This window comes from Pterocles gutturalis, unplaced genomic scaffold, assembly GCF_000699245.1.
Source record: "Pterocles gutturalis isolate BGI_N339 unplaced genomic scaffold, ASM69924v1 scaffold15109, whole genome shotgun sequence".
Classification (NCBI taxonomy): domain Eukaryota; kingdom Metazoa; phylum Chordata; class Aves; order Pterocliformes; family Pteroclidae; genus Pterocles; species Pterocles gutturalis.
This window is the reverse complement of record NW_010131051.1, coordinates 98,563-166,020: the sequence shown is the minus strand read 5'-3', so window position 1 is coordinate 166,020 and position 67,458 is coordinate 98,563. Positions and strand designations below refer to the sequence as shown.

The 67,458-nt window shown below is 38.3% G+C and overlaps 2 protein-coding genes across 2 annotated transcripts in view; one reads left to right on the top strand and one right to left on the bottom strand.

Annotated features, from left to right (window-relative positions):
* Positions 1-7,117: 7,117 nt before the first annotated feature.
* DENND1B (DENN/MADD domain containing 1B) lies at positions 7,118-38,807 on the top strand (the record flags this gene model as incomplete). Its single annotated transcript, XM_010080464.1, has 10 exons — positions 7,118-7,167; positions 7,362-7,463; positions 13,520-13,610; positions 17,576-17,616; positions 18,443-18,511; positions 21,239-21,295; positions 22,104-22,214; positions 35,408-35,487; positions 36,692-36,908; positions 38,154-38,807. Coding segments are annotated over 10 exons (1,370 nt in total), but the record flags the coding sequence as incomplete, so codon positions are not given.
* Positions 38,808-57,876: 19,069 nt separating this feature from the next.
* Positions 57,877-67,458, bottom strand: part of LOC104466895 (protein crumbs homolog 1-like) — a gene marked incomplete at its 5' end in the record, with an annotated part of 73,809 nt that continues 64,227 nt past the window's right edge. The window contains 1 exon segment of the mRNA XM_010080463.1: positions 57,877-58,092. Within this exon segment, the coding sequence (XP_010078765.1) occupies positions 57,877-58,092 (216 nt within the window).

Sequence of the window (67,458 nt, the reverse complement as noted above, 5' to 3'; positions counted from 1 at the left end):
AAAAAAAAAAAGTGTAACTGTTAGTTTGAGCTGTGTTCACATAATTTTAACTAATTTAGTATTTTACAGAATTTTTGTTGTGCTAGAAAAATTTATTAGATGCTGAATTTGGTCTGGATTAGTAGAAACTATAAGAGGAGTTGTCCTGTGATTGTTCATCTCATTTTACATGTGCCTTTTGAACCCAGTTTAATGCATTGTAAATTGGGAAGCTAAAAAAATGAGGAGTCACAAAACTTGTGGATTGTTATTGCAAAGAAAATACTACCCTTTGTTTTGGAGTCAGTGGTGCTAGAGCTAATAAGGAAATCTAAACCACCACTATGGACTTGTTTTACATTCTTTCAGGACCTCAGGTAGTATTAAGTAGAAAATTTGTAGGGGGTGTACTTAAATTAGAATCCTTTCTATATAGATTTGAAATAGTTTTGCTATATAAAAGCTTGTCATATTTTCAGAATCAGGATCTGAGAGGTTTTGGGGCACCGTTTGTAGGATTGCAAACATCATGATGAAAAATAAAATCATGTTTTTAGTTAGTTACCGATAGCTTGTAAGTTGAAAAATATGTTTAAGTGAACTATTTTCCTTGCAACAGTGTGTTCTGTATGATTTTTAACTTGAAACATGAAACAACTGTCATTAATATTCACTTCGAGTAAAGAACAGCTTTAGTAGTGTCGGTACTCGTCCAACATTTCTCTTCACTCCAAACGCCGTTCATCACACTGAACACTCATTCTGTGCAACTGTTTGTTTTCAGCATAGGACAGATTCTTCTCGGTACAGCAATATGTCTTGAACAAACGTCTAGCAATTATTGAAAAAAAAATGATTGGTGAAAGGGAAAATGGGAAGCTTCAGGGGTCTTGAAGGGAGTTCATGGGACTCCAAAAGACCATATGGAAAACTTGACTACTCTAATACAGACAGGAAATGTGACATGTAATAGATAAAGGTGATCATTTTTTTGTGTGTAATGATAATTTAAAACTTAATCCAGTAAAAGTTTCCAAGAAAAGTGGAAATTGTTGTTTTTTTCAGATTTAATCACGATACTGGATTAAAGAAAGCAGTCAAATTGATATAACTGCCAAAAATATTTTTGCAATATGCTACACTTTACATGAGCAAATATTGCATCATAGGAGTCGATCTGTGGAACAAAACAGTACAGTTGGTGCTCAGGAGCTGACATCCAGACCATGTGCATTTCTAGCTTTATTGTGGTTCTTATTTTAGTCTGGTGTTGAATACTGAACATCCATGACTAGCTGGAGCTCATACTCTGCTTTAGTTTAATCCAGAAGGAATCCAGTTCATGCATGGTGGGTGGGGATGATTGAAAAAATTGGTTTCCTGTCATCTGAGAAATGACTGAAAAATAATCCAGAACAAAGTATCAGTGGAATGGTGAATATAATGGTTTTGAATATGGTCTCATTCACATAGAGGACTGCAATCCATCTTGAGACTTTGGGTGAGAAGTTCTGACAGGGGAACATGCATGGACTTTGGAGGGGTCTCCGGCAGCATCAGTGAGGCCATTCAAACTGTTTTGCTGTAAGGAGCTTTGGAATTCAGAGAAGCAAGTGGTCAGTGCATGGTTGTACTCACCCAGCTAGCAGCTGCAGCGTGAGCCATTGCACGATCTGCAACATCAGTGATCACAAACAGTTTTGATCACAAGAGTTTAACCCTGCTGAGGCAATCTCGTGATCAGTGTTGCGAGATAAGTGCTTCTTACATCAGGTAAATGCATATACAAATCCAAATTATGTTTACTTTGGGTGGTCACAACCTAGCCTTGAACCTTTAGTTGCTCCTATTTTCTTTAAGTAGTCCAGCATTAGGGAATTTATCATGGAATAATATTGCATGTTCCAGAATTGCATGCATAGGTGGGAGTTAAATACAAAGGTTAAAATTGTGCCATTTAGTCAGTCAATGTATGTGCAAAGTAGTGGGTTTTTTAGCTATTTTACTTTATACATTCTTTGTGGGTAATTTTTAGGCATCCTTCCATGTATCAGACGAGACATGCCATTCAGACATTTTTAACAACTCTGTGATGTCTAGGGAAAACGAGACTTACACATGTACTTGTGCAAGCCTTGCAAATGAAAGCAAAGACTAGTAAATTTTCTCCATTAATCATATACAGTGTGGTCAGATAATAAAACACTGTGTGATCTAAAGAATTCTTAAACAGGCAATATTCCCAATCTGTGTCTAGAGAGGGAGGAGTAGGTAAGAGAACGAGGAAGAAGCCGAAAAATGAGTGTGAAAGTATTCACCATGATAGAGATTCATTTTAACAGCATCAGGAAAATCAGCAAAGCAGAAAAGTTGTTTTCTACTAAGCAGGAAACATCAGGAGGAAATACAGGTGTGATATTTTTGTTTCTTTATTTTTAGGAAAAGGTAATTCATCATGGCAAGACAAATATATTCCTAATGTATTTCAAATAAACAAATCCTCTTATGACACATCTATTAAATTATTGTGGAATATAAGCAACAATAACTTATTTTCTACCTTTGAAAAATTGGCTTTTCTTCAAGAATTAGCTAACAAGAGATGAAGTCATTGAAAAAATCAACCCTTTTGGGGAAAAAGTTCTCAAACGTTTTGATGTTAAAACAAAAGAAATAAACCTAGGATAACTTTGTTTTAGGTTATGATGGTTGTAACATTACTCATAAGAAATTAAGAAATAAAGAGCAAAGGCTAATGGCTTGCTCTGGAATGCTTAGCAGTAGGAGTTCATGGTCTCATCAGCACACCAGGGGCGCCAAGATAACTTCCAGCTTGAAGATAGCACAACCTGTCAGACCTCACTTTAATTGAATGCTAACTAGAGTGCTTTGGGCCAATATTGACACTATTTTAAGCAGTGACATTGTCTCTCCAACAGATGCAGATATTGTATTTAACATGCAATAAATCAAAATAATACAATTACAATTTATATTAGGAAAAAAGAGATACTTTAAGTTTCAGAATGCACCTGAATTACTTGAGAATGCACAAGTAATGATTGCTTATAACTGAGTTTCAAAATGAAACCTTTTGAGGACAGGTATCTCTTGAAATGGGCATTGACTTGTTTGCCTTTCCCCCAGGAGTTCGGGATAAAAAGGACAGCAGAGTACAGAAACAGAGAAGGAGTAATGAAAGGCCAGAACATGGTTTGTGTTTAAATCCAGAACCGCCCTGCATAGTATTAGTTACAGCTATTTATTGTGGCTTCCAAAAGAATTTTATTTTACATGTTGAAAATCATATTGTTTGATTTGTTTTAAGGACCTTAGTAGTCCTTTATTGAATATAGATATTTTGTTAACAGGAGTAGTTGCAGGGTTTATTTGTAACTATAATAAATACCAAAACATCTGAATCTTTTTCTGGTAGATTGGAAGAAATTTGCAAATTTGTCAGGAATTTGTTTGTAATTTTAAATGGCACCTTCCTGAGTAGAATCATAGGTCATGCTCTGTTACCCCTGGTCTTTATCTCTGAATGCCATGACAGCAGGTGGAATTTCAGCTTTGTGCTTCCTTGATTTTAAACAGGGGAGTTTTAATATCAAAACCAAAATGGTGTTTAACATGTTTTGTTTTGTTTTGTTTTTAATAAATTATACAAAACCGAAGAAACTATGGCCATACCTACCTACCTTATACTCTTCAGGTATTAATTATAGCAGTATTAATTATAGCAATAGTGGAAATAGTTGGTATGAGTCATCTAGAGCAATAAATTTTCTGAAATAAAGAATTAAAGTGTTTGTACTTCTTGTTCAAGTTAAACATCATTAGATTGAGAAAGCACATCTAGATTATTTTTCCTTATAACATGATCACACTGTTTTAGCTCACTGTTCTCTCGTTCCATTGAGGTGTGTATAAATAGCTTGCCTAAAATGTGGCTGTAACTTTTTCCTGCTGTGTGTGTCAAGCTATGAAAGGGGAAGAAAATTCTATAGCAACTGTTGTTAAAAGGACAGCTATCTTGTTTGGGCATAGATTGTTTGGTCTGAGTATTAGCTGTCTACTTTTCAGTATAGAGTCCCTACTGGGTTTTGATCGAACTTGTTTTGAAAGTACATTGTAGATCAATACGACAGGGGCCATTTGATGGTCTAGTAGGTAAATATCAGTGGAGCGTTCCTCCAAATCTCAAGTTTCTAAAGGTACCCGGTTGTATTTGCAGAAACAAGAATGTTATAAGCTTTATGTACAAAAGCTTCTAGAGCTATTTTTGTTTCTATTGATTCAATAATTTATTTTGTAAATAACACTTCAAAGGACTCATTTACAGTAATAATCTTGAAGATCTGTAAAAGTTTTATTTGGAAAACAATATAGTTCAGAGCCTTGAACAAATAAAAGAGCTAGGAGTTAATTGTACTATTTAATGCAATTTCAGTAAAGTTACAGCAGATACCCTGAGAAAACTTCAGTGTGGAATTTCCACAAGTTTAAACAGATTTTTTTTTCATTTTCATGTGGTGAACAGGTAGGAGCTTTAAACCTACTCAAATTTTTAAAGAAATCTTGCTATCAGTAGGTTCAAATAACATAGGTGGCTTTTGGATATGAACTCTTTGTAGGTCTAAAGAAATTTCCAGCTAAGGAATAGCTTTGGTTATTCTGTCTCTGAGCTGTACTGATAAGGGAACAGATGCAACAATGCATGAGTGCTTATGAAGTATCTGAAGCATCCAGCGATTAAAGGAAAGTATTTGGGAAAATGTTACAGCCATGCACTAAAAATGTGTGTTGAACTACCATTTCCTGGTGTTCTGTTACACGGCTGGGGCAGGAGTAGTACCGTCAAGTGACACTATCTGACTGCTCTCTCTTCCCAGGCTGATGTGAAAGGGAGAGCAAGCATGTCTGTTTGCTGCTGGGAGATAACATCTCCTTTTTCTCTTTCATCTTTCCCAAAACATTTGATGTTTGGTTTCTTGTCCAAAACATTTGGGAAAGTGGTAGTGGAGGCATAGCTTAGTTTTTATTTTTCTAAGTAGTACATTTTGAAAATACTATTTTGTCTCTTTGATTTCCAGAAGTAATTTCTTTGTGTAGAAAAAACAACAACTATATATATAAAAATAAGGAGTTGTTATAATTTGCCACCTTGAAATTAAATTTTTTTGGAAGAAGAAGAGAACTGAGAAGAGAGTCTGCCCTCAGGAACACTATGTCTTGTACCACCATGTCTCACTGGAGACTATTCCATTTGTTTTGATGCACTTTGAATTTGCTAAGTAGCTTGGGGTCATCTTCTTGAGAGAAGAGTCTTTAGGAGCTCAAGAATAGCTAATGCAAAGTGGGTCAGCAAGGCAGTGCTATTTAAAGTACCACAAATGTTTCAAGCTCTTTGTCAGAGCCAGCATGTCCTACATGTGTATGGCGTTCACCAGTTATCTTGGGATAAGTGCTAGGTGGAGTAACTTGAGTTCTTCTTCTGAAGACTTGATCGCCACAGTGCTACACCTTACACTGAGATGGGTTTGCATATCGCAGCTTTCCAGCTGGCCTGTGAAAGGGCGAGGATTCCGTCAGGTCAATTTGTAGCTTCTAGCTCTTAGAGTGAGATTTCTTTTGTCAAATCAGTGATTCCAGAAACAAGTAAGGATGTAAAACTTAAAAACAGGTTAAACGTCAGCTTAACTACTTTGCTGAGTAGAACTGGACCTCTTAAAAGAGAGACTTAAAAATAGGGAAGCTTTTGAAAGTATAAGAATAGGATTTTAAAATGACATCACATTGTTTTTCCGGAAACATTTCCTTGGAGCATACTTGAACCATTTAAAAACAAAGTGCAAGGTGTAAGGAAAATTATTTAGAGCTACTCCACCAAACTCGCCTAGGTCACCTGCAGAAAGTAGTTTGTGATATTTGGGAAGCACGTGACTGCACAATCAGCCAGAATGATAGGAAAATGCCTGAAGGAGCATGTGCAGTTAAACAGGGTTCGGAGCAGAAAGCTGTGGTGATCATGGGCATGAATAAATTGGTCTTTAAAGTGGCTAACAGTTGGAGCTATTGTGAAGATCCGTATAGCAGCTGTCTTTGATCTTTTTTCTTTTGAATGGCTGAGGTGTCTTTTATTCTGTTGTGGTACTGCGCTGTAAATGTAGCTTTTGGGGAGTAAAATAATCTGTGGTAGATTTAGGTGTGGCATTTTGTTGGATTCCAAATTTTCTGTCTTTGAGACCTTTGGTAATTGTTTATAACCTGGTAATTATTTTGGTTTTGTAAGCTTGGGTGAGAGACCTTTTGGCTTTATGATGAAATGTACCATGAGCACTGCAGAAACATTGTGATGTACCTTTTATTTACCTGGTTATGCCGAACAGCTTCAAGTATTTATCACAAAGTATTTTGACAAGCATAACAGAACTGGAGAGAGTGCTTATCAGAAGTGCCCAGTGGCCTGTGCACACTGGAGACAGCAAAGTTGAAATGAAATCAGGGAATAACATAGGAGTCAATTTGATTGTTTATAAATAATCTTACTAGTGTCCTTTGTGTTTGTGCTGTTTTCAGTAATAATTTTTTCAACAAACACTTAATTGAATGAATACCTTGTTGACCTTCTTTCATCAGCAAAGTGTTTTGGTGCAGGGTTTTGGGTGGCTATAGGCTATGCGTTTTTCCCACGTTGCGAAAATACATTTTATTGTATTGAGTGTTAATCTCAACTATTCAGACTTTCTCCATAACGGTGTTCCAAAAAGTTTGTAGGGTTGGGTTTTTTTGCATAAAAATAAAATGCATGTGTATTTCAATAATTTCCTGTCAAATCAGCAGTATATTTATCAATCTTCTCATGTTTTGGTAGAATAAATGTAAAAATAAGTTGATACAGATATATGTTTTTGGACTGAATTAGAGTTTTGGTTTACTAGTATTGCTGCTTTAGCGTGCCAGGGAATCGGAGTAGTCCTGAACAATAATGCATGTGAAATTATTTGAAGCGGTGGACCTACTCTTCCTCAAAATTTAAACTACTTCCTTGACATCTTTAATGAAGAGTGCTATAAAGGTAGCATGAAGCAAATGTAAAGCACTTAACTTTTTGCTTGCAATGTGTATTTTGTAGACAGACTTCATGAACCAGAAGTTCAGTTGAACATGTATTTCGAGAACGATGTAAATATTGTATGAAGATTTGGGGCTTTTTTTTGTTGTCTACATCTGTTTAATTGGATGCATGTTTGTCAAGATTGCTTGAAAGGGAACATTTGTGTGTATTGACTTGTAAGAAATAAATTTGTAATGGAGAATTTTAAAGCATATTTGTATACTTTAGTTACCATCTAACTTCTTCTGTTTAAATTTTTTAGGGAGAGCCTATAACTTTCTGTGAGAATAGTTTTGTGAAGCATCGTTCCAGTAGTACTAAGCAGTTCCTGGAAACTGCTGTTAATCTTCAACTATTTAAACAGGTATGAGAGAGTAAATCACCAATGGTTAATGATTTTTTTCTTAAAACATACCCGTATTTATTTTTTTTTATTTCCTTTCTGTCAGCTTATGAAACTCTGGGATAAAAAATAAGCACAAGTACTTTGTGTACAAATGGTCATCCCTGTTCTGTTGTAATTTTAAAGTTTCACTTACTGTTAAAAAAAGTGGTGGTGGGGGGGGAAACACAACAGAAAAATAACCTCAGGATGCAGAGCCAGTGCAGCATCTCTTCAGAGCCAATCAGCAACTCATCTAAATGATAAAAATCTTGGATCTCTGAGCTTGATGGCTGAACTTCATTTTCAGCTCTCTTGGCTCATGACCAAAGAACCTAAACAGCGTAGACCTACTTACGGTGGACTTCAGTGGTGTTTTATTTAAAAACTGGATTCATACTGTCATTGCAGTTTTCACTGCTGGGCTTTTTGAAGTATGCACGCAGAGAATGTTATAAACCTCAGCCATGGAGGGAGGCTGAAGAACATTCTCGCTGATCTGTTAATGTAGATTTTGAGCTAATAGAGAACAAATTGCTGAATGTCTGGCACAGCTCAGTAGTAGTTTTATTACAGTCTTTGAAATTATTTTTTTCTTTGATTTTATTCCCTTTTTTCTACCTCTTCATCACATGACCCCCATCGCATCAGGAAGGTGTCAAGAAACTTATTACTAGATTTTTAGGAAAATCTGAATGAAATCAGAAGAGTCATAAAAGTATATATTTTCTTGCAAATATCTGGAATGATTGAGGCATGGGAGTTCATGTTTAAATAATCTGGTGGACTACTTTGAAGGAATACTAACATGATAAATAAGGGAATTTCAGTATATGTAGAATCTTCTAATTTTCAAAAAACATTTGGTGTTAACCAGAGGCTAGTGTCTAAAGTAAAGATTTATGCAAGGATGACAGTTTGTAGAAGTCTTGTGAAAATGTTTCTCCTAATAATAGAAAAATTAAGGAAATCCTGATCATAGAATTGGCCTCCTTTTGACTTGTGTATTATTTTATACAATAACAACATGGAAGTAAAAATATAAAATAATAAAGAAGAAATCTGAAACCTTTTGAAGTATCCAGCACCTATGATTGAAATGGGAAGAAGTCACGGAGTGAACAGCATTGGTTACATTTTTGCATATCTCTGCCATAAGCTAGCATAAAACTTGTTTGATAGAAAACTACCTACAAGCAATGTTTCTAAATTGTTGTCACACCGCTACTACTATAAAGCAAGATCTTCAGCTGTAAGAAAGCAGTTTAACTCCACTGAAATGAATGGCTTGTCAGCGTGGCTCTGTACTTACCCATTACATTTTTATGTGTTCAATTAAACAGAATCACTTTACAGTTTGTTTATAGCTTGTTTTAATTTTATTTCAACTAAAGCAAATAATATATTTTAGAGGATTAGGAAACAGTAACGATTTTGATGATGTATATTGTTTAATAGTAGTAGGGTTTTTTTTCATTCCTCTGATTTCTGTTGTGAAGGTTACTCCTACTTTTTCGGCTACTCCTCAGCCCAGCTGCATCTTCTCCAGTTTTTCCCACTGACAAATGAGCTGTTTTCCAAGTTGTTTGTGTTCAAAAAGACTAAACTGTATTTTATTCTGTTCTGGAAAATCTTTTAAGCAGAAAAGAGTTCTTAGAAGCATCCTTAAACCTAGACCAAGCAGAAAATAAGTACTTGAAATGCATCCTTTTTGCCATAACTGACAATAAGCTTTAATTGGGCTGTTTTATAAAATCCTTCCTCTGTCCTTTTCTTTTCTTTGTAAGTTTTAAAATCTTCTCCCCCTCTCTTCTACATTAAAATGTGTTAATTCCTCTAACTTAACCACTCTTTTAAGTTTGGAAGCTGTAGTATCTTTTCACCAAAGTACAAGGAAATCACTGTCAGAAAAAACTGTGGAATTAATTCTTTGTTTGACTCCCATTCAGATTATTTTCATCTTCAACATCATCTGTTCTTTCTTTGTATTGCATTTTGATGTGCTTTCTGTTAATGATATCCCCAAATGTATTAGCACATGCCAGTCTTCTGTACCAAAATCATTAACTGGCACTTTTCCTCTCATTACAAGCTGTAATCTCCTTTTTGGGCCAGTCCTCAGCCAACCTAAAGTTCAGGTGTACTGTTCGGGTACTCTGCTTTTATTTCATCTAAACTAGTATTTTGAGGCTTTTCTGTGGTAATACATACATTGCATTTCCTTTATCCAGAAAATTAATTGTCAAAGAATCTGTGAGAACCGATGTTTTGATAACTCCTGTGTTATATCTTTCCATTTACTCATTTACCATTCTTCCCCCAAAATCTATTTGTAAGCCTCAGTTATGGGCAAACTGACAGACCAGCACTTATCACAACCTTTTTTTAAGTAGCAGAACCCTTATTCTTCACTTCGACTGTGTTACCTTTACCTTGATAGACTCATAAAATTATTTTTTTTTGCGTCCAGATATATGTGCTGGTTTCTTAGAATTGTGTAACAGTGGTGAATCTAGGTTTTTTTTTTTTCACTCAAGTTTTATTCCTCAGGTATTATAATGTCCACCTCTGTATCTCATTTTCATTAACATTTGTGTTTTTGTTCCCTTATTCATCATCATGGTTTTTGCTGAAAATTGAGACAGGATATTTTTGGCAGGGACCATGCCTAGATAATCTTTTAGCCTCAAATCATTCTCTCAGACTTATAAATTACGGAGATGTCTTTTACATCAGGTTGATGATTTCACATTCTTGGAAACTGAAAGGACCGTTTATGTTGTTCTGAAACAGAATACACCAAACTGTTTATGCAAAACATACATTTTCTAGGAATTCATAAAAGCAATTTATGATAAATGCCTTGATCTGGATCACAGCTATAGGGATGTGTGAAGTGCAATTTGCTGCAGCTTGCTGGCTTTAGTTTTCTAAAGCTGTCTTCTGCCCTGAATAGATTTAATTTTAACAACCCTGGTTATTTTTATTCTTGAACTATTAGGACATTTAATAATATAAAAATATATTTTAAAAAAAAACAGCTATTATTTATCTATTAAATGTTCTTATTTCCTGATTAAATATGCTGTATGACAGTTTTTATTCAGATTAAATATTTGTTCTTGTAGACTGTGTACTTCTGGTACTTCTTTTCTCACTGGGTTTTTTTACATATCTTAGACATTTGTGCTATTAGGTATGCTATCTATTTGTTAGCTTTTTCTGAGCCTTAGAAAGGCTTCCCTTTATTAAGGGTAATGTGGAAGGGTAGCTAATCTTCATTTCACACTGCAAACATAAGGAATTAATAGTTGCATCTTACATGTCAGATAGTTCTGATGAGTGTCCAGGGAAAATATTAATTCATTCTTAGAACTAGCATGAAGCCTAATGCTAGACTATCTCATTAAATAATGTAATTGTGTAAGTAATGTAATATGCAACATTTACTGGGACTTGTCCCTAAAATGGTTGAAATTGCTAACTAGAAAAACAAATAATGAATGCAGGGTTTGGACTTGAAGAATTAGAAATCTTCGAAAATTATTAGTAATTTCAAATTTCATTTTACAAGCTTTATGAGTTAAGCTCTCTTATTCCAAGCTATTGAGCTGTTATTGTGTGGAAATCACATTTATGATGATTTATTTTCTTCTACCAACTTTTTTTTTTTTTTTTTTTTTACTAATGGATGAATTGACTTGGAGTTTTTGCTCCTGCCTAAATAAATTATTTGTTTTAGCTCACAAACATCAACTGTCCTCCCCCACCCCTTATCACCCATGCAACAAGATCTTCTGAAGTGAATATAGTCTATATTTTGTTTTTAGAATTTAAATTTATTCAAGTGTTATGGTAGTTCTGTCTTTAGTTTAAAATCCCAGAGTAGCACTGGAATGACTAGTTTTTCATTGAAAGCAGTCGTCAGCCAAAGGCTCTCTGGATCTCAAAGTGAATGCATTTCTTGAAATAACATGCTCAGATTTTTTGAGAGAGTAAGTGCTTGAAAATTTGGAGAAAACCATAGAGTGTATGTGTAATTCCACATGCTGCTCTTTTCGTATAGCAATTGAAGTGCAACCATTTACAGTAAATTACTCAAAAGTAATAACTACTACTACCACCAGCACTACGGACACTTATCATTTCCTTTAAACAAATCTCCAGTATCTTTCTGCTAACAGCTGTTTGTTAGTGTTTACATTAAATACTCAGTTGAAGTGATCCTCTAAAAAACTAAAGTTCAGTCAGTGTTGCAGCCTTCTGCTGACAGAATTTTACCAAATGATGAGTATGTCCATAAATCTTATACGTTAGTTTATAGTATGGAATGAATTCATAACTTTCCCAAAAGAGATAATGTCTTACAGTTCAAAGGCTGGGGGTGGGAGTGGGGGTTTGGTTGAGCTGGTTTTTTTTCCCCACAGCAGTAGCTAAAGATGCTCTTATCTCTTTTTCTTACTGTGAAATAATCCAGTGATCCCATAATGGTCTGACCATGAACCAACCTATTTGGAAAAAATCCAACTTGGAGTAAAATCTAAAAATAAGAAAGAATTTAGACAAAAAAGAGAGAGAAATTATTGTCTTTGTGCTTGTCTTATTCTTGCTGCTGGAGTTTTTGTACTCTGAGAAAGTAATTTGTTTCATATCACTAGTCTGTTCATTGACAAGCATCCAGTTGTCACTGACACTTTGGATAATCTGTGGTAAAATATGAGATAGCCAAATAATTCATTTTGGTTAGTTCCTATGTACTGTTTAGTACCAGTGAATAACTCATAATTCTTTCTAGAGGGTGAACCTTGTGTAATTGGGAAGATGCTTTCTCACTTTATCTCGCAGACTTGAGTTAGCCTTTTCAAAACAAAAAGCGAGGGGTTGCTTCTTGAAAGAATTTTAAACCTTTAAGAATGTGCTCACTGTACTTTTTTGAACCCCCGGTAATTGTTGAAAAGAATGCATTCATTCCTTCTGAGAGGTTTACTTGTCAATTGTCTTATTTTGACTTTTTCTGACGTATGCGGATCGTTTCAGTGTGTGTATACATCCTTATCTCTAGATGTAAATCCATGTGCTCGTGCAGCTGTAACCTCTGCATAGGGACAGCTGGTGCAATATGTGTCTGTAGATGCATCTAAATGTTAGTAGTTAAAAAAACCATAAAGGGTAAACAAGCATGTTAGAACTTAACAATACAGTGGTGTCAACCCTGGACTGTGCCCAGGCAGGTGGAGAGGGCCTTAGGGCTCTGCCTTGGCGCTCTGCCTCACTTTGGTTTGGCGCTTTGTGTCGCGTTCCCGTACAGGTGAACAAAATGTCCTTCCAGTCAGCTTGCACGCTGCCCGTCAGATCCAGCCTGCTGCTGCCACCTTTTCTGAAACCACGCCACAGCCTTCCTCTCTTGTTTCACTGGGTGGTTCTACTACAGTTTCCCCTCACAGGCTGTCCTGACAGGGCCATTTTTCCTGTAGAACACACATGCTTCTATTGGCCCTCAAGTACCCATCGTAGCCTATTGCCTCTTCGAACTGAGCGTGGTGAAACTTTTCCAGTTGTTCCAAAGGTAGTTTTTATGTACAGCAAGTTCTACTTTAGACCCACAAAGGGATACCGTAGGGAGGTTTGCTTGTGTTGTTTTGTTGCTAGGAAGTCAACTTCTGATTCCACAACAGAACATCAAGGAATGTCTTAGTGACCTTTAGGTTTCTGATTACAAATCCAAAGTTACCATTTATAAGGAGATAAATTAATATATTTTTGTGCCATAAGAAAAGCTTGAAAATTACTTGAAATAGTTCTGAAAAAAAATTGTAAATTTTGCATAATGTAGATAATTTACTAGATCTATATAAAATACTGTGACATTTCTGCTGCTCATAGTTGCAACTGCTCTTGAAAAATCCATCTAAAGGCACCATATTATCCTTAAACTCAATGTTGTATTGAATGTACATATTCCATTATAAATTTCACACTTAAAACTATAACACTGTAAAGCAATAGAAAGGCCAACAAAGTGTGACTTTTTTTTTCAGTTTATTGATGGTCGGCTATCAAAATTAAATGCAGGAAGAGGATTCTCTGATGCTTTTGAAGAAGAAATCACAGCAGGAGGCTTTTGTGGAGGTACAGAATTAATTTGTGTGTATTTATTGACACTTCTTCTTTGAGAACTGTTGATGTCCTCGTGATGTCCTGTAAATTTTAGAATTCATTAATCTTGTTACTGCATCATTGTTTCCATTCATTCTTGGAAAGGTTTTAGCCTATAACAAATAATTGCTGGGACACACGCTATGATGTATCTAGTTAGTGTATTAAATGAAGATACTTTGGTTTAATCCAGTAAAATATTACTTAGATTTCAGTATATGATGAAATGTCACTATATTGTTTACATTTTTAACTGCACATTTATATATGTTCTGTGTAAACTGTATTTTTAAAACAATTCTGAACTTTGTGCTGAACTTTTTCTAGATAGTTATGTCTTCCATATACACTTCTAACTTTTTCTCGACTCTAATTATTTCTGCACTGCAGAAATCAGTGTGCTTTCCTGAATTTTTAGAGAAATTTGCTTTTTCCAGAAAATGTGTCACTCTGAAAAAGAGGGGAAAAATTTTAACATTTACATATCACCTGAGAAGGGACAATGGAATTTACCTTCTTCATAAACAAAAATAGTATTCCTTGTGTTGTCTCCCTCAATTATGTTCACTTTTCACATTAGCTAGCTTACAAAGTTAACCCATATAGAAGAGTGAGTGCTGAATCCATTCCTGATTATTACAGGATTATTGAATGGTTTCCTGTTAAACATTTAGTGCAGCTCTATGGTTATCTGAGGTATCATAGAAGCTACCAAAATACTGGATCAAAATAAGCATGACACAGCACAAATACTGTTTTTATGGTCAATCTTGAAGGTAGTGTAAAAGCTTCCTCAGTAAATGGAGGTTATGTGATTTGAGCAAATCCACTGACTTGCATATGTCAGCTTTAGATGGTCTGCCTTTGCAAGACTACCCTGAAATGGGCATGCGTAGAGGAGAGGATGTGGCCCCTGCAGAGAAATCATCAAGTAGTGCAGAGCCACCTTCACCTTCTGCAGAATGCCTTTTTTGTACTCGGAGTACATAAATCCTTTTGTTGAAGATTTTCACTGCCTTCTCCTGCCCTCTGTGTCTCATTCTATGATCTAACACATAATTTGTGGTGGTTTTTTCCTGATTAAAGTATGGTTAGTTATCCAGAGATGACTCCTTTTCTGCCTTTTTAGGGTAACTTATGCTGCTCTGTAAACAGGATTTAGGCATTGTGCATCCATTATTCAGACAGGCAATGTCCGTATTCAGAGTTGGTTTGCTGACTGCAGTGAGGGGGTCAGGAGGCTGCAATCAAACTGCGGTGGAAGTTAGATAAAGCTTGTTTCTTGGCTGTGCTGGGGCAGATCGTGAACTGTGTCTCACCTGGCTTGGCTCAGGAGGCAACGCTTGCCTTCACCAGCAGTTCTTGCTTAGATTGCACTGGGTGCGTGCTTTTCAAGTCAGACAAGCTGTGTCTTGCCAGGTTGTGGACAAATTGCTTAGGGCACGCATTCAGTATTTACATAACTGCTGTCTCATTATCGTTATGAAGTGCAGGGCTAACAATATGTATGCAATTGAAGGTGACATTTTGTGACGCTAATGGGGTAGAACTGTGATCTCTTTGCAGACTTAACTCCCACCAACTTTATCAAGAAGCCCAAGGTTTTTTTAAAAAAAAAAACAAACAGGTGAAACCCAGCCTTCAGAAAAGTCACAGAAAGTTAGTGTAAGCTACAAGCTGTTAAAAGGACAGGTGAACATATTCTTAGCTATAGAGAGTATAACTGAAAAATTACTGAATCAAATGGAAAGTGTTTCTTTAATTCATTACTTTTAATTTGCTTTTTTACACGTATGTGAGCATGACTAAACCAGCACAGAAAATTAAGCTGGAAATTAGAGAATGAAACTTAGATTTCATTTTTTTTAATGATTTTTTTTTTTTCAGTAAAGCAGTCATAACTTATTTCCCCATGACTAATGTTAAAAGAAATTTGTTGGCTGTCTTCATTACATTTTGCAGTGTATACTTAAATTTTTATTTTCTTGTTACACGTATCATTCTGTGGAAGTATTAGTTCTCAAAACTTTTATGTAACTTTCAATACCAGAATATAGTGATAGTTGATTGGCTTAGTACTTAGATTTGTTGTAGAATAGATCCATTAAAGTAATTTATTTGTAATCACATTAATTTTACTATAGCAGTTGTTTTTTGAGTTGGTCTAATATCAATGGTGGTAGCATAAGGAAAACTGAAAAATAGAATCCTTCGAGCCTCTCTTTTAATAGTAATTTATTTTAGGGAGCCAGCACTTTCTTGCTAGATTTTTCAGGAGGTTCAACTCTAGCTGAGGGTACGCAGTATGAACATGGCCTTTTCTGCAGATGAGAGTTTTATCTGTTTTCTTTATTGCCTTCCTTGAAGTCGCTCTACACAACTAGAAGACAGTTAAACTTCTTGGTGATTTTCCGTGATCTCATTTACTGTCTCTAGTAATTACTTAAATCATAGGCTGTGACAGAGAAAACGCAGATGTGGAAAGAGTCACTGTTAAGGACGCCACAAGCCAGATGTTATATGAATATTTTTTAATAAGAATTTGAAGTTATGAAATGTCATGTTAGAGAAAGTACTTACGGTTCATTGAAATTCCATTAACACACTAGCAGCAGCTGAATTTCACCTTATTACATGTTACTTGCATGCTACCTTCTCTGGTGGTTCCAGGGAACCATACTGAAGTAAAAGAAGTGCCATTTGTGCTTTTGGTTGCTCTTTGATGTGCATGCTGGAGATAGGATCATCATGATCATCAGGTTCTCTCCTTTTTAAGCAAGTATTGCTTTCACTTGTGCAGTCATTCCTCAGAGTTTGGCTGCCTCAAATTTGCTTGCAAAAAGTTCAGTGGAATGGGTAAAAGAGCCTGATTTGAATATAAACAGCTCAGTTTTTTCATCTCACTGAGAAATTTGGGATGACCTTTTCCAGTGACCCAGCTAGTTCTCAGCCATGTTCTGGGAGAATGGTTTGGCTTTCCCCTAGCCAATGCGATAATTCAACCCAGGCCTTAGTTAATTGATTATTGCAAAGCTGAAGAAGTTTTGAGAACTCCTGTTAAATTTCTGTGATGGTAAGGATATATCAGTATGGACCTTTCGAAACAAAGGAGCCTCTGTTTGAAACTTCAGCAGTCTCGTCAACGTGACTGCCTTGGCTGGGATTAGGAGCAGCTCGTGGTACCAGAGCGTAGTCAAGTGTCGGAGGTACTCTAAAACTTTCTCGGGGATCAGGGACCCAATCTTTGGTGTTCAGCTGAAGCACCTTTGGGAAATAGTCTTCATTTCTTCATCAAGTGCTTGGTAGAATGTAACCCTGCCCTTCCCAGCCAGCTTAATTGCAGAGTAGCCCTTGCTAGTCCTGCAGAAGCCAGTGCCTCTCACTTGCCTTTTAGGGGTTTTCCTTTGTGAAGGACAGTACATACATTTAATAATTTAAAAGGATTTTCCCTGTGCAGGAGTAAGTTGTGACATAATCCTTAGTCTTTTCTCTCATTCTTTTTCCTTGGGATGATACTATCTGCAGTCCCTGTCATTTTTGTACTTGAAAGTTTGCCCAGTGGGATCATTATGCTTGAATGCGGTTCATTATATATTATTCTTTTCTTTTGGGGTGGTGTTTTTCTTTTTAGACTTCATAGCAGTATGTTACCTTATCATAGTTTTAATTTCTCTTTCTACCTCAACCGGAATTAAAAAATGTGTGTGGTGAAAAGATATGCTTTTACAAAGAAAACAGAAAACATGAAATAAGAGGTACCTAGGATTTTTTCTTAGTGTACACATATTCTTATCTTTGCATTCCTTGTCTGTCTGGGAAGAATGAAATTAATGAATAATCCTCTAAAGGAATTTTTAATGCAGATTGTGAAGAGGTTTGAAACATTTAAAATGTAGAATGTATGTTTGATTGTGTTACATCTTGCATTTCTATTTCAGGAAATTCGAGATCTTATCAGCAGTGGATGCATACAGTGAAGGTATAAACTGGGTTAAGTTTATAATAATAATACTGGCCATCCTGGTCTTTAAATCTGTCCTTTTCCTTACATATATGTAATGGTAAAAGTTCATTCATTTGTTTTTTTGAAAATATTAAGAACATTCCATAAGAAATAACATGTCTATGGTATATGCAATAAGTTTTTTCTTGAAGATTTAAAAAAAAAAAAGTCCCATACCCAAAACATACCAAAACACACAAGCTTTTCCTGTCTGTATAGTCAGGGATTTCACTGCTTTCTCTATCATGTTGCATTCCATAACTGTGAATTAGGTGTGACAGTACAATTTGATATGAAGTTTATCACTTCTAGTGAATAGCAATTCTGTTACCATGGATTTGTCCAGTTTGGCTATCAGAAGACCCTTAGTATAACCTTGTTATTCTACAGGATTAGTAAAATATATTATTTTAGATTAAGAGAATTCTTGTGTGATTAAATGAGATAGTTCTTTCTGTCAGGTCAAAGTATTTTTAAGTTGCATAATAAATATGATAAGAACACATGAAAAATAGCCATAAGTTCTGAATTGATTTTGAAATGGTAACAGTGAATGAAGAATGAAAATACATCATTCTGTTAGAATGCGTTGATAAATGTGTCAGCTATGATAATGACGTACTGTAACCCCTGTGTAGCTGCAGACAGCAGGTTGGGGAGGAAGCACAGCTGTGGTTATTCTTACTGATTTAAAAGGAAGATTGTTATTTCTTTACAGCACACTGTTTATTTTTCCTTGCTGTTGTCTTAAGGTTTGACTTGCATTAAAATGTTACTAAAATACGGTTTTTGTATCTTTCAGAAAGGTGGTGCACTGATCAACACAGCAATGACCAAAGCCACTCCAGCTGTGAAAACAGCATATAAATTCGTAAGATCATTTCAAATAATACATAAAAATACCGCAGCTTCCTGCAACCACTCATTCTTTATGAATACTTAAAAACCTAAGTATTTTGTAAATGTCTTGAAGAAAAACACTTCAGCCCTTCAAAAGTTTTTAGCTTCATTTGTTTTCTCATGTGGCACTAGGATTTTAGAGTGGGTTCAGATTCTCCCAGATAGCTTGTACATAACAATAGATGTTTTCAAAGCATCAGTGGGCTGGGTTTGTTTCAGTCGTAACACATACTAGAAGCTTATTTGAATATCATTTAGATATTTGATACACAGCTGTAAACTCTTCCTATCCTGGTGACAGCATGATTAAAAGATGAACTCTGAAAATAGAAATTCTCATTTACACTAAGGTCCTGTAACACACCACAGGCATTGCAAAGTTAACATAAAGTTTACAATGTTTTGTAAATGTTCCATTTATATGTAATATAAATATAGTGTTATAGTATATAGGTACGTACTATATACTGTTAACATGATGTAGAGATGGCTATTCAGAAGAGACAGAGTTCAGGCTGGACAAATGGAGTCCAGGTTTACACAGATGCATTTTCACTTTGGCACTAAGTGCTGCACTATTGAAAAGATGTGGTAAGGCATCAATAATGTGTGCAGCAAGTCTTTTCTATCATCTGCTCTTTTAATGATGATACTAGAATACTCACGTTTAACTGGATTTAATGCTTATACTTTTGAGCTTAAAAGATCTTGTTTTCAAAGACTTCCTAACCAACGAAGCATGTGAAATTATACAGTATTATGCAGGATGGAAAAAACCAGCAATAGTGTAAAATGAAGTGGGAAGTATTTTAAGGTTGCATTTTTAATATATTGGAGAAGACTTTTGGCTTCCTTTTTACTTTTCCAAATGTTTCACTAGTTGGATGCATAATAAGTAGTCCTAAATAAATCAGTACATCAATCTAAGCTAGTGTATTTTAAGTAAAGTTTTCAAACAGAATTTTTAATTTTACATCAGTTGAAAAATGTATCAGTCATGGAGAGAAACAGGTAAATAAATTAAATATACTTCATATTCATGGACTCATTTATAATTTAAAAAATGGTTCATTAACAGGTTATCTGCAAATTGTTTTTCTTCAGTTTGCACTAGCTTAGGCTGTGGTTACATGACCTTCTCTCAGCCTTCCATTTTGATAAATATGTCCTTGATAATAAAGGTTCTTCAAAGTGAACTTCTGTGTATGCCAGGAAACACTAGTAAATTTTGTGAGGATCTGTGTGTATAAGGTATTAATATTTATGCCTCATTTCATTTCTTATGCTGTTGCCCTCTATGGAGCCTACTTCTTGAGAAATGAAATATGCGTTTCTTAATTGCTAGATAACTGATTGGTAGCCTTGAGTAATGTGCCTGGTACCATCCCTCAGAGTTAGAACAAAGCACTCCAAAATTCATCCAAACGCTGTGAGCGTGAGCTGGAAAGTTTATCGTGGCTCTCAGGTTAGCATCTGCTACATGGCACCCCATTGTGCTGTTATTGAGCTTACTAGATTATGATTTAAGGATCAAAAAGACTCTCTGACCTCTTGAGTCAAGAAAACGATTTTCTTTTTCTGAATTTCCATGGATAGAAAACCATAGAAAAACGGGTGGCTTCCAAATATTTATGCCCTTAAAATGTTTTGAAAAGTCCTATATTCAAGACAACCTTGAAAACTTTCATAGCTTTTCCCTATATACATATAAGGAAGAGACCTTTTATTAGGGTTAGGGGTTTTGGTGTCGTTCCCACATCTTTTCTTTTTTTCTACTCCTGCACTTTCTCTCTCTCTCTTTTTTTTTTTTTAAAGACCTCTTGAGTCAAGAAAACGATTTTCTTTTTCTGAATTTCCATGGATAGAAAACCATAGAAAAACGGGTGGCTTCCAAATATTTATGCCCTTAAAATGTTTTGAAAAGTCCTATATTCAAGACAACCTTGAAAACTTTCATAGCTTTTCCCTATATACATATAAGGAAGAGACCTTTTATTAGGGTTAGGGGTTTTGGTGTCGTTCCCACATCTTTTTTTTTTTTCTTCTCCTGCACTTTCTCTCTCTCTCTTTTTTTTTTTTTTTTTAATGTTTTTTTAGCATAAGTACATGGTATTCTGTATTGATAATTCATTTCTCTATTGAAGAACATTCCTGGCTGATTTCTATGCAGCAGTGATTCTTGGCTGCCTGTTTTAATATATACAGAATTCTCCCCTAAATAGCAGCTCTATGCTGTTCAGCAGCACTGGGCAAAATCCCCATCTGCATATGAAATCACTTCATTTCTCTTAAGATTGATGTTGCCCTGCAAGTTGCCAGACTGGAACAAGCAGTCATCTTGAAAATCTTAACATTTTTCTGACATACCTTACTGCTAAAATACCCTTTCAAATAAAGGAGTGATGTATATTACCATTTTTAGCCTGTCCTTAGTAATATTGGAGAATTTTTGAGTATATATGTTTTCACAGCATTGGCATGCGTGTACTAAAAAAAGAAGTCCTTAAAAATATGGACAAATCATGAATATATAAAATCTACTGACAATGCGTGTATGAAATTCGTGATAAAGGTTATTGCCCTTCTTTATATCAGCAGGTGTTTAAAATAAAGGTAAAATAAGTATGGCATCATAAAGCAGGCTCCATGACTACAGCCAGTATCTTGCAGAGCTACTCAAGTCCTTTTATTTTTCTAGGCAAAAAATCAGGCAAGGCAAGGAATAAAAGAAGTGAAGAATAAGTTAAAACACAAGGTACGTACTACACTTTCTACTTTCTTACGTTGCTTCCTGTATCAGTTTGAAGTTTATACTTTACAAATCACATGAGATTTGTGTTTTTAATGACTTTTGAAATATGCTTAGCCCTTTGTTCAACAATACATTTTTCATAACGAGCCCTCTGGCAACTATCTGTCATTCTATGCAGCCACTGAATAATCTCTTTATTGTTTGCATATTTTATCATAGAACAACAGAGGTCTTCAAAGATACATTAACAGGATGTATGTTTTCATAAAGTTGATTGCTTTGATATCACAATCGAAGCCTTTGCTTCAAGCTGAGAATTTGAGATGGGAGAGTCTTGCAGTACAATGTATTTCAGAAGGTGTACTTGTCCGTTTTGGTTTCATAAGATATGTGAACAATGGCAATGTTTCAAAATGAAGGAATAGTTTCATTTTGCAAAAGCAACATTGCAGAAATAGCAGAAAAGATGTTTTAGGCTTTTTGCAGCTGCTTTTCCCACGGAAAATATTGTTTCCACGTAAGATTTTTCTATAAGGAGAAAGAAACAGGTTTTAGATATATTTTATGCTATTTTAAGAAAACTTTCAAAAATATTTCCTAGACATTTGAACAATTCATCTTTTAAATGACAATGTTGATAATTCAGCTTCTTGGAAAGCTAAATTTGATTTTTTTACTACAGATGGTATTTTCATGACAGTAATAGATTGTGGCAAGATAATTTTGAATGCACTCTGCATGCATAATATGGAGGGTAGGTTTGCAGATAATGATTATAAATAAAGGAATTTAAATCTGTTTTGTTGCGTAGGAGAGCGAGGAAGAGTATGGAACTTGCAGTGCTGGTGCAGTACAGACTGTTCCTGTCTACACGTTGCATTATGAGAAAAGAGCAAACTCAGAAAAACGAAGACTGGCACAGGTAAGACACCTGAAACTTCTTATTCACATACATAGGAGGAAAATTTTTTGCCGCTCACAGTAATGGATCGGTGAATCTGTTTAAGATGATTTTACTGCCTGTGTTTGGATAGTGTTATTGAAAGGCTGTGTTTGTAGAAATACTGCTATACTGCTTGAATGGAGGAAAAACACTATTCATATTTCATCCCTTTTGAGTGGGGAAGAAACAGGGGATTCATGAGTGTGGCTCTGAGATTTAAATCTTGACTAGTTTTGATAAGGGCTTCTCACAGCAAATGCATTCTGCTCTATTCATAGATCTGTGTTCAGCTATCTTCTTCAGTTGCTTATAGTGGGGCACATTGTTTTTTATTTCTAATAAATTGATTTGGCAGTCCTATGTCCTTTAACCTGGCTCAGATAGTTATGATGAATTATTTTATTAATTAGTCAGCTAGTTAATGCTATGCCAATCTCTTGTCCTTTTAATCCTTTCTAGTCTTGATTTGAAGTAACAGGTGTAGTGTCTCAACTTTGGCAAGTGTTTTAATGTCTTTGGATTCATTTCTCCAGTTTTATTTCAAATTTATTAATAAAATAGTTTTTGTAACACTTTTTTCTGGGAATAAATACCTGCATATGTAAATATTTTAATGTGTGGCTATATATTTTTACATTACATTTCTATTGCATGTTTTTAATACATGTAATTAATGTATATATATGGATTTTTAATGCATATATCTTCCTTATATGAGAATTAAGTATAGAAGTTGACTCAAGTTTATCTAAGAACTTTTGTTTTTTACTTTAGATATTGCAGTGATAAAAATTTGAATCCATAGTTTTTGTCCATAGTAAATATAAACTTTGTGAAATTTAACATAAAACTGATGCAGATTATTGCTAAATGATGTTGAAATCGTACATTTGTGCTAAGTCATTATTTTTACTGGGGTTACAAATAATACAGAGACTTTCTGCTTTAATTATTTAGGCAGATTTTTTTTTTAGCAACTTTTTCCCACCAAAATAATTCAATACTGTGAGGTACTAAAAAGCTTTTAATCCATTATAAGCCAACATTCACAGATTAGTGCCCGTGAATCTACAGTTGTACGTATCTGTGTAAGTACGTAACACAGACGTACCCTTGGAGTCAGTGAATTTTTATAGGCTGCTGTTATTAAAGAAATCTGCAGTAATTTACTGATCTGGTAGTGCTGCCTACTGTTAGGTGCAAGAGTCTAGGGATACAAAGGAACATAATTTACCTTGGTGCAATTAAATATTTCTTTTGAAGGCCTGGGTTCGGACAGAACAATTTAACTTTGGTATGTTTTCATGTTCGTACAGGTGTGTACTGCTCAGTCCTTTAATATCATTGCTGCTGTTTCTACCAGTCAGTTGTCTTTCAGTTTTGAAAACAAGGCAGAAGGAGTGCACATCTGTCCGTAGTTTTGTTTACATACATACACATGCACATGCGTGTTTATGTATGTGTATGCACATATACATATGTGTGTACGTACATAGGGTTTGTTTCCTAGTGAAGCCTGTAACTAATAGCCCTGCAGTTTTGCCCTGCTGCAAGCTGAAGGTCCCGTGTCTTCTCCCCAGCTCTTGTCCCCAAGGCCACGGGAGCCCAGTGGGCACGAAGGAGCAAATGGTGATCGCTCCCCAAAACTTTGCTCTTGCACAGTTTCCTTCACCCCTCAATCACACCATTCCCGCTTTTTCCTCCTCCCCAAAAGTAAACAAACCAAAGGATTTCTAAAAAAATAATAGTCTACTGTCAGTACTCTTGTTTTTATTTTAGCTCTTGGCATTTGAATAAGACAACAGAAATGCGAGTTCTTTATGAATAAGTGGTGATTTTAAACTTTCCATCCAAATGACAATATGTATTTGTATTCACAAGTGCACATGTAGAGAGAGGCTGTGTTTGATCTAGTACTGAATCTGCCGTTTACAGTAAGTGAATTTCGCAGATTGCTGCTGTTGTCACGTTGAATCTTTTTTTTTCTGTAACTCTTTATCCTGCAAATGAACCTCTCTACCCAGATTTGTAAAAGGGTGCCCGTGAGGGTCTATAGCAGTATAAGGATAGTGCTAATGTGCTGTTCATGCACTTTGATGTGGATTTAGAGTAAGGACCAGATATTGATTATGTTGCAATGTCAGTGCATTTTAATATCCCCCCAAAACCTAAATAAACAACAAATGCACGAGAGAGATTGCTTTTAATGGTCATCTTGCTTCCGAACAAGAGGCACCTTTGCACTTTATCTCTTCCATACTGAAGCATTTAGAAACTTGTAAATATAAAGAATTTGGTGTTACATTTTTATGTCATGTTAGGTGAGCTTTTCATTCTCCACTTCTTGCAAACAGTTAAATGTAAATACTGACTAATAGTTACCCGAGATGCTGTAAAGAATATTTATTTTGAAACATTATGTATGATATGATAGCTGGCTTTGCTGTAAAAGATCATTTTAATAATTGCTTCATAACAGGATTTTGGTGTCTGGGAGGACGTTTCCTTTACAATAGGAAGTGAATCTGCTTTTACCCCAACAAATAGTAGTTTGTATCTGGGTCTGCTAATTAGTACGGTTATTTCCTGTTTTGTTGATGAGGCTTTAATAAATGTCAAGAGTACAGCCATGAAGATCTCCCAATTAGGCTTTGCGTTTGTAAAACCCAACCCCTTTGCTTTTGTGTGAAGATGACAGTTCCAACTGCAGCCTCAGCCTAACAGGGCTCAAGGGAAAGGATACTTCTCTGGTTTTATTGAAAACAAGGCCAGTTTGGCCCAGGGAGAATACCAGCACTGGTCACAGTGCAGAGCCGTTTTTAACAATGAATATTTACTAAGTTTTATCACTGCTGTCATAGTGGTTTTATTGTTGGTGGTTTTTTTTTCTGCCAGATTGGCAAAAGATTTTAAAAAAATTAACAGTAAGTCAAAACAAATGATAGCATGTAAAATAGCTGTCAAAACCTAATCAGAGGATAAATAATTAAATGTGTTATTGCAAACTGTAGTGATCAGCTTGCCCTCCTATAATTTGCATTTTGAAAGTATTTCCTAAAAAAAGAAATAATGGGAGCACACGCATACGTGCCTGTGTGCACGCGCGTACATGCACACACAATTAATCTTTGCCTACGATGAATTGTTCTATCTGTGTAATATTCATTTGAGCTTACTGTTGCTTAGGTTAGCTGTTCTAGGCTTTTTATACATGCGCGAGCTTAGCTATATTGCAAGTCAACGTTAACAGATGGATTGCCCTAAGCAAGGGAAAACCACAACAACAAAATCTAGTGAAAGTGGAGGATTGAAGCTTTTTATTGTTAAGCCTTATTAAAACCTTGGCATGTGCGCTGCTGTTAACTGTTTCATGCCTACATCTAATAATATGTCGCTGGTATATTTTGTCTCCTACATTAATTAGGTATGTAGAAGATAGAAGAAATTACCAGCTAAATTTTTTGAAATAAAAATTAACGCAAGCATGAGATGGCTTTAACTCTGCAGTATCTTGCCTACGATATTGCTGAGTTCTTTTAACTATTGATGAGGAGGGTACAGCAGTGCGTGTATTAGATTACTGTGCATTCAGTTTTTGCATAATCTATTTGAAATTTGTATCATTATATGCTTCCAGGTAATGCAGATTTCTGGGTAGAAAGGGGCCTCAATACAGTGAGAGCTCTATAAAATTGTTCCAAATTAATATATAATTTAAAAGAGACTATGTTTATTATGAGCCTGGATAGAGTGCCAGGAAGATCTGTTTGATTGAATGAATATGATCTTTGTAATTTTACTGCTACATCAGGTGATAGGGTGTCTTATTAAAAATGGAGCATTTCAGGATGCCAATAATGCTAATGTATTTAGTGGCTAATAAAATGTTCTTGAAGATTTGCAGAATACCAAATACGAGCTACCAGTTCACTTTATAATTAGTAAGATAGCAATGCCCCCTTGTCTCTAAGGTTATGTACGTAATACCTGTTCCTTTAGGCATGCACTGCCTTGCAGCCGTAATGGAAATGGGCATTTGGATTCTAAGTGTGGATTTACCAGGAATCCCTGTGTGTCAGCACTACCTTACATGTTCATATAGCAAAGAAAGCAAGTGAAGTACTTCCCATGACTTTGCAAGATCTAAATACAGTTTCTAAGAAGGTTTTAAAAACACTTTTTCATAAGGTAATAAAAGCCAAGTCAGGCTAAACTTTTTTCTTGGTATTCTTGAACAGAAGAGAATTACCATTTTTTATTCTTTTTTAAAAGCATATTGCAAATGTAGCATTTACACTTGTATGGAAGTATATCCTAGTAGCTAGACAATACGTAATTCAGCTTGCAGTAGGTATACTTGGCTTCTGTTCAACCAAGATAGCAAGTGTCAGGCAGGAAGATGTGTTCAGAATAACCTTACCTTCAGGAGTGCCCCATTCATCAGTACCCCTACAATGGCCAGTAAAATAAATGACATAATCATTAGCTACAAAGGACTTCTAGTAACAGATTACCCTCCTAACCTGAAAAAGATGGTGAGAGTGGCCTGTTCTGAAGACTCTTGTGTTTTTTTTTTTTTTCTGGGAAAATAGAAGAGGAAATGCTTGTGATAATGCAGTGCTTCATATACATATTCGGTATAAGGTGACTGAACCCCTTCAAGAAAGAAAAAAAAAATCCTGCAGACAACCCCACAATAATTTCAGAAACATAAAAGCTCTGAATAGGGACATTTACCTGTATTTGGATTCAGATAATGTGCTTGAGATCACATCTATGTCTAGCATCCACAGATAATACTGGTTATGTAGAGGGAGGTATCTTCTACTCTCGTTGACTAAAATATTACAAATTGACAGATGTCGTAAACAGTAAGAGCTAGTTTTAGTGTAAATCATGTAAAAGATAGTTTTGAAGTAAGCTTTGGTTGATTAGTAAATTCTTTAGCTAATGTGGTGCAATTTGAAAATATTGTAGATATCATTAGCTTCCTTTAATTTGGGGAAAAATCTTTTGTCTTGGTGTGTCAAGTAATATCTCTTCATTCTGCAAAACAGTCAGATTTCCTTTTAATTAAAAACGAAAAAGCTAGGCAGCAGAAATTCAACTTGTAGATTACGAGAGTGCCCTCTCGTGGCTCCGATAGCTTTCCGAAGCAGTCCAGGCGCACGGGTATCCTTTCCTTTGTATCAACCTTGCTTTTACAACAGAAGACCTCTTAGAAAACATGTGGTACTGCCTTTATTTTTTTTTTTACCTGAAAGATTACCTGGATTTTGTGCATCTTAAACATTTAGATGCTTGAATTTATCATGCATAATTTTATTTTCAGGAATATACACTAACATGTAGAGGTATAATGACAAGATTGGTCAAGCCTCCCCCCTCCCACAAGAAGGTAGTAGATACTGCCTGTAAACAGTGACAGGGGCTGATTTTAATTTAATCAGCAAACACATTTAAAGAAAAAAGAAGCAATATAAGTTTGTAAAGCTTTTTAAATATTTCATTATTTTTATTAGTGTGAGCTCTTTCCTCTCCTCTGCCCAGATCTCTTCTCACCATGGCTTTAAGTGAAGAACTGTTGCAAGTCTCTGCAGGAGAGTTCTGCCATTTGTTCTGCACCCATAAACCACCGTAAACCTCCTGGGCTGCCTGGCGCTCTGAGCTTTGCAATAAACATCACTTGAGAAATCTGTCCACTGATTACCGTGATTCTAATTTAAAAACAAAAGGGGGGGGAAGATAGTGGAAGAAAAAAAAAAAATAGAGCAGAAAGATAGGATAATGGTCAGAAATCCCTCTGGAATTTTTTGTTACCCTGTGGGCATTTGGTGGAACACTTGGGTTTTTTCAGGGCAAAGTCATCAGCATGTCTACCTCTGATTTATCCTACTGAGAGAGACATTTAGACGAGCAAAAAGTTTGCAGATGCTTTTTCTGGCTATTATTGTCACCTATTTTAGTTTTTTAACAAACAGAGCCTCAGAAAGACTGCCTTTCTTTCTTCTCCAAACAAACAAACCATACTGGTACGTCTACCAAGGTTTCTTTTTTCTGAAGGATCTGAAAAAAAAACGCTATTTCACAAAGCACCTTCAAAACTGGATGAACCTTTCTGTCCTTAATAGCTAATTGAAATAACTGGATTAATTTTTTCATCAGGAGACTTTGACATCTTAAAGTAACAGGAGTATCTTCTGCTTTCATTTGCTGTGTATCTTCTGTCTTCCATGGGTCACGTTTTGGTCCCACCTAGCCCAAGCAGGGAGCCAGAAGAACTGTCAGCCGACGGTTGGGACATCCAGCTGCATCCCAGCTTCCGTGTTGCTTTTGCATTCTGGCCTGAAAAGTTTGGAGAGCACAGCCTTATGTCTGAAGCTTCAGCTCTACTACTGTATGTTCCCTAACCTTTTATTTCTCTCTCTAATCCTGTACCTAAGAGTGAAAAAAATGAATAAATACGTTCAATTAAAGAATAAAGTTTGGCTGGGAGCAAAAGGAGAGAGAAGTAGAAGAAAGAGGAAAAGCCTTTCCTGCAGGGATCTCAGCATCTCTAAATGTGAAAGCCCAAATTAAACCAGTCTAATGTGAGATACTACTGAAATGCTGAAGTTAGCAGCAGTGGTACCCTGGGTTCTTTCCACGGTAAGTGGAGAGAGAGGGGCAAGACCAAAGGCCAACCCAGCCCGCCTAGAATATAGATTGCATCCTGAAGATGCCTCTGCTACTTTTTATTGTCTATTTTAGGCCCTAAGATATCTGAAATTAGTGAATAGCCTCCAAATCCAAGCGCCATCCATGTTCCTCAGCACTTTGTAGAGAAAGACTTTCTTTGTTGAGCAGAAGACTCCCGCTGGTGTCAAACAGGAGGGACTCCCCCTTGCTAATTCTTCCGGTTGGGAGCCTTAGACAGAAATGTGGAGTCAGTATTTCTGTTTCTGAGGCACAATCTTTTTTTCCTTGCAAATGTGATTAGTCGATCTGTTTCCAAGCTTCATACAGAGCTTCCCTCAAGTAGGTTCTTCCACTGTCCGTAGGTCTGGTGGACAGAGTTCAGTGCTGCTCAGGTTTTATCTACCTAAAGTCCTGTGACATTTGGTGTTTTCCATTAAATCTTGAAGTCTGGAGGTATATAATGTGTTTGTTTAGGATCCCATCCACATCGTACAACTTAACTTCAGTGGTTTTGGTAAGTTTTCCTTATAAAAGTCACACGTGATGTGCAAATGGTGCTTCCAGCAGTGGTTATACCGTGTGATACTTCTGCTGATGTAAGGATACGATACACATCTTGACTGAAAGATCAGTTTGACCAGTAATCTCTGTTATACTTACTTAGGAAATGTATCAAGTAGGTAGCATGTTCCAGCCAGACGAACTGGGTTTGTAGCTCTTCTGGTTCACTGAAGTCACACACTGTGCACTCGAGTTACTTCCAGGTCTCTTGACTTCCCTGTTGCCTCAAAAGCACGTTCCCTTTTCTGCCTTTCTGCATATGGACACTGATCAGTTTTTCTTTTCTGACAGGTGTACCCCCTTATCTTCTTGCTCCACTGTGACCCCTTCAGCCCTCCATTCTGTCATTTCCCTTCCCCCTAATCATTGAGTAAACCTAGGGCAGTAACGGCCATCAAAAAGGGGAAATAAGTGATATTTTTCTTAGTTTTTGTAACTGGAAATTCTACCTTGTGAATCTGATTCTTAAAATCATCCACAAAAAAAAAATTCCATGAAGAATACTTGTCTGTAAAGATCTGCTCCTTTCAGCTGTTGCAAAGGGCACTGGAAATCTCCATGTCCTGTTTTACAAGACTAACAGTTCTCCTCGTTGCCAATTCAAGTGAAGCCCGACCGCCTTCCAATGATGCACTCTTTGCAGCGAGAATGATGTGTGGCATGGTGCGACAGTGTGTCAGCTGAAAACGGCTGGGTTTGCTAAGGGTAGCCTCTGTGCCATTGGGAAGACTGAGTGAGACCAGGCTAGGTAGAGGCGATACCTGACTGCGGGCAGCGTGGGGTCCTGATCTGATTTGGAGGGTCAGGAGGTAGTGCGGGCATCCCGAGGGAAAAACCTTCTGTGATTCTTTAGAGAAAATGGAAGTTTATTTGCAGTTTTGGAGAAAAAACTATTTCTGAAAAATATTTGCAGAAGCATAAATCCTTAACAATGGAAAGCAGCGTCACAGAATTCTGAAATATTATCTGTGTTCAGGAGTATAGCATACATAGAGGTAGGAAGCTTAGAGTTTAATTTTTCATCACAGTAATTAAGAACATAAATAATTATAATGTGCTATCCATGACTAAGTATCTCAACAAATTTATCATCCTTACTTACGATGAATCCTACCTCAGCGTGGATGTTAATGCTTCCTTTAACTTTACCGGAGTCAGTGGAGATCCCTGTGGCATCACAGCTTACTTGGCATTTCAGAGGAATGTGGCCATACTCTTATCTACACCTTTCTGGTTGTCCGTGTCTCTAAACAGATTTTTGGGGATTTCCTGCTCTTGCAGGCTCTTTATTGTCACAGAAGAGGAATTCGTCCTGTCACTGGGAACCTACTTTTTGTAGATCTCTGTTTCCTTATCATTTTAATTACCATGATCTCAGAATTGCTGACATTTCTGTCTCGTGGCATACAGCTGTGGATGGTTCCAGCCACTTCATGTTCCTTCAAAAATGTCATCTGTATGTCTGAATCTGTTAAAGCAGAGAAGATTTCTATCCAAGGAAGGATGAAGGGGCTTTTTATTTAACTTTAATAGTTTTAAAATTATCCATTAGTCCTGTGTAATAATAATAATAATTTTAAAATAACTTTTAATTTATATCCAGGACAATTTTTCTGATGTCAGAGCATTATTTTTGTGAGGCATCATTACTTTGTGTTACTTTCTATGAGTAAAAAGCACACAAGTAATTTATTGAAGGGATCGTTTCTAGAAATTAATCTAGAATTGTTGCTTGCATCTGTCCTGATCTGGCATCCATGTAGCTAATTGGTGTCCCTAGTGCTGCTTTAAGCTTGTGGTTGTTTGTACCATGTCCCAGAAGAAGAAGGGCATTGAAGAAGAGAAAGTTTAGAAATTCTACTTTTTTATCTCTGTTCTTTACCTCTTCCCCCATCAGTCTTGGCTCTTGCGGAGTGTAATGTAAAGTACTTTTCCTGTGACTTCATTATCCATTGCTTTAGGTTGCGGTCTTTAACTGGAAAGGAAGACAATGAGTTGTGTTTAACTGGAAAGTTTGATTGGGAAATCTTTTACTTCCCTGCTGGAGGTGAAGCTATAATTACATCTGTGATTGGGTTGTAGAGGAGGATAGGTAAAATAAAATACTGACCCATAAATAATAGTGGACTTGTATTTATTTTGCTTTCTCATACTGAATGAATAATCATTAAATTTTTAAGAAAAAGGAAACAGTACTTCATGGATTTAAACCATAGTAGGTATTTTTCTTTTCTTGAAACTTCATATATGTTGATGTATTGAGTAGCTGGTAAATGTGAAATTGTATACATGCTGCCATTTATCAAAAGATTATTTGTTTCTCACTTTGAGGACAATTAATAGCAGCAGCCTTGTTAAGCTTCCTGCCTTAGTATTGATCAATAAGCATTCATTCTGAAAGGTCTAGCATTAAATAAAAAGTTGACATTTCAAAGACTGACTTTCATACCTGATTAAGAATGTAGCCATCTTACATTTAAATCCTTTAGCATCCATGTATATTGCCTACATTTTTGTGAGGCTACCAGCAAGCAGAAGAGAACAATTGAGAGACCTGTTCTCACTTTGTTTGGTTCTACCTGTATTTATATTGTCAGCACCTTCTTTTTCTGATTTCACTGATCAGGTTTTACCACAACTGTATAGCCAGCAGACCACTTGGCAGAATGAGATTTTGAAGTGGGACAGAAAGCAAAGGGGATGTGTATGATATATACCAAAAGGATATATATCCCTATGCCGGCTGGTGGTGCAGTGTGTCTGAAGGTGAGAAGAACTGGAAATAGCCAAAGTTGAATCCCTGGTCATGTTTTGATATAAAGTAGTTACATTCAATAATGGATTTGTTATGTAAGCAGAACTAGTTGGAAGAAGGAAAACAACTGAGTAGAAGTTTGTTGCTTTATTTTATAGAAAAAACCATGACAGCAGTCTGTTAAGACTTTTATAAAGTTCTGGTGCAGCAAGAAAGGAGTGTTACCATATCATTTCTTGGGGTAATAAATTTAAATGGTCTGGTTGTTACTAGAATGCTGATCAGGAAGGAAACAGAAGTCTGTCCTTTTTTCATAAAAAGGTATAAAAAAGGTTACACACTTCAAAATGCAGAAAAGACAGAAATTAAAAGCTTAAATAACTGCAAACAGCAGGGTACGTCAGTAATGGAAGGACTTCTTAAATGACTTTGACAGCTTTTGCAGGTGCACGTACTATGTCACTTTGCCTAGTGGAGCATTGAAAAAAGATTTATGGTTCTGCTTTTAGAATTTATTAAGAGTTTCTTTCTTTCTTTGCAAAGTAGTCTGGACATACCCCTCCCTTGCAGTTGATTTTATTACAGCTCCTAGAGGAAAGTCACCTATTCAAAAACATGTGTTGCTTGTTGTCTCTGTGACTAGCTCACAGAGCTGTAAAATCTGGAGAACGTTGTTATTTACAGCCAGATATTTTCCTTTCCTTCCCCTTTGGTTTTATTTTTTCCTTGTATGTAAATCCCATTTTATTTGGTTTAGTTCTTGAAAGTCGTCTTGTATAGTTTTGTACCCCTAAACATTTAAATTGGTAACAAAAATATTTTTTTCAAAGAGAGATTCTGATCATCAGGAACTAGAAGGTTTTGGGGTGGGGTTTTTTTTTTGCATTTTTCAACATATGCTTTGTTACACTCCTTTACATGATGTTATTTTTACTTTCACAAACACACTTGCATAATACTGTTTGTAGATGCTCCAAGGGCCACTGCTATGCCTGTGGTGTTTGCTGGTTCTGATTCATTTTATTCAGTTCCTGTTTCTCAAAGCCACTACCTTTCTTTTCTTTTATTTTTTCCCTTTTTTCTTTTTTTTCATTTTCTTGTTTTTTTATTAATTTTTTGAAACTTGACATTTGTGCTCTTTGAAACATTATTGTTTTGAAAAATCAGTGAGTGTTATCTTGTGGGATTTTATTCCATTGACAGGTTAATCCATCTACAGATGGACAAGTGTCAGGTTTGGGTTTGTTTTCTGAAGTTTCTCAACATTTTTAGAGAACCTTCTTTTCTGCAAAATCTTGTCTTTACATTAGTAGGAGTAAATATGATGGCAATCATTCACATTCTGATGCAAATTCCAAGAAAGTGAGACAAAGAGTTTTGCCCTCCAAGAGTCAGTTGCAGGATTAGAGCTTTAATGGCAATGAATGTCATATCAGAGTGTTCTTGGGGAAGTGGTGAATTATCAGTTATAGAAACAAAGCAGTTTAATTGTCCCAGTGGAGATAAATTCTTAAAGCAGCAACTTTTAAACTGAAAACAGTGACTGTAGTTGTGGCAGTAATCGCTAAGCTAACCAATTAACAATATCAATTAAGACAGAGTAGTTAGCCTCCTTTTAGTTAAAAGCAGGAATATGATTGATTACAACACTGATGGGAATGACACAAAGAACTCATAAAACCGAGAAAGAGTTGGAAATATAGTTTGTTTCCTTGCATTCCATCCTATGATTCTCTTTCAGTATGAAGTTTAGTTTGGGTTCTTTCATAGTTTTTAATACTCTAATAATACTCTTTTTTTGTCACCTGTTATTTGGTTTAGCACATTAAGAACCGTGTGTTTCCTCTTTGTGGATGAAGAACTATGGAAAGTGTTATCAAAATTTGCTGCTTTAATTAAATCCTCTGTTGTTGAACAAGAACAAGTGTGTCAGTCTATAAAGAGTGAACATTGAGACATTCCTGACAATAATGGCGAAAGTTACGCAGAGTGTCCTGGTACATGTAGAACACTGACAACATCTGTAATAAGTGATGTACTGAAAACTTCACAGTACAAGATTTCCAGGCTCCTTGTAGTCTGAAATTAAGGCCATATTTTTTCCCCCATCAGGGGCTTGTTGTAGGTTTAGGCATTTGGTGAACTGCATGATGAGATGTGGGCAGTAGCACTTCTTTTCCTCGCGTATGATTTTCTTTCAAGTTAGCTAACACTGTTTTCCCTTTGCACAAATTCTGTCCATATGTCTTTAAATTATGTCCAGTTTTCCAAGGCTCAGAGTCTTTTCAGTGGCTTGCCTGCCTAGTTAAATCTTTGCAGGTTTTTGGTACAAAACAAGTATAAGAGATGCACAGGCTTTAAGACAGTAATTTGTGAAGCACAAATGACTAAAATTCCTGACTTAAAAGTTGTGGTCCAGACAGAGACTTTTTTTTTTTTTCCAAGTATTGTAGAAATCTTTAGCCTGGTTCTGTTTGCTAAATAATAATGTGGTATATAACAGGTTAGTGAGTGCTCAGTATGTTAGTGTGTGAATTTACAGCACACCAGCTACTCTACGCAAGCTCCCCATGGGATGCTCTGAGTGTATGCTAACTTTGAGTTAACTGTAATTTACAGTAAATCATCCCGCGTTCTTAGTGCACAGTTTTTTAACTGGCATACTACTTACTCTGCAATTGTGTTTAACACCCTAACATCAATATAGGTATGTAAAGAGACTCCTGACTTCTTTTGTATTTGCCACTTCAAAAATCCCTTTTTCTTCATGCTCAGTAGACCACATCAACTAAAACTTGGCAAAAATTTCTATCAGAAAGTAGTAAACCACAGTGGTTTTTGTGATATACTTTCTTGAAAGGGTTGAGTGATGTTTTTCCTCCAGTAGCCAGTCTTCTGCTAATCAAGACTTTGCATAAATAATAAGGCACTCCAGGTTTTGCATAAATAATAAGGCCCTCCATAGGCCATGAAGAAAACTGGTTCACTTGCTCTTTAATTGGAGACTCTTGAGGACTTCACATCGTCTTATAACAACCTCTAGAAGACTTGATCAATATGAAGTTTTCCTCATCAAGTTCTCAGTCTTAATGAGTAAGGTGGCAGCTAGTCCCCAGATAAATAATGCTGAAATAGAAAAAATAAACAAAAATGATAATGAAAATTTTCTGTCCTCCAGACTCGTTTTAACCAGCATCTCAGTAACCAGGATTTTGCATTGGATGAAGATGATGACGATGAAATGGAGAGAACAAGCAAGTAAGAAGCCTGTTTGGATGTGTGTGTCGGGGGGAGAAAGGGTAACTAGTGTTATTCATCAAAGTTGAGTTCAAGTGAGGCATTTTTCTCCTGTCCAGGCTGCTAGCTTGATTCTTTATCTAGATGATGTCAAGTAGTTTAGGATTAAATCTGCTTTTAAAAAGAGGGCCAGGCTATTATATCTTCTCATTATTTATAGTGCCTAGAAGAGCTTGACATAATCCTCAGTCTTCACAGACTCAAGATAAAAAGATAGACTACGTACACAAAGAAACAGTGATATAATATTTGTCAACATGGCAGGCAGCGACCTCAGCGAACGTATTCTTTAAGTCTTGTCTTGTGGTCATGATAACGAAAAGTTTTCTGAGGGGTTTGGAAGAGAAATATTGCCTTGTGAGTTTTAAATCAAGGTCTTCCCACGTGTGAATTAAAGGAAAATCAGAAGTTGAGGCTTATACTGCATTGAGGTGTTCTCTGATTGAATTCAGGAGAGAATTTTTGACAATGAACATAAAGATATGAACCATGAAGTACCTTGAAAGCAAAGTCAAGCAGCTTAAGTCATGATGCAGTAAGGAAGAGGGAGCTACTGAAGTGTTCAAAGGATATAATCAAAACAGTGAGCCATGGAAATACCCTTTGTCGTAGTATTCTGGATAGAGAGAGAGAGGGAAAGGCTGCAGTAGTATGGGGGTCAGAGGTAAGGGTATTGCAATGAAGGAAGGAGAAAATAAGACAAAACCACCACTTCTCCTTGCAGAGAGGCAGTACTCCTCCAGTAAAGCTGGTCATGTGGCAGAAGAGTTGCAGTATGAGAGTCTTGCCACTAGAACAAAATATGTGGCTAGGTCAGCTGGAGAGGAGTGGCAACACTGACCTCAGTTTAAAGTGTAGGCAAGAGAAAAGAGGAACCAATTTTGGAACAACTGTAAACTTTGTAGGGAAGATTTGGGAATTGATATTAAGGGTGACTTGAAATAACAGTTACAGTGGTTGAGGAAGAGCAAGGAGACAGGAGAACCAGCTAATGGTAACTGCGTCTCCATAGATATCATATGTTTAGGAAAATTCTTGAGCAGAGAGAAATTCCGGGTTTATATTCCCTTTCAAAACTCTTGGAATGCATTCTCCTTACTTTCAGAAGTGGCTGTAATAAAATGGCTTTTATGTTCCTAGCTGATGGAAAAGTTTTTGTTTTCAGGTTATCATCAGAAGACAGTGAAGAAGCTTCTGCTTGCTTTTATGATAGTGATGATTCTGGTGAAACTGGAATAACTCCTCAGCAGCAAGGAGAAATGGACTTGCTTGGGGAGATTTTGGACACGCTGAGCACACACAGTTCAGATCAAGGAAAGCTTTCAGGAGCAAAGAGCCTGGATTTCTTTAGGTCGATGGATGACATTGATTACAAGACTGCGGTTAGTCTTCTGCTTTCATTTTAAAAACAACTCCAGTCCCTTTATAGTGGAATCCTGCACTTGCGGAATCAATGATGTGCAGCTCAGACGCTGCAGCATAGTATGCAGGATTACTAGAGTGTCTCCCTAGGGCTATGCAACAGTACGCCCATGCTGGCCACTGCATTTTTCACCAGTCAAGCAGTTGGTTACACCTTTCCAGTTTACCAAGTCATCTAGGAACAGTATTTTTCCCTTCTAGCAGCAACCACATATAGAGCTGTGAATAATGTAATAATTTCCTTAGCCAAATAGTTTAATCTTATATTTAGCTGTTCAATCTGGGATTCCCAGAGTTGGTTTTAGTCTTTTTTTTTATGTGGATTAGAAGGTATTTCTTTCCATTTTCATCTTGTGTCCTGAAACTAGTCATAGTAATATGGTGATGTTTCCATCTTGCTTAAGTCATAGGATCCATGTGGTAATTGCACCTGAAACACTGCTAGAATAGTGTTCCAGAGCTTTCTAAGAGGGCTTCTTGATCCTCTTTCAGGTAAAGTTGTGCAGGATCTGTAGAGTGAACAAACTGCTTGCCTACGACTTTAAAACCCACCAAGTCAATGCTGCTATGTTAGCCAAAAAAAATGCTTGTGTTTTTGAATTCCAGCTCATATCAGCTGTCCAACTTTTTTGTTTGTTTGTTTTCTTTCTGAAAGGGATCCCGTAGTAGAAGATTTGTTACTGGAACAGCAGATTCTGATGCAAATGTTAAAAAAGCTTGTAAAATTGTATTATGAGTGTCATACCAGGGTCACATTAATAAAATGCCCATTTTTGTTTGTTTGGCCAAAAAGAAATGTAATATTGAAAGCTGGTATCATTAATAGCTGAAGCAAAGAGGAAATGCCATCTGGTTTTAGTTTCAGACCAGCCCCTTCTCATATTGTGGGTACAAACCAGCAAAGTGTGTCTTTGTTCACTGTCAGAACTGCTTGTGCAAAGACTGTACGGACAGGGGAAACAGAAATCCTTCCTCTGTACAAAAAGCCATCCTTAGGATAAGAGACAGAGTGTTTTGGCAATGAAGTGTAAAAACATTTGCTCTTACATTGTTTCTGAGGTTGTTGTTTTGTAACCTTGAACCCAAAGGGGATTCTTTATTTAGGAACACACAAAATCCATGACAGTATTTTTCCTTCAAAAGCGCCAGCATACAGACATTTCTTGTGATGTTAACTATAAACACATATTCTTTCTTTCTTTCAGAACAAGTCAAATGCACCTAGTGAGAGCAACCTTACCCTGCTCTGCAGTAGTGCTAATGACCAAGCAGAGTGGAACCTCGGTCAGGATGACAGTGTCCTCCACGGGAAGCAGCTCCCTCCGTCACCAAGGAAGCAAGTTTCTTCTGGTGGCCATAGAGAATCTCTCTCAAGGCTGGAAGAAGAAAATAGTGACAAAACCTTTATTACTGACAAGATGGACACCACTAGTATGACATCCCTATCTCCAATACAATCAAGTGCCCAGTTTGCTTCTCTAGAAAGTTTCAAAACAGGCTGTTCTTCCTATGAGAATGCAAAGCGGAATGAAACACTAAGCAATACCTCAGAAGATCAGCTCTCAGCAAGTCTTGCTCAGCATCCATCCATTCTGGTCCCTTGGGAGAAAGATGGGAAGGAGGGCAATGAAAGTCCAGAAGAGGGTGGGCTTCTTCAAGAAGTAGTGTCGTTATGTAAACTGAGTTCTGCTTTTCACTATGGTTTAAATATTTCAAAGGATAGCTTATCCAGCAGTAGCAGTGGAAATAAAACATAAGAAAACTATGAGAAGAGAAACTTGACTCCCATCAGAAGTTAAAGGGAGACTACTCAGGACTCCATAAAACTCCATATAACATGATAACCAAAAGATTAAAAAGGAATAAGAGATACTCAATCATAAAAAAATAATTCTCTTCAGCTGAGTATGCATTTTCTGCCATTGGGACATCTGCTTCTGTGTTTACCCAGTTCATTTGTTGGCTGTAGTTAGGTCCACAAAATAGAACTAAATATATGGATGCACTCTTAAATCAGGTACTAGTTAGTCTCTGTGTTAAAAATACAGCAGGTGTATGCTGCTTCCTCTAAGCAGCAGGAAAGGTATCATCTAACAGGTAACCAGGTTTTGAAGGTACTATGTTAATCCCATTAAGCATGAAATGAACCAAACAATCCGATTTGTCTGAAATGTACAAATATTAATGTTTGTAATGAATAATAACTGCCTTAATCTTTTGAGAAGAGGTTTAATTATCCTAGAAGATGGATGCAAATCTACAAAACAGCAATAATGATTTTCCATGGCAAGAATTTGCTTCAGCAAAGGAGGGGGAAAAGGAAACTTTTTTTAGGTTAAGGAATTTCTTGTGAATATAACTTGGAACTTACTCCCAACTAAAACTGTGGCCCTGTCTTCCAGACTTTGAAAAGGTAGCGCATGCTTTTCTCTCTTCTGTAAAGTACATGAAGTGCTGAATTATAATGTGACATTTATTAACTTCTGTTTACAACTAAGACACTTTAAAGACATCTGGTTTCCCTAGGTAGACTGCTTCACCTAAAATCTTTCAGAAAGGAAAGTGTAAGTGGAATTGATTTCTATTATTTTTTAATTTCCATGGTTTAATAGTGTTTGAAAATTCATTTGTGCCTCTTCTGAACAATTTTCTTTTGATTTTTAGTAGCTACCTTTTGAGGGTAGATCAGATTACTGTTACTTAGAAGTCATTTTTAGCTAAATTATTAGTCATGACTGAAAATTACTTGTAACACTAGAAAACTAAAATTACAGATTAAACTTGAGACTATGTGTATCCAACTCTCATTTTAGTCAAGTCGAACAACTTAAAATATTTTTCTAAATTCAGTGAAGGGTAATAAATAGACTTGATGTAGACTGTATTTAGAATGAGCATTTGTCCTCCTTCTGGCAGCATTCCTGAGGAATATTTAGATATTTAAAGTCTGAAAATTCTTGCTGCTATGTGGAGCAGCTCTTTCCTTTTTTAAATTTTTTTTTAAATTTTCCTGCCCTTTTCTTTTTCCATCTCCCCATCTTAGCATACACACATTGTCCTCCACAATAGCTCAGGAGAGGTAGGGCATGAAGTAAGTTTCAGTAGATTGGAGTTGAAGGATGTTTGCGATGCACTTGGCAGAAGCAGCACATGGGTTTAAAATGAACTGTGCCTGAGAAGAATGCTCTCCTGCTCTTCTAAACTCATGTCAGAAACCTTTTTTCTTTCTTTCCCTTTTTGGCATGGATGGTTAGTATAGGCCTGAGTGAGCTCATTCATGAGGTCAGTATTTGGATCAGATTGCACTTTAATATCTTAATAGTAGTTTGGAGCAAAGTTTAGTATCAGTTGCCACATTGAGATTTATGAATGAATTTTCCTTCTAACTAACGCAAATGGAAAGGGTTTTTTTGGCAGCTGACATAAGGGAATGGATCCATATTATTACAGAGGCAATGTTGGATGCTTTACCAACGATATGCAGTAGAGTGAGACCTTGGCTTTATTAATGCAGAAGTTTTAGCTTGTTCCAGAATGAGAAGGGCTGGGCCAGTACGTGTCATTGAGGATGAGCCTACAGATTCTTTTTTTTTTTTCAATCGATGCAATGAAGGTAAAAGGTTGTAAAAGTGCAAATCTTACAGAAATATCTGTGTCTGATTAGAGCACGAGCATTCCTGAAGGCATCTGCAATCTGCATTGCTGGAGTATCTCATTACTCCAGAGTTAGAGGTTGTATGGCCAGAGGTCTGCACTCCAGAGTACTTGTCTGTTCTTGGGTTTCCTCTTGTATATCAACATGTTATGGTGTGGACTTTTTTTTTTAATAACATAAAGTTAGTTGGCAAAATATTTTGCATTATTAAAAATCAAAAGTATCATAAAAATTACTTTAAATCTTTGCTCTAAACTTTCCAGGTGGGTCAGACCAGGTACCTCAGGCACTGCTCAGATGAGAAAGCTGCAGAGCGACCTCACTGACACTTGTTTAGAGGTGGTATTAATGACTCTGTAGGGGGGACTCTTCTCCTTTGCTGGTACCAAACGTTACCCAAACGCAGCGCTGCCAAGCATGTCTGAGAGAAGACAGGCAACACAAAGGTTGCTGTAGTCCCCTCTCAGGCATTGTAACACAGACTGCAGCTGGAGTTTTAGACACCTGCTGGGTGCTTGTGAAAATCCCACCCAATCCATTAGAGGAGTGTTTTGGATTTCAGAGGTTTTCGTTCTTGTAGCCCTTCTCACTCATTCATGTTCTTGCATTTTATTGATAAAAATTTCAAGATTCACCTTTTCTTTTCCTCTGCATCTGACATGGTGTTTCTGGCCATGGTTCCATATAAGATGATGTTTTGTTTTCTTCATTTATTAAAGATAATAAACAGTATTAATGTCTTAAGGAGAAAAATAGAAAAAAAATTGGAAATTATGGCATCATTACTTTCAAAACCATCAAACACATAAGTCCTGGAATGCTGCCAGAAAATGGTTCTCAAAAATGCCTCTCTGATAGACTAAATCTTACTGGCTTTGCATCAGATTTATAGAATCATTGAATCATAGAATGGTTAGGGCTGGAAAGGACCTTAGAGATCATCGAGTTCCAACCTCCCTGCCATGGGCAGATTTAGACACTGAGTTCCTATAATCACTTAAATTGTCCCATTCTCACCCTTGTGGAAAAAAACTGTGGAAGCAGTGTGAGGCTGCTAATATTTTTATAGTTATTATAAGGATCATAAAATGGAAACTTTGATAGGGGAATCTTTCCAAACCGAGGCATTGTAAAGACAGTAATTCACTGTTTCGTTGGGTAAAGATGCAGGCTGAAAAGAAGTAAACAGATGAACTGAAAGATGGAAGGTAAAATTCAACTTACAATTATTTTTATTTCAGTCAAAATGTTAGTTACTGTGCTTATGCCACATTGTTTCCTTCCTATTTATAAAGCACAGAGAGTGTTTACGGTCATTAAACAGTATGTCTTTTTTGATTTTGAACCTTGTATGGGCTCAAAAATGACGCAGTCTTATATCTATGTTGAATTTAACTGTAGGTACTTTTTTAGCTCTATAATATTACAGAATCTTTTCCACTTACTATCAGTGATATTTTAAAAAGGCTAATATTTGTGCCTTATTTAGACAGCATTACCAGTTACCAAATAGAAGAAAGTCCAAACTGATATTTCTGGTTCAACACTGTTGTTCTCTGTCCTTGTGATTATATAAAACCTTTTATTGGCTACATATACAGTATTTTTATTACCACATTGGGTTCTATATTACGATAAATTGTCCAGGTCCAGTACTTTTTTTACAAGTTTTATACTTGTGTGCTTTTTGTTTGTGGAAATCCTTCTAATGTCTTTAAAAAACATCAACATTCATCACCAGCTACCGGTGAGAACTGAATTTTGCTCAGTCAGAGCTCCTGTTGTCTTCTTCAGAGGCATCTCTTTTCTTCAGGATCTCAAAAATCTTCCTATTTCTCCTGTTTAAGGGAGACATCAGGTTATTTGATTAAGCTTTGTAATCTGTTACACATAGGAACAAATTTCTGATGTAGAATTTCTGATGTAGAAAGTCAAACTAGGGCTTGAATTTAATCTCTTCAAGTTGGTTTTGCATAGATATCTGCCTGAAATGAGCCGTATCACTCATTTGGTTTGAGAGGAAAAAGCTAAGGGCAGTAAAAGGAGGAAGGTATTCCTGGGTTGTTCAAGTGTGGTGTGGTGAAGCAGAGCCTGGGAGTCCTCAAGAGGGATAATAACTTTGACGAAATCCAGATTTCAAGCTATTGCTTAGTGTTCTAGCTCACATGTAGTGATTCCAACCCAGCAATGTAGGCAAAAATAATATTGCCTATGGAATTAATCCCCTGGGGCATCTGCAGAATGGATAACCTGTTGTCCCAGTCAAAGCCTTCCCATCCCGATGTATAGAGATGTAAGGTGACAAACAGCGCAGATATTCCGGGAAGGAGGGTGCTGCAGATGCAGAGGTGATCCCTACCCACCCTCTATGCATGCAGAGGGCAGTCAGTGTAGAGTAGGCAGTGGTTTGCTCTTCCATCCCACCTATCTGGATGTCATGTAGCTCTGAAAAAATATACTTGTTCTGAAGGAAAAATGTAGTTGTAGAAATTGTCATAGAACTTGTTGACTGAACCCCTCACTGTCATTTGGCATTTCAGTGACACTGCTGCTGGTTGGGTGGGGTCGTTGGAAGCTCTCAGCACTGGCTGAAGTCCCCTCTCAGGCATTGTAACACGGAGTCAGCCAGAGTTTTAGACACATGCTGGGTGCTTTTGAAAACCCCACCCAATCCATTAGAGGAGCGTTTTGGATCTCCAAAATCTGTTTTGGATGTCTTTTCAGGTTTTAGAATGAGATAGTTTACAGCCTCGTGTTCTTGTAAATGGTGTCTAGTCTAGATGAAAGAACAGTTAAGCCAGTTTTAAAACAGCTTCTCTTGCTCCACCTCTAATCAATCCTATTCAGCCCTACAGAACAATCTTTGGTTGGTGCAGTTATCTGATGGAATTGCTAGGAGTATCTAAACTCTTTTCTCTATGCATGTAATTAATTGAAGAAACATTTCATGCAATAATTGAAGTGCCAGCATGAGGCCCTTTTGCAGATGCCCCCCCTGGGTCATACTGACTGCAGTACCCTGTCCTGCAGAACAGAGCCCCGGGACCGCCAACCTCCCTGACTCTGCAGGGTCAGACCTCAAGGGTGGCCTTTCTTTCCATCTCCTTTCTTGGGGTCAGGCTCTAGTCCAGATGCTGTGAAACTCCATCCAGCATGTTCCAAACAGCCTGAAATTTCAGAGTGAGCAAATGTGGCTGGTAAAATTACACCTGAGGCAAGCAGCTTCCTTATTTGCAAAGCTCAGGATGGTGAAGGCTGGCTGTTCTCATGGTGTCATGGTGGCAAATCTTTGGAGAATGAATGTAGAAATAAATGCACCAGCAAAAAAGGTATGAATGGTGATGTGACTTGTTGTTTCAGTAACTTCTTTGCTGTTATTAGATGTGTATGTCTTTGTCAAGCGTTGTTTATCTGTTAACAGAATCTGGGCTGCATAGAATGTGTCCTCACCTCCACCCGAGGGCATGGGACACAGCTGGTCTGGAATTCATGATCTTCAGGGTGGTTGAAAATAAAGGAATGGAAAAGGGATGATATGGTATGGGGGTTTTGTGCAAAACCTTCCTTGATTTGCGTTGTAATGTCTCTTTTACAGTTTCAGTCAGTGGCCAACTGAAAGTATTTGATAGGTCTTTCCTGGAAGCTGCTAAACTTCTAAACAGAGTTGCCTGATGAGTCCACAGCCAACCTTAGTCTAGAGGGCCATCCACCAGGCCGTGTAGTTGGCAGGGCTGTTGCCATTTTCTGATGGTTTGGAGTATGAAGCAGGTAACACAGCTGGGAGTTAATCCGAGGTTTACTGTAGTAAAGGGTACTCAAATTAACTTGTACTATAGGTCAATACTAACGACATTTGTATTTAGAGTCCCGTAACAGTATTAGCATTTGAAAAATAAGTTGAGTTCAAGTACGTTGACATTTGTTATGATTCTGTGTGAATTGACATTCTGTTTCTGTTAAAAATAAGGGAGCTACTTGGTTATGGGGGGGGAAATGTGTTGACTTTCAAATCTTCAGTGAATTTTGTGCAATATTTCTCCTTGTTTTAAAGTAATTTAGTAGTGCACATCTGCTTTTCAAGCAGATCCTTGAAATGGTATTTTTCAAAAATGTGTAAAATTACATGTAGCTTTGAAATATGGTTGTATGATAAAAACATGAAGAATATATTCTAATGAGGCAAATGTATATTTCCAATGACTGCGAATGATTATGGATGTCACATTTTACGTAAATAATAAGGCCTAAGCCAGTGTTCGCATACCAGTAGTTCTAGGTAATTCTTAAAACTGTAACACGGTTAAATTGAAGTAAGGTTAAATATTAGAATGTATTATGTTTAGTTTATCATTTGATCATTTGTTTATCATTGATAAAAAGATGAGGAGTTAAGCATTGCTTTTCAGTACCACCAATGCGGTGAGTTCATGGTGATGACCGTATGTATTAAGAATTTATTTTGTGACATCCCTGATTATCATAAGTCATTACTTAAAATATCTGCTAATGTTGCCAGTATCCTTCTAATTTTTTGTAAATTAATTTCTTTGTATATTGATGTACATTTTGTTTTAACCTTTGGCTTTCCCTTCAGAACTTCTTTACATTAATATACTTGAATGAGGCAATAAAGCACTGTGGAGCAGCTAGTCTTGGTGCAGTTTACGCACAAGCACATCACGTCTGTTACTTCATGATTTTTAAGGAGGAGGAGAAATTTTAAATTCTTACATGTTTAGCCAACTTACAATTTGTGTTTGTTATCTTTACATCTGTGTCAGATACGATGAGAAATGCCTCAACAAAGAACAAAGCAACATTATATATCCCAGTGCTTCTAATTTTTTTTCAGAATGTTTTTTTAGTGACCTTTGAAAACTGTTCCTGATAATGTTCTTGTTGTGAGCTTTTAATATGTATAGGAAAGGCATGTAGTGCAAGACGTTTTTACGTTTTATTGATCATTTTAATAGTTTCGGAGATTAAAAAAAAACCAACCAGCATTGTCCTAACAGTTTTAAAAATTTAGTTAGTCACTGACCTTTAATAAAACTAGAACCAAATCTAAGAATTGGCTCCATGCTTTTGCACCCTCTGGACTACTGTTCAAAGTCATCTCAAGAACTGTAATTGAGACCTTAGACTACTGTCAGTAGTGCACTGTGTAGATGTAGTAGATGAGCTGTGATGTGTGGTGTGTTTTGTTGTTGGTTTGTTGTTTTTTTTTCTTCCAAGTCTGTGGCATCAGTAGAAGTTTTTGGTGAACTCCACATTACCATGAAGTGCCCAACACTGTACTATAAAATAAAAGTTAACAAGATAAAAATTCCTTCGCTGGTGCAGGTTCTTGTTTGATGGGTTGATCTGAATAGTGTTTTCATGCTTATTAGGCATATATGTTAATATAGTACAATTATATTGTATTATATTGGAAGTTTTTCTCCATTGAATGATCATTTCAGTTTCTAAAATACAGAGAAAGCTGAATGTTTTCTTATTAATTACTGTTTATATAGAATGAAAGTTCAACGCTGATGTCCTTTGTAATTCCAATGATGTTTTGCTGCTTTTAAAAATCTTAGCTAATCATGCCTATTTGTTAAACAGCTTGTATTTTGTCTGTAGATCTTCAACTTCTTACCAAAAAAGTAGGTATATTATTTTGCTTTATAGATGAAGAAATTGAGATACACCTTCTGCATGCAGTTTCCCCTTAGTAGTAATAGTAACTGATGGGTGCTATGGATTGAACCTTTAATGTTGGATATTAAAAAAATAATAATTATGATATTACCACGTATTTTTGTACTGTTAGACCAAGTATTGTAAGTATCAGAGAGGTCTTGAGGATACTGTTAGTGAGGGAAGAGGGGTGCCTGACATCCTGTAATAGCTGTGACTGGAACTGGCTGAAGGTCAGACTGTGCTGTTGAGAGTCGCTGGGACCTCACCTTTTCAACACCCAGCATGCAAACCTGGCCTTCCTTCCTCGCTCCCCTTGGGCCCCAACTCCAGCCCCTCCTGGCCTGGTGGCACTGCTGGGCTGCGCGGCTCGGTCGGTCACTGGCACGACCGGAGGCGTGCCTTCATTCCCCTCTTCTTGCTGCTGGTGGAGAGAGCCTGATGCAGAAGGCACCTCTTGGCTTCGATGGTGATCAGGAATGAAGACAAAAGATACAGGTTATTTGTAGCGTAGGCAGACTAAATAACACATAACACAATAACACATCATGAATATGTTATCAGATACATAGATCATTAAGGTTGGAAAAGGCCTCAAGGATCATCAAGTCCAACCGTCAACCCAACACCACCCAACCCACTAACCCATGTCCCCAAGCACCACATCTACACGTTTCTTGACCCCCTCCAGGGATGGTGACTCCACCACTGCCCTGGGCAGCCTGTTCCAATGCCTCATCAGTCTTGCAGTGAAGAATTTTTTTCTAATCTCCAGCCTAAACCTCCCCTGGCGCAACTGGAGGCCATTTCCTCTTGTCCCATCACTTGTTACTTTAGAGCAGAGCCCAGCACCCCCCTCACTGCACCCTCCTTTCAGGCAGCTGTAGAGAGTGATGAGGTCTCCTCTCAGCCTAGATTAACCATAGCACATTTGTTAGTCATTGCTTCCCTTTGCCAGTAGACATGCCCACGTTTATTCAGCTGTTAAAAAGATAGCTGTGACAATAAACTTCTTGTCATAGGGACAGGTTTATGAGCCAATGGGGAACATTATCAAAATGTAGAAACCTTTAATTTTTGCAGAAGGAGCGAGAAAGTATGAGGACGAGTCTTTCAGGTTAAGTTGACCTGCTTTCCTTATTTTGTTATCTCAGGGCATGTGAGTGCAGGTGCTTTCTCCAGATGTTTCGGTTCAGTAAGATCTTTCAAACCTAAGCATGGGAAAGGATTGAAAAAGAGGAGGTAGTAAAACAAGTTAGTCTGAGTTAAGCTGGCAAATTTTGCACAGATGGTACAGCAGGACTCTGTTCCTGTTGATACAGCTATACCAGTGTCTGTGAAAAATTATTTCAGGCTTTGGTGTAGCAGTCGCATGGTAGCACCCTGAGTGTGAAAGCTGGCACAGTTAGTAAGAGTTGCGGCATTTGAGGGAAAAATGCAACTCACAGCACTGTCTTGTTGGGGACTTGTTTAGGGGGACAGATCGTAAACACTCCTGTTCATTAGTAGCTTCTTGGTTGTTTGTGCTTCAAAAGCAGCTGAGAATATTGGTTTTGCAAGATTTGCAAGATGCTTTTACACGGTGCAGCTGCAGCCATACCTGAATGATGGACAAAGCTTTTCATTTTCTTTCCAGAGCTCTCTGTGTGTGTTAACCTCAAGTTCACAAAAGGAAAAGTAACTTTATCAAATTCATGGGTTTAGATTTCTTTTTTTATGTGACAAGTGATCAACAACAACCTAAGCAACGCCTGAAGTGATGTTGTGGGTTTGCTGGTATTCAGATAAAGCAAAGCAGAGTCAGTATGCAGATTTTCATCAGTAGGAAAAAATGCCAGCAGCTTCTTGAGCTTCAAAACTCCAGAGGCTGTCAATCCTGTTACAAATTCTGTGTGAAACGTAAACAGCTACTAGTTCTAAAAGCAAAGTCTGGGATGCCCATTTGGAGTATGCTATGGGTCCATATATAATTTCCTTTCTGTGGCTGCCTATTTCACATTCTTCCTGAAAGTCAAAGGGACAGATTCCTGATGGTGTACTGCTCCACTAATTTTCTTTTTTTCAGGTCTACTTCTTCCCTCAAGTAATTGTCACTGAAACATAAGGAACAAAACAGCAACAAAGCCCAACACACGACAGTGCAGGGTACAACAGGACTATGAAGAATCTGTTGAACTTGGTTGCAAACCTTTTCCTTTTAGATCTGTAAGATCTGTTTTTAATTAAGTCCTGCAAAGTACTCAGTGTCCTGGATGAGGCAAAGTCAGTCTGTATTCTGCAATGCAGAGCTTACCCAAGACTCGTTTGCCTACAGAAGTTTGTTTTTCGGGTATGTATAGATCTAAGAATGCTTATCTAATATACTTTCCAAGGTGAGTATTTTTATCCTGGTATAAAATAACTTGATTTGATTTCTCTTAAGACACTTCTAAATTATGAAGACGAACATTTCTGTGTGGTCAAGATTGGCAGAGGGTGCATTTCTCAGCCTGGACTGTTCAAAGGGCAAATATTAAAAACTGTATTTGACTTTCAAGTTTTAGCCTTGACGGGCTCATCTTAAAATTTCTGGAGCCCAGTTTTTTAGAGAGTGATTCAGCATTGGTGACTTAATTCAAATTGTGGGAGATGACTTCTGAGGCTGTGGGTCCCAGTGCCTTGAAATGTGCTTTATAAGTCATAGGTACAGCAGAACGTTGTGGGAACTTGCTCTCCCCATCCTCCCTGCAGACCTTTGCTCTATTCCATACAGCACTGGCTCTGCATTCAGTGATATACCATTTTATGGTATCAGCAGTTCTCTATTCACTGTTCCTTTTAGAAAATAACCTGTTAATATAATACAACCTGTTTAGCAATGAGAAGGATTACGTACCTAAAATGTTCAGCTGAATAATACATACAAGCATCTGACATTTGGCCTGCTCTGAGAATAGGCGACATGCTTATTTAACGATTTTGAAAATGTTAAAATGGTGAGGTAGAAATTAAAATGTCATTTTTAAATATTTGTATTTAACTTATCTGATTCAGTGCTTTTCTACATTTCCCCTTGGCATATTTGAACTGGGGGTCACGGTAGCAGTCTGACACCATGGATACTTTGAACAATATTGAACATTGTTGGCATTTCAGCCTAATTAGTTGCATCCTGTTTTGTGATTTGTCTTTGGTCCTTTGGGTTGCTGGCCCAGGATTTTTTTTTTAACCTTTTTTTTTTTTTTTATGCTCATCATTGTCTCATTTTAAATGTCAACAGACCAGTACTTGTGTAATTGGTTTTCTTCCCCCTACTTCTTTTCTCCCCAGTGTCAGAAAATTTGACAAACAATTTCTACATCTCCAGCAGACGACACAAGAAAAATATATCCCAGGACTGAGTGACCAACACCAGCTGGTCTAGTCCATGCAGGTCTTGAGCACAGCCACATATTTTTCTGTCCGGTGGTCACTGTTACCCACAGTTTTGAACTGAAATGATCTTTTCTTAGGCTGCTTTCATTGCTTGTGCCAAGACTGGGCCACCCCTGAAAGGCAGATCTGCATCTTCTCGGTTGGGCTCATTTCTCAGGCAAAAACCTGCCAGACCCTCCCTCTCCCTGGAGGTCCCTGGTTTAATGCGGTCGTCTGTGATCCACAGTGGATCCCTCTGAAAGAACATGCTTAGGCACTGTGCTAGTTCAACTGGGCATGGAGGGTTTGTACCTTTAGGAAGGTCTCTGGGGATCTTCCTTGGTCATAGAATCACAGAATCATTAAGGCTGGAAAAGACCTCAAGGATCATCAAGTCCAACCATCAACCCAACACCACCCAACCCACTAACCCATGTCCCCAAGCACCACATCTGCACGTTTCTTGACCCCCTCCAGGGATGGTGACTCCACCACTGCCCTGGGCAGCCTGTTCCCATGCCTCATCACTCTTGCAGTGAAGGTCACTGCATCCGAGGCTGGACGTGGTGCTCAGAAAGCAGTGCTGCAGGCAGCCTGGCGGGAGGACCCTGTGCTTGGCACTGAAGTAACGCCGGGGCTCTGGGCTGGTCCCAGACTGGCTGCGGGTCACCACGGGATGCACACAACTTGTTGCTGGGCATCGTTTGCCTGCTTGCTGAGGAGATGATTAGAAACAACTAAAGCTGCATTTAATTGTTTGAGCTGTTTTACACTTGGAGCAAAAATATGTGGAAACACCCTGCACATCTTCCCTGCAGACTCATGCTCCCTAAAGATTGTGAAATTACTTAGGGTAACACCTGCAATTCTGTTAATACCTTGTTCTGTAGCTGCATGGAAGACATTATTTATTTTGTGGGACAGAACCATTTAACCCAAGGCTGCCCTGTGCTGTGACTACTTGTACCTTGAAAACACACTGGCAGCCCAGTGGGCATGTATAATGAATATTGGCGGGCAGCACCTGGCTGTTTAGTTTGCTCTCGCTCCTCCGGTGCCTCCACTGCTGTCACTGTTTCTGAATTTCTGCTGCCAAGTTTAGCACAGGTGCCAACTGCAACTAAGTGGTTGAAATTGGAAACACACATTTTTGTCATCGCTAGTTATTACAATATGTGCCTATGAAAACTGCGCTTTTGCTGAAACTACACCTGAAACCTGAAAGGTCACACGCAATATTAAGGTAAGAAAAATGTCTTGCCTTTAAACAGTGCTGTGAAGAGCATAAAACCAGATGAAGGGCTGTGCAGCTTTCCTCTGATCAAAAAAGATGACTTAAAGTCATGATTTGGACATGTCAGCCTTGCTGGTGTTTGACAGTGTTAGGTGAATTGCTGCTAAGTGTAATGGCTTTGCCAAATGATTTGGGAGAAAGAAAAATTACAGCCTAAAAAAGCAGAAATTAAAATCAACTTTTGTGAAACCAAGTCAAAATATAACGAAGTTGCTCAATATAAAATCTCCAATACATTTTTATCCCATAAATATAATTTTCTAAACCTAGAAAATCACCACTGAACTGAGAACTCTCTTTGGCCTTCAGGACTCCACATGTGCCTTGATTCATAATTTATACTCTGGCTTTTCAATGTGCAAGAGGTCTTCCCACCTCATGGCATGCATTATAGATAGAGGAGTTTAGGTTAAAACATGCTTTTACTGGGAGGCATAGGGTGTCGCCCGCTCTCCACATCAAATGTGTGCAATTTAAACAAGACCTTACTCCGCTCCCAATAAATACACACCAGATGTATCTTTTATAAACGTTGGGTTTTGCAGCATCTTGACACGTGCCAGTAGTTTGAAGCCTGTGCATGCTTCAGTGGGGCATGAAAGCCCCATCCATTCATCCAACTGTGACGTTTCGCAATAGGCAAAATTTTCGTGTTGTCAGCTACTTGCTGTTCAGCTTTATTGATTTACAATGTCTAATCTGATGCTCTTTTTTTGAACTGTTTTCTGAGGTGTCAGTTCTCTTTAGCTTAGGGGGGACTGAACAGCACAGGAGAAGGAACTTGGCCAAACTCCTCTGATCTGCGATTCCTGACGTTATGTGACATTATGTGTATAAGGTTTGTCCTGCAGGAAGACTTGCAGGGGACCTGGGGCTTACATTAAATAAAACAGTTCAGAAATTTTTGGCTTGAAAAAAGACTTGGCTCTCTCTTATCTGGAGACAAGCTTTCTACTGTGGGACTTTGTTTATTATGGCCATTTTTAAAAGTGTATCAACTATGTTCTTTATTTAATACCATAATTTAGATTATGTTTATTATCAATTAGCATCTGTTTGGACAATAATCACTAGCCAGAGTTCAGACATAGAGAACGACGATAAATTGCAGCTTAGCTCCTTATTGATGAGAAAGCTGGATGGGCCAGATGCTTTTTTACTTCCTCAAGGGCCAGGGGGCATGAGTTTTGGCAGACCTCAGAAGGGAGAGAAGCCTCTGCTGAGAACAGCCGGTCGCAGCTGGAAGGCTAGCGTGGCATCACAGCTGTAAGTCACGTACCAGCAAAATTTTAAATCAGCTGTACTGAACAGGAAAGTTCACAGTATTTTGTTGAAACAAATAAGAATTCCTGAGCTTCCTCACAACATTGATCTGTGGTGGTGGTATTTGTCTTCCAGAGAACACGGAAAAGCAATGTTTTCTATTTAAAACCCACAAGGTCAGATCATGATCATCAGTGTTTATTACTTGGGAAAAGAAAGTAATACCTAGTTACTAAAATAATGGCCAAGCACGAGTTTCATGGTTTTTGAGATGTTCCTCAGGTTCAGGCTCAAGAGGTGCTCCTGTTTTAAGCAGTGAAATAGACCTCCCCAGATATCTCCTTGACACACTTGGGCTTGGGGGGTCACTTGGGGCAGTGTTGGGCACGTGAAAGTGAAGGAACAGTGTGTGCGTTCGTCTGAAATCTGTCTTACCTGGAGGTGTCCTGGGAAAGCAGCCAAGGCTAGCTGGGCTGGAGGGAGCTTGCAGCACAACTGTAGGCATCAGGATGGATTAATTCCTCCGAGGGGACGCTCTCGGTTACAACTAGCTGATGCTTTTGGGACAATAGGACTCTTGGTTTCTGAGGTTATTGATCTTTATTGGAAAGTAACAGAGAAACCGTTGCAGTAGCAGAACGGACCTTGTGAAAATGGGACTTAGATGAAGCGAAGAAAATTGGTACTGCTCTGCTGTTTTTCTGCCTGCACTCATCCACAGTGCTGGAAAGACAGTAGTAATTTAAAAAAAAAAAAAAAAAAAAAAAAAAGATCATGGCATTCTCAGTTTGTATAAATTAGCTCCAGTGAAGCTGTAGTGATTCATGGCACCTTGGGACCTGGCACAAAACACTTCCCTTTGATGGGCAGAGTGCAATCAGCCGGCGTGGATGCAGTCAGAGGATGGCACAGATTGCAATGCTGAGGCTGGCAGTGTGGACCAAAGCACAAAGCTGTTCACTTCATTTCCAAGTATGGAAAACATTTCTTGATCACTCGATTCCAAAAGGAAAATCTGACTTTTTAAACAGCAAATATAATTCTGGCCTGGGGATAATTTCCTTTGTAAGTGCATAATGAAATAATCCCATAAAGAAAAAAATTTAGGTTGCATGTGGCTTGATATAATCCTTATTTATTGGCCATTTGATCCTGTACACCGCAAAATAGTAATATGAATAGACCATCTAGGCTATAAATACACTATGTACATACAGAGAAGAAACAGTTCATTTTACATAAGAAGGAGAAGGCACATGATGCAGTGATACACTCTGATCATGTTGAGCTGGCCAAATTCCAGCTGCAATATTTGTATTCTGCCTAGTGGAAATAACCTTGGGACTCTGGAGGTGCTCCTCACTGTTTCACAGGCTGGATGTCACCCCTTTCCACCTGCGAAAGGGGAGTAAGTTGGTTCATCTTTCACTGGCTTCTGAGTATCTTTGGAGGGATCTGGTGCAGAGCAGATCGTGTGGATAGGTTGTAAGTCATCATGAATAAATTATTTTACTTTCAGCTTTTGAATCAAAATAGTGAGATGGATTAAACAAATGTAGTTTTAAAATATTTGAGGTCTTCGGTGTGGAGATAACTCCATATTAATGGAGGTTATCAGTACTTTTGGAGAAACTAGAAGCCAGTTTTGTTATTTTTTTTCCTTTTCCTTTTTTTTTTTTTTTTTTTTTGTGCTCTCTACAACTCTTAGATGTTATTGCTCCTCCCTGATTGTCTGTGCTTCTGTATGCATTTTATCACACCCCTGGGCTGAGGAGCAGTAAATACCTTGACATCTGCTCTTAATCCACAGTTTACATTTCAGCAAAGATGTTAGACGCTCTTTAGAATGTATTCGCTTTTGTTTCAGCTGTTGTTCCCTGGTTGAGATATGGCCCAGAAGGGTCACTCTTCCTAACCATGCATTTCATGATCACTATAGCATGGAAATAGAGCCATGGCTTTGGGACTTTTTGGGCGTCTCCAGGCTGCCATTGAGCTTTCCCAGCTGCAGTGTCTGCCTCCCTGCCCTCTTTGAATGTTGCTTTGTTAATTCAGCTTGTCTGAAAGTGTATTTAGAATGGACATTTGTGCCTTTTGGGCCTTTGCTTGTAAGATCATAAAATATTTCAGATTTTAATCCTTCATTGCAAGAAAACATGCTCCCTCTGGGTTATCTTACACAGATCTGCTTTGGGAGGTAATTCTCATTCCTGACGCACCATCGTCCTCCCTCCTTTTCCTATGGTCTCACTGCTATGAAAGCCCAGCTTCAACCTTGCTGTGATCCAGCTTTTGCCTCCACCTTCCTCAAGTGCCATCCACTTTAATTTCCTTTTCTTCTCTCAGTTTTGCATTTTTACCACTCTAATTTTTATTATTTCCTCTCCACTGAGACTCACAACAGTCACAACTTCCTCTAATCTTAGTTTAAAGGCTTTTTCCCCTGCCTTCCAACTTCTTGACTTACCTTCTCCAAACCACACTCATATTTCACGGTGAGATTTTTCCTTTGTTGTGCTTTTATGGATGTCTTTTTAATTCTTTAGGAGCATGTTCCTTCAGAGCTGTCTTTGCTCTGTATGGAAACTCTTCAGGCTTTTATCTTCTCTGTTCATCCTTCCTTTGTACCCATTCCTGGGTATCGTGCTGAGCCCTGTAGATCCTCTGGGTGGCAACACTTTCCCAAATATTTTACTACCTCTATACCGATTGTTTTTCTACCGTTTCCAAAGTTTAATCCAGAAAGTGAAATGATCAAGAAGAGCAGAATTTCTTTTCAGCCACTCCCTTATTCTTGCTCTTTCACCATGAACAACAATGCTTTTCTTCAGGTTAGTTCTCCATGCAAACTGCCTCCATCTTCAGCTGCTTTCTCTCTTTTTGTCCTTTTTCTTTGAATCACATAATAATTTAGTCTGGAAGGGACCTGCTGAGGTCATCTAGTCCAGCCTCCTGCTCAAAGAAAGGGCAAACCTCAAAGTTAAGTCTTTATCACAACCATTCTGTTGCTTCTTCTGAAATTATTTTATTTCTGAAATGATTTTCTTTGTCCATCTCTGCTGTTCACCGAGATCTCTATCAATTTTATTTCTCCTTTTAACTCATTGACGAGAAATCCAAGAATGTAAAGCAGGTGCAGGGAAGCATCTTCCTTGCATCCGCTTTACTGTTTCAGTGCTGCTTCTGCTCCTCATGCCCAGTTGGTGCTTCCAGAGGGTTTTCAGAGCTCTCTGCCCCCAAGCTGTTCCCAGCCTGCAGCCAACACTTCTCTGCTTAGTGATGCTTGCCCTCTCGTTCGCGGTGGTTCCTGTGTCTTTGCCAACTTTGCCACCTCTGTCTAGAAAGTGGCCTTGTCTTTGGGTCTTCTGCAGCTTTTTTTGGGTGAGCCTAGAGCGATGTGTGTCAGAATCTGCCCAAATCAATTCCTGCTTCACTCCCGTCTCCCATCCGCACACGCTGCTCTTTGCTGTCTTGTTTGCCGAGTGGTTAGCTCCCTCAGACTGTATGCTCTTTGAGTTAATTTCTTCTTTTTTTTCAAATATTTATCTTTCTAGAAATGATCATGCCTAACAAACTTGACAGTATTTTTTTATTATGCCTTTGCAGTATCTCAGGGGGCAAATGCTGGGCTAAACCAAGACTTTCAACTAAAAGCTATTACATTTGTTATCACATAATGCCATGACTCCAAAAGATCTTCCCTGAATCTCTGCTATCTCTTATCTACCCTCAGATTTTTGGTAACTTATTTGCCCATTCCTTCCTTAGTCACCATTTGAACTCTCTGCATTTAAACTGCGTTTGTACAACAACAGTTGCATTCAAAATAATAAGCTTCAGTACTATGGCTGTAAATTGGGCTAGAATAAAATCCGTTGTGTGTTTTTGCTGTGACTGCATTCTGCTCTCTTAACTAGGCTTGAATTCTACCATCCGCTCACAGTTTCTCTAGTGCCTTGTTTCGAAAGATATTGGACATTGCAAAAAATCTGGAACGTGCTTGCTATCATAGTTACTGCTAATCATCTCATCCAGAAGTAAATGTGAGTGACATGGATTTTCAGTAATCCCTCCAGGGGTTCATTCAGAATGATTTATGAATTGATCATTAATTAACAAGATGAGTTAAACTCTTTGATACCGAGTGCGCATGCTCTATTATGGAGCTGCTGGAATAACAGTCTGGGGTTTGATGCGTGTGTCTGGGATGTTTCACAACTGCAGGAGCATATAAACTGAACTGCAGGAAGAAAGAAATACCACCAGGTACTTTCTACTCTGTTGCCTCTTTATTGTGGGTTCAGTTTGGGTGGGAGTAATGCTTGTGCTTGAATTTCTTGACTACATGTGAAAATTAACCGGATGCATTGCTGCTAAAATTTGCCTCTACGTTTCAAATAAACTCTGGGTGTATTTTTGGCATGTCCTTTCCTACTACAGGATTGATCATTCAATCCCTTGAAGATTTTCAAATGTCTATTTCATGACAAGGTTTCTTCCAATCTTTCCTAGTTATTCTATTACATTTTATGCGTGTGTTTCTTTTTCAACAAACGGTTGCAATCCTTTTGCTGCTGAGGATTACAGGGTAGTTAAATGGGATCATCCCTGTTTTAAAAGAAGAAAATTGAGGCACAAAAAATTTGCCCATGATCATATGAGAGGTCTCAACTCCAGGAGAAGCACCAACTCTGTCACCAGAGTTGAGATACTTCCATTACTTCCAAGCCAATGCTTTACCTGTAGGCCACTTCTGCCTCTTTCCTGGTATTATTCATGAGCTTTGGGAAATGTTTTTGAGCATCCTTTTTGACAGCCAATGTATGCTCGCAATGTGAGAAGGAGTAGATTTTACAAAGTAGACCATGGGGTAGTATTGTAATGAGAAAATGGCAGTAGCATGGATGTGCAGAATTTGCTTAGGATGTTCAGATTTCACATCTCCTAAGAGGTCAGATTGTGCCCACTGGAAATTTTAGGACCTGGTCTTTTATACTCACAAAGATGTGCTTTTGTGGAAACTGAAATTCTTTTCAGTAGAAGTTGGGGGGGCACTGGGTAAAATGAGAGAACTGGAGAAAAGAAAACCAATTAAATTTGAAGCATTTATTTTGGAGAGTTGTTGTGCAATGTCCTTTTAATCCCCGATTAACAGATGAAAGCAGATATGCTGAGACACAGCTCTGGTACTAAACCCTTTGATAACAGAATTATAAAGTCTTCACTGTACAGGCTTATTTGATTTCTCTGCATTGTCTTCTGCAGCAGTGATTGCTAGGCAGTCAAAGGAAAGCACAAATGAGAAGCTGTTATTTGTGTTCCATCTGAGACAGGCACTTGCGTGTATCCCAGGAGCCGTTACTGTCTGTAATGCCTACTGCAGGTTACCACGGCTGGAGTTTCCAGTGCAAATAAAAATTGTCCTTGGACGGGTTGGTCAAAAACAATGATAAATGGCATTGGTTCTCTTAAATGCTACGAAAATTTTAAAGTTATTGAACTTAGAAGGAAAATATTGAAAATATTGAAAGCCCAAACTCATTGTAATATTTATTCTTGGCATCAGAATGAAAATGAGCTTATCTAACATATGTACACTGTCCCCTTTCAGCCGTCTTCCAGGATGCAGGAGCACATTCTTCTAAATCAGTCTTTCCATCGGCGGCGGCTGCACCATGTTCCACATCTCTACCCGGGATCCCTCCTTCTCCTGCCGGCTGGGGCTGTAAGTCCCTTGAGTCGCCCGTTTATTGGCAGCGATGACTGAAACCACAACTGCCAAGAAGAGGATCAATAACAAGGCCAGCGTTACTGAGCCAATGGAGGTGAATATGTTCGAGATCAAGTCAGTTGTCAACTGGAAGGATTGAAATAATTGCAATATAATTTATGTCAAGAGAATACTGAGACACACTTGACCTACCATAGAAGGAAAACAAAAATCATTCTATGGATAGGGCTTTGCATAGAAGAGCTACTGCTTGAAGCACCATTTATTGGTAGAGAAGTACATTAGCCCCTCCAGATTTGTTTTTTTCACCTCTTCAGAAAATTACCCACAGTGTTGGATATTTAACATACAGGCAGAGCTGGATTAATTTAATGTAATGACCCATTTCATCTGACAGCTTCTTATTCTGCTTGAAAATAACCTACCATCTAACATGTCTGTGGACAGTAATAGTAATTCAGCAATTATTTGTTTAATTACATTAGTAATAATTCATTACCCCTATTTTGATTGTGAACATATTACTGCAAGTCTTTGCTATTGCAAGTTAAACATGAGCTCTTTTGAGTGGATGTATGCTCAGTCACATTTCTGTTTCTCTTGCTGGAGGAATCGAGTTTATGTGAATACTGATATTTAGATTTGCTTACTGTAAATATTTTTGTAAAATGTACTATTTCTACAGACATTCCTGCCATAAACTTTTCTACCAGCATGTTGGCATGACATAAGTGTATAGAGGCTGCACAAGAGTGCAGCTGAAATCTATGCAGTGAGAAATTAATCAGTATATTTTCACAAATATGTTTTAAAATATTCATCCAGCCCTTCTTCTACATACAGGCTTTGTCACTTCATCTACAGAAACACAAGCAGTACAGTACAGGATGAACGTAAGGATGCTCTGATTTTTTTTAATTTTTTTTTTTTGCTGTTTTCCTGTGGCAGTGGGAAATGTGATAATGTCAGAAGGCACAGTGCACATAAGCAAATATGCTTTAGACCAGAGAAATTTTATAGTTGGTAGATGGACGTTTTATATGCATCTACGTATGTGCTTTTATGTGTAAAAAATGCTTCTGGTGAGGTAAGCCAATGAAGCGATGTGGTTAGTGTGGAAAAGTGGTCACTACGGACAGAAGACCCTGGGAGGAGTTGGAACTTCTGGGCAGATTCTGCCATCCATCAGCTTTTGATTGGTATTTCGAGTGACAGCTGAACTGCCAGAGATGGATGTGTGCTTGAGGGTGAGCTTTCAAATCCCAAAATATTTAGAAATGGAAAACAACAAGTCAAAGCCCATTTCCCAGTTAGATACTGCATGTTACAGGATATTTTGGTGACCTCCTTACTCGTAATTTCTCAGGAGGTGCCACTACGGTCCTGAGAAGGATGACGATTTTGCATTCAGTGATGGAGGTTCTGTAAGGGAATGCTATTGCTGTGTGTCCATTGCTCAGACTCGCACTGCTCAGATGCCTTTGCAGAAGAATGACAATGCCAGAGGGAAAACGTTAAAACAATCCTTCCTCTTTTTTAATTTCTCCACCTCCACACTGATGTGAAAGGTCCTAACTATAATAATAAAGGCAAGTTTGGCTCAGGGGTTTTCTCTAGGGGATACATGACCAGCTAGGATATTTTCCTCTGTCCTCAGTGGGTAAATATATGGTTCTTATGATTTTAAAAACATTCTTTTCAGTAGAAATAAGCTAGTGCAGGTGACAGACCACATGACGCCAACCCTAAAACATGATGGCATGAAGGATGTTGGTCTATTAAATTGTATTGGATTGGGAAAGTCATACCATCTTTAGGGGGTGTTGCAGATATATTTGAGATCTCAGTTTTTCTCTGTACTGTGTCAGACTATACAACCCTTGTTCCTCTTGTCTTAGGGTGCAAATTTTTAATGGAATTTTTATTCTCGGAAGCTGTCTTTTATTTTCATTCTCTGCTCTGGGAAACTGAGGATCAAGATACTCTAAGTTAACTCTGATCCTAGGGTTGAACAGGACATTTGTGAAAGAAATTCACTGCCATAGGCAAATTAAGAGTATTGCCTGGTCTCTGGCATGTGAAATTTCTGAACTTATTCTCGTGTTTTCCAGTCCATACTCTTTCCTTTCCTGTTGTAAGTATGTCGTATCTACAGAGACATTTTCACTTGTATCATTCACGTTAATGGAAGAAGAATGCTCTGTAGCTTGTTAAAATGCAGTCACATATCTAAATCTCATTCTCAAGTGAAAATCATCTTAACAGGGCTTTTTTTTTTTTTTTTCATTCTGCAATAGTTACTTATTACAGAAACCTTACCTGTAGTACACCACAGCAATCCACTACACATTTTTTTCCAATTTTTGTTTCTGTTTAATAACTGTTATTCATTGGGATTGTTTTGGTCTTGACTTGAACTTGAAAAAAGACTACTGAAAAATGCCCATATTGCCTGTATCTGTGGCAAAATGCTTCCTCTTGAGCCAGTGTATGAAAAAGTTACTCCACTGATTAAGATCTAGAGAGCGGGTTTTTTACCGTGATCAGATACATTGGCCAGCTTTATTTTTGTGTTTATGTTGCTTCTGATTTCTAAATATGAAAAAAATGGCCTTTATGTCATCTTTTTAGATGGATTCTATTGATCAAAAAAAAAAAATTTGCCATTCAAGTGCTGTCCCCTGGTTGAACAGCCCACTGCCCAAGTTCGCAGTCCCAGTAGCCCCCTTAGCAGGAGCACTGAACTGGTGACCAGAGTTGCCAGAAGGCTCTGCAGTCTGGTCCCATTAAAATCAACTGCTTCTTTAGTAATTAATGGCTGAACAGCTAAATTAATTTGGAAAATCAACTGGCTGATCTGGAAAGAATTAAAAGTTCTGTCCCCCATCATCTCCGAGTTTGTTCATCACAGTATTTGGTGATGATGATAGACGGAAATCATTTTAATTGGTGATCCCAAAAAGAAAAAGGACGGAGTAACATTTTAGAAACAGTGCTGCTGAGACAGGGGGGAAAAAGTTTTTCTGTTACTGACCCTACTATTTTGCATAATAGTAGGGAGTGGACTTTAAAAAAGGAGTTTGAATGTAAAGGTCCCATATCACTGCTTCAGGCTCTCCTGGTAAGAGCAACAGCTCTTGGCTGTTGCTTCCAGCAGTGATGGATCTAGGCTATCGGCCTCTGGGACGTTTCAGAGAGATGAGAGCAGAGCCCCTCAGACTGCCAGGGCACCGCTCATGCCTGCAGCTGCTGATCTCGGTGCTCTCAGCTGTGCGGGGGGTCACCTGCAGCCGCAGGGCTGGGGGCGTCCCGCGGCGCTGGGCGCTGAGCAGTGCCCTGCTGGTGGCTCCTTGGTCAGACCACCACGCTGGAACATAATCTGTCACCTTCATAGCACACAGGCTGCTCTTCACATCCCCAGGTTAGCTCATTGACATCTCCTTAATGAGCTGACTGCTTGGGAGAAGGCCAGTTGCTATGCATATACAATTTTTTCGGTGTGTTTACCACCAAGCTGTGGCAGAGTCCCATGCAAGAGGTGTTCTGTGACCTAGAGCCTCAAAAGCAGAAGGAAAAAGCTGGGAAAAGCTTTGGAAAGGAAAGGACAAAGTGAGGCAAACTTCATTTTGTCTCAGCACAAACAAAAAAAAGCCCCAGGACAGCTGGAAATTTATGAAGAGAAACAACTTAGTGATTTTTTTGCTAAAGACCTTTGTTGTCAGGGAAGCCTACGAGACTCCCATACACTGTGAGAGCCTTTCAGAAATAATTCTCACTAATAAGTACCACATGGTGATCACATCTATTTCTGAATGTAACTTAGGCACTGCTTATGAATGACTAAATACACGTAGAGCAACCGAAGGAGGGTTAACTACTGAATGGGCAATACCTTAGAGATTCGCATTACGCTTTGAGCAGGAGGTTGGACTGGGAGACCTCCTGAGGGTTCTTCCAACCTCAGTTATCTTATGAGCCGGTGTAAAAGCTAGTCGGTGACAAAACAGTTGTGACCTGTACCCTGCCCCTAATATACAGTAGCTGTCAGTAAAAGCTGTATCCTTAATGGTAATGGATGTTGATAGCAAAATAATAATAATGGTAATGAATGTCGATAGCAAGATGATGTCATGTGCCATGGTAACACCAAAAAATGAAGTCTGCTAGCATTAGAAGGTCAGTGTGCTTCTCGCTAAGCTATTCTATGTAGCATGTTTTATTTATATGTCTTTGGATGTCAGCTGGAGCAAGACAAATTTATTTTCACAAAATTTTTTAAAAAGGAAGAAAAAAGCAAATATTCTTAAATTTATTTTTTATGCATTGAATAGCTTTGTAAAGACAGGAGGAAATGCAGAAAAAAATATTATTTTGTGGGTTTTTAAAAAAAACAAAGTCTTTTGGCTTTTCACTGGTGGTTTCATGTCAAAGCTGACTAATTTTTTATTTTTTTTTTAAATTAATAGATAAAAATTATTTAAAAGGTTTAGATTAGGTAAAAGAAATCATTGGATACAGTGAAACTTCATGGTAGGACTGGGTTTTGCTTTTCATGTAGTTATTGAAGTAGATGGATTGTTCCTCCTCAGTTCAGTGATGTGCTTTGTAGATAAGGAGAGCCCGGTTCACAAGTCAAAGCTCAGCAGCCTTTATCAATCCGGTACATGTGTGCTTATCTTCAAACAAATCATCTTCCAAACCCTTGTTTTGTAATGGGGGAACATGAGGGATTTGCGGTATATGAACGTTTCCATGTGCACCGAATGTCAAAGGCAAGAGGAACAGCACAAGGGAGCCAGCCAAACGCGCGGGGCCTCTTCCCTGGGTGTGTTTCACATCAGCGTGACTCAGCTCATCTAATCCTGCTTTGTGTCAGCGCGACGGGTGGGAATTGCGGCCACGGACACTAAGGGCTGAGCCAGACCAGGGCGAGAGAAGAGGCAGCTGTGGTGCCAGTGCAGCGGTTGCTGTAGGTGTGAGAGGAGGAGCATGAGCTCCCTTGGGACGCCGCTCCCTGGGCAGGAGCTTTGCGTGGGGGAGCGGGGCTCAGACCAAGCGCGCGTGTCTTTGGGATGCAAAAGGCGTAGCGTGCTGTGAAAGCAGGAGCACGCCTCTGGTGCTGGGCATTCATTATTAATCAGCCTTCATTTCAGCACTTGCATAGAAATGTGCCTGATTCTGGATGCTTCGCAAGACAGAGACATCAACGTGGGACTTAAAATACCGGAGCTGCCAAACCCTGGAGAATTCCTTTCTCTGCCACGTGCGGGGCTTTCTGGGAATTTTGCAGCTGCTCACGTCCACTGTGGCTTTCGCTGGTGAAGTGTCTGGATCCTGAGTCCTGACACCGCTAACGAGTTTATCACTTCATTCATGGTAAGAACATCTGATCCATGCCATCCGGATTTACTGCCCCCAAATGAAAACCATTTGCTAAAGTAATGAGGGACGATTGGCTTGAGTGGTCCTAATCCATGTCAGAATTACTTTGAAAGGTTTGGGAGCATATAGGGATAATACTGAGCAGCCAAAGAAAAGCCATTAACTTGATTAAAAAGCCCATAGACACCCTGAGTTTACTTCTTTGAGGATTTACAACCATCTTATCAGAAAATTATTCTGTTAAAGGCTGAATTCAAATAAGAGTCCCAGTAGTTCCAGAAGAGATCCACTTAGTCATACACAAATCTATTATAACGAGATGCACTGATAACCCCAGCTTGTGGGACTACAGTTTATTTTCAACAGCAGTAAAGTGGCCATAAATCTACAGATTGACTTTGTTCCAGTAGAAGTACCTTAAATGAGTGGCATATGAAGTCCCTTTTTTTATGTGTCTTTTTTTTTTTTCTTACCTTTGCAAGCAAGTGCCTTTTACTCTCCCTCGCACCATCTGTACAAAGTAGCTGCTCTGCTCATGCTAAACACCAGCCACCAGGTCCCAGGAGCTGTGATGACCTAGTTCTTGGGCTGCTGAGTTGAGCCAATAATCCATTTTGGACTAATTGAAGCAGACCAGATTCATATCCAGCTGATTCAAACACTGCACAGGCCACTGGAAATGGCAAACTGGTTTTTAAATTCTGAATTCTATCACCTATTTCATGGAACTGCTTTTTTCTCTTTATGCTTGATCGTATCATTCCTGTACCTGTGGCACCAAAGGAGGCAGCGCTTACTGTTTGTGGTGCACCGTAGCTGTTTCTCACTGGTAAGGCACCAAATCCTTTTCCTTCTGCCCACTTGACATGTCTTCAGTTTATCCTGTGGGCTTCAAAAGTGCATTTTCTAGGGCACTCACATTTCATAGCCCTTCTTGTCTCTGTGTGTGAAGGAAGTCATTCCTGAAAGGCACGATGTTTGCTCTGCTTTAATCCTGGTGCCTAACGAGCTTCAGGATTATCTGGTGAGAAAAGTATTTGAATTGTCTGAAATTGAGAAGAAGAAAGCAAGAGAAAAAACTGACCTAGACAGGCTGCTGCAGGGTTTCTCTCTAGTTTTGCCTCTTTAAGGAGTAAGAACAAGGCCATTTTATAGAAGGGCCGGATTCAGACTTGGAGCCTTGAATATTTGATGAAGATCTCCGTGGCTTAAAGACATGACTGCTTCCCTCTGCGATCAGCCAGCCTGCAGCTCCAGTTCAGGCTGGCCTGTCAGCTCTGGTGCTGGTCACTGGTGGCTCTGCCTTCTGCATGCCAGGTAACACCCCACGGGAAGCACGGCTGCTTTTCTCCCTGCATCTTGGGAACTTCTCCCTCTTGACACCGTGTCCATGGGGAGGAGGCTATCCTGTCATCCCATGCCTGTCTCTGTAGTCCTCTGAAAATCTGTCTATACTACGTACAAAGTTGTAGGTAGTCTTCAATTTTCATTGTTGCTGTTGCTATTTCTGCCATTAGCCTCTGAGTTGTTTTCCTGATACCAGCAGGAAAAGACAACCCCTTTGCTGGAGAGCCTGAATGAGACCCAAGGTCCTGTACATACCGCTGTGGACACTGCTGAAGACAAAACTTATGTGACCACTGCCGGTGTGTGCGGAAGATTCACAGTATAATATATATATAGGCAGCTCACCTCAAGGAAGAATGTTTTAAGTAACCTTTTTTTTTTTTGTATTTCTCTATTTTCTGGTGGATATTGTTGTCTGAATGATTTCTTAAAATGTCTCTGAAGAAATAACATTCACTATCACCTCTATCTAGTACATGTTTGTTTATAAAATGTAGTTTGAGTAGTTTGTCTAGTTGAAATGTGTCAGCTGGAATTAATTCCTTCCTGGAAAATGTCAGCTTTTAGTTGTCTGACAGTTCTTGAAATCAAAGCACAAATGTAGAGAGAACTGGTGTTAGCAGCCATAATGATAAATTGATCACCTGGCTTGACCAGCTACAGATCGGTGTCCTGGGTTCAGCTGGGACAGAGTTCACTTTCTTCCCAGCAGCTGGTGTGAGGCTGTGTTTGGGTTTGTGCTGAGGAGAAGCTGATCACACACTGATGGGCAGAGCTGCGCCAGGACACTCAAGGACTTTCCAGCTTCTCTGCTGTGCCCGTGTCTGCAGGGGCAGGAGGAGCTGGGAGGGAGCACAGCCCCAGCCTAGGATTTGACCTTAGGTTTAGGATGGAGACCCAAACTGGCCGATGGTCAAGTCCATATCATGCCCAGTAGAGAGACGAGGCTCTGTCTGGAAGCACTCTCCAGGCCACCTCTCTGCAGGTGGTGTTTCTTGCTCCAGCTGGTCCCTCTACCACAGTTATCTCACTTTCTCAGTCAGCTCTTGGTCTCAGATGCTCAGGCTCTTATCTCCGTCCCAGGATTGCAGTTTCAGGACTCTCCCTGCTCCGGGATCATGAGCTGGGAACAGGCTGAGCCTTGGTCATTGGGTGGTGAGCAGGGTCACTGTGTGTCACTCATTTGTGTATTTTACTATTATTCTTATCATTATTATTAATATCAGTATTATTGAAGTTTAGTTATTAAATTGTTCTTATCTCAACCCACGAGCCTCTTTTCCCTTCACCCCTTTAATTGTCTCACCCATCCCCAGGAGATGGAAGGGTGAGCAAGTGGTGGTGTGGTGTTTGGCTGACAGCCAGGATCAAAACTACAACTATCAGAAAAAATACAATATTTACTGTCAAGGAAGAATTACATCTCTGGTGTGCTGTGAGAAAACGAAGAAGTTGGAGATGATTGAAGTCTAGGATTCATCTGGGCTTGCAAGAAAAGTGCCTCATTAAGAAATTCTGACAGCCTCGCTCCTGGCACGTGCAGCCACGCTGTTGTGACACTACAGAAGTTAACGAGGAAGTCTGTTCTAATTATAGTGGAGCAAGAAACTGGAGATTGGAGATGGAGCTCTCTAAAGCGTTGCAACTAAATTGTAAAGCAGACTGCAGTTAAACAAGGGTGTTAGTCACATTAGTTTTGATCTTCCAGTCAGATTGGCATACACAGACCTCCTCTTCCCCTGCTAGAAAGTACGCTAGTACTTGCAGTGACATTTAGCTGGGGTAACCTTCTATTTACAAGATTAGCCTTTTGGCTGAGTAGCTTTTCAAACTCAGACGCTCACTTTTAGAATTACTCTTTAAAGATCAGGCTACATGCAGTAACTGTAATTTCTTTAACTACTTGTAGTACTTATGTCTGACTTATATTAACTATTTAATGGAAGCAGTCCAGCCTTGAAAACAGTGGTATTTAATAGATCTGGGATGCTCTGTCTTAGGCAGAAGAAACAATATTTTTGGTTTTGGCCACTGTACTTCATATGAGCTCAGCCATGGACACAAAAAAGCCCGAAGTACGTAAGTAGCCCCTTAAAATCTCCATCAGATATTTTGCTGGATCAGTGTCTTACAGGACAGAGAATTAAATGCCTTTTCTCTCAGACAGGAGAGTGTTGGTTATACACAGAGAAGTGATTTGGCTGGCAGTTTGGGAGGTGAGCTCTCATTAAGCTGTGGGCTTTGAGAAGACTCCTTGATAGCGTTTCCGCAGCAACTGCCAGTGCTAATTTTGTAAGTGTGCTCCAGCTCTTTTTAAGATCATCTTGGTGGTGCAGCACAGATGAAACATGCAGCTCCAATGTGTTGTTATGAGATGCCTTTTAAAATTCTATTGACAGCCTCTCTTGTAGGAACTTCACCATCTGCTGCAATCTGAAAGGATAAGACGGAAAATCTATAGCTGGTGCAAATCCAGGCAAACCGTGCCGAGAAGGAGTTTGTCCCATAGCTGCTAAATCACAGACTAGACAAATGTTTTAGTAAAGGTGTCAGTCTCAGGGGTGTAACATCCCTTTCCAGTTTGGGAAGTGCTGTGGGGTATCATATAGGATTATTTTTGTATATGGTTAGCAGCACAGTGTATCAGACGGTGCCTCTCCATAGGGGATAACTGCATTACGGCTTTGAGACAGCGAATTCCGTGTGAATAGATCTTGGTGGTGGATAAAAGCCTCACCAGGCAAGCATCTTCCAGGAAGGAAT